This window comes from Elephas maximus, chromosome 22 (assembly GCF_024166365.1).
Source record: "Elephas maximus indicus isolate mEleMax1 chromosome 22, mEleMax1 primary haplotype, whole genome shotgun sequence".
NCBI classification, from domain to species: domain Eukaryota; kingdom Metazoa; phylum Chordata; class Mammalia; order Proboscidea; family Elephantidae; genus Elephas; species Elephas maximus.
Window position 1 is genome coordinate 10,136,864 of NC_064840.1, and position 71,494 is coordinate 10,208,357.

The following is a 71,494-nucleotide window of genomic DNA, read 5'->3' on the forward strand; positions in this document are numbered from 1 at the left end:
CCACAAAACTGAGCAATGCGTTTGTATTCTGACTGATGTTAAGATGTTACATGGGGGCCAAGATGCTGAATAGTCAGATGCTTCCTGTGGTCCCTCTTACAACAGAGACCCCCCAAAACAAGTGAATCAATTGTATCTGACAATCTAGGTGCCCTGAACATGAAAGACAAAGTTGGGGAACCAGACCTAGTGGCAGGGGGAGACAAAGACAGTGCAGAAGCAGCGAAAAAGTGCCAGACTTGACCTAGCTGGCACCCTGCAGGCTAGACCGCCTGATGCACGTGGGCTGAGCCAAGCAGTAGTGCTAGGGACCTGTTTTTACCACGTTGGGAGAAACTGAGTTGCAGAGAGTCTGCACAAGCCTCCAGAGCCAGGGGGAAGTGGCACTAGATCTGCGAAAGTTAAGTGCAAGCCTCTAACCTACCACGCAGGATCAAAATAACCCTTCCTCCCTGGGAAGTGCCTCTCACTTCCTCACTGGCTCCCTTCCTGCTCTGCTCTGGAGCCCATCAGGCAGAGTTCAGTGATTGCTGCACCCCCTGGGCCAGAAGTAGGACCCCTCCTGCTGAGCCAGTCTCCTGGCTTAGTGGAGGGAACAAATAAACAAACAAAAAAGAAAAACGCGAGCTCCTCTAAGCCGAGCCCTCGGGGCTAACAGCACTCAAGTGTAGTCTCGAGGCTTTAAAAAATCACCATGCCTCCTAAGCTGGGAGCTCAGGGCACGCACTGCCTCTTTACCAGGCACAGGCATAAGGGATCCACGGACTTCAACTGCCTTCCACCCCTGCCTTGACCTGCGCGGACCCATCGGGGGAATTCCGGCCAACATGGTGCTATAGACAGAAGCACTATGCCGTCCCCCCACAGTAAAGACCCGAAAAACTAAGTAAAACACAGACAAATGTCATTCCTGGAACGCGAAGCGCCAAATGAAGAGATAGAGAACTCAGCCAAGCACCGAATGGAATAAGAAACTGACAAAGGATGGAGAGCAAGGAGAGAGACATGCAGATGGCCCCATCAGCTATCCCACCATGGGTCCGCTATCTTGGACTCCTGACAGCAATCAGCAGACAGGCAACACGGGAAAGCAGCTTCGCGGGATTCCCGGTAGGAGACAGAGCACCCCGTAACCAGCGATACACCCTTTCCCACCCCCGTTCTCTTCCCGCTGCTCTACCTCCGAGTTTGCTGGCTGGCTGTGATGGCTTGGACCGGCTGGGAAGTGGAGCATCCATGCCGCTTAGATTCGCCCCACCCACATCAGAGATCAGCAGACAGGCGGTATGGGGAAGCAGCTTCACAAGTTCCCAGCAGGAGACAGAGCACCCGGTAACCGGTGTACACCTTCCTAGCCGCGCCCCCATCTTTCCCCTTCCCTTCAGCCTCCTCTGTTTCCCACCAGCCACAGTCTCTTGACTGGGGGGCAATTGCTTTGGCCTCAGGCTGCTTGGATTCACCGGCCCACACTGGCCGGGCCCCTGAGCTGGTGTTGCTTCTTTCCCTCTTTTGGTTTCTTCTGTGCCTCCTACCACCTCCCCCTCCTCTCTCTGGAACACCCGGCTCCGTGTACCATCTTTGCTTCTTCTTGAAAGGCCATGAAGCCATGCTCCACAGGGGAACCACTCCCCCAGCCTCCGACACCATGCTCGTGGGATCCCTGGGGCTTTTTTTTTTTCCTCCTTGTTTTGCTTTGTTCTGTTCTGTTTGTTTTCTTTTTCTTTTCACAGCTTGGGAGCCCCATCTAGCCGGGCTTCACTGCACAGCTTAGGAACCACTCCCCCAGTCTGTGCAGCTGCATAGGTGGGATCCCTGAGGACATTTCTTTTTTTCTTTTCTCTCTTTTGCCCTTTCTGTCTTCATTTCTCAGTTCTTGTCTCTACTGTTACCTGCTTTTCCTGTCTCCTGAATACTTGGTGCTGTGTGATATCTATACCCCCTATAGCCAGGCTATACTGTGCAGCCTGGGAGCCACTTTCCCAGTCTTAGCAGCCCCATAGGTGGGACTCTGGGACTCCTGGGGGCTTTTCTTTTCCAAATTTTTATCTAGTTATTTTTTTCTTTCTTTTTCCCTTTGCTTTTCTCCATTTGTCAGTTTCTCATCTCTTCACTCCAATGGCAAGCTCCCTTAGTGCTCTTTTTTCCTCGTTTGCTTCTTTGTTTTTGACTCCTGTTTTTCTCTCCTCTTTCTCATACCCTGACTAGCTCCACATATCACAACCTCCCCCCTCATTCCCGCCTTCCTGCACCATGCACTGAACATCACACCTCTGAGCAGCACAGGCACAGCCTACTAGGATCTGCCCAGCACTGATTCCTGGCCCGTCCTGTCAGCCCTAGTACAAGCCATAAACAACCCATCCTAGCCCCTCCCCTTCAGCTGGACCTGCCCTGCTGCATCATAGCTGAATTACTGGCCCTGCCCATTGGACAAGGAGGTGAAAAGTACTGTGACTATAGACGAGCAAACAACAAAGAACGCACAGCCTACCTGCTCAGACATAACGAAATAAAACAAAAAAGCAGGATGAAACAAACAAACCTACAATCAAGAAATGAAGAAAAAAACTACCGAAGACAGAAGACAATATCAAACATATAAAAAAAAACAGGACAGGATGGGTCCAGTAGGCGTCCAAAATAAAACACCAGACGACTTTTCAGTAGAAGAAAAGGCACTAGAACTACTGACAGGGAATTCAAGTCTCTAATATTCACAGCAATCCAAGAGTTGAAGCAAAAAGCAGACAAAAATGAGGGAAAAATAGACAAATTTTTGGAAAAGGTAGGCAAATTCATGGAAAATACAGATAAAAAAATGAAACAATTCAGGAAAGTAATACAGGAACAAAATGCCAAAATAAATTCACAACTAGAAACCATACAAAAACAATTAGAAATCCAAAAGATAAACAAGATTTCAGAAATGGACAGTGTCCTAGAAGGGCTGAGGAGCAGGTTTGAAATGATGGAAGACAAAATCAGCAAAATTGAAGACAAACACTTGGCTACAACTGTTTGAGGAAAAATCAGAAAAAAGAACAAAGAAAAATGAAGAGATCTGATAATTATGTGGGATAAATTCAAAAGAAAAATTTGTGAGTGGTTGGAGTTCCAGAACAGGGAGAGAAAACAGAAAACACAGAGAGGATCATTGAAGAACTGCTGGCAGGAAACTTCTCTAATATGATGAATGAATGATGAAAAGCTGACCATCCAAGAAGCTCAACAAACCCCATACAGGATAGACCCCAAAAGAAAAACACCAAGGCATATTATAATCACACTCGCTAAAACAAAAGACAAAGAAAAAATCCTGCAAGCAGCTCAAGAAAAACAAAAAGTCACATACAGAGGAGAAACAATAAAACTAAATTCTGATTATTCGGCAGAAACCATGTGGCAAGAAGGCAATGGGATGACATATGTAAAACCTTGAAAGAAAAAAATTGCTAACCAAGAACAACATATCCTGCAAAACTTTCGTTCAAATACAATGGTGAAATTAGGACATTTCCAGATAAACAGAAATTAACGGAATATGTAAAAACCAAACCAAACTTACAAGAATTATTGAAGGCAGTCCTTCAGCCTGACAACAAACAACATCTAACCACGGCCTGAATCTGGGATGCAAGACTGTACCAGCCAGATACCAACCTAGGAAATGAACTCTCAAGGACTATCCAGAAACCAATATAATTGCAATTAGGGAACCAGACAGGTTAATCTGTAAATGACAACAATGTCAGAACAATAAATGAAGGACTAAATGGTATAGAACTTTCTAATGGAGAGGAAGGCAAGGCAATACCAAGTAATAATAGGAAGACAAGGGTGAATGTCAAGGTAACCACAAAGAAAGTTAACAAACCTACTCATCAAAATAAAGAAAAAAACATAAAGCCTCAATAAAAACAAGATATACAAAAACAAAAGAAATGGAAAAGAAATCCACAAAAAGGAACCCAGTACAGGAGAGTAAGGGGAACGAAGAAAACGTTAGCACCACAAAAAAAAGCACTACAAAATGACAGCAGTAAACTCAACCATAAAGAAAACAATGGATCTGTGAAGCATGTCATAACATGGATGCATCTGGAGGACATTACGCTGAGTGAAATAAGTCAATCACAAAATAACAAATATTGCATGAGACCACTGCTGTAAAAGCTTGTGAAAAGGTTTACATACAAAAAGAAACAATATTTGATGGTTACAAGGGAGAGGAGGGGTAGGGATGGAAGAAAAAAAAAAAAAGAATGTCTTTGGAAGGAAAGGGAATGAAGCTAAGGGCCAATTTTATGTGTTTGCTTTTAATCCTTACGAAATTTCTTACATTGTTTTTTATTTGTATTTTATTACTGTCTTGGTAAAATATGAGAAATGTAATTGAAAAAAAGTAAGCCTTGTATAAAAGAAGGTAAAAAATCATTTAAAACTAAGTCAGTCAGAAATAATCTGTTAATATTCTGGAGTAAATCACGTTAGACTTCTCTGCAAACATACATATACACTTCTAAATTCTGTACATGTGGTTTTACATAAATTATAGCACGCCAAGTTGTCAAACATTTTACTCTCAACATGTCAGTCTTTTTTATCTCAATAAATCTAGATCTAGATCATCAAAAAAAAAAAAAAAGATATGGTCTATCTTGATATACAACCTGTGGGCACTTGAATGCGTATTCTGCTGATTTTGGGTGGAGCGTGGATTACAGCCTATTGACTCATGGTGTTATTAAAATCTTGTATATCCTTGCCGATCTTCTGCCAAGAAAGTTGTTCTCTCAAGTGTTACAGAGGGATGTTGAAGTATCCAACTATAACTGTGGACTTGTCAATTTCTCCTTTCAGTTCTCTCAGTTTCTGCTTCACATATTTTGCAGCTCTGTTTTGGTGCATACACATTTAAGACTGCTTTTATGTCTTCTTAGTGGATGATCCTTTTACCACTATGCAATGTCACTAGTAATTTTCTTTTCTCTGAAGTCTACATTATCTGATATTAATATAGCCACTCTTGCTTTCTTTGATTAACATTTTATGGTGTTATGGAGTAAACTGTGTCACCCAAAATATGTTTTGGAATCATAACTCCTATACCTGTGGCTGTAACCTTGTTTGGAAATAGTAGGGTGAGTTCTAAATCTAATCACTTCTGAGTTATAAAAAGAGCAGATTAGCCAGAGAGGTACACACACGTGGGGGAAGACAGATGTGAGGACTGTCTACAAACCAAGAAACCAAAGAACACCTGGTACTACCTATAAGGAAGGAATCTACATGGTCGAGAGCCTGATTTGGACTTTTAGCCTCAAGAACTGTGAGAAATTAAATTTCTGTTCCTTAAAGCCACCCATTTGTGGTATTTCTATTACAGCAGCACTAGTAAAACTAAGATGCATACTTTTTTTATCCTTTTACTTTGAACCTCCCTTTACTGTTATATCTGGAGTTGCTTGTAGATAGCATATAGTAGGGTGATTTTTTTAATCTATTCTGCCAATCTCTTAATTTTACATTTAATGCAATTATTGAGATGTTGGGCCTTAAGCATGCCATTTTATTTTTTTAGTTCCGTTTTCATTTCTGTTCTTTTTCCTACTTTCCTGTGGTTTACGTGAACATTTAAAAAAATTCTATCTGTAATGTTTTTTTCTGTATGTCTTTGTGCAGCTTTGTTAGTGGTTGCTTTATGTATTACAGTATGCATACAAAACCTACCACAATATACCAGTTCATCATTTTACTAGTTTGAGTGATGTATAGAAACCTGACCTCCCTTTATGTCCCTGTCTTAGTCATCCAGTGCTACTACAACAGAAATATCACAAACGGATGGCTTCAACAGAACTTTCTTCTCTCACAGTCTCTGAGGCTGGAAGTCCGAATTCAGGGTGCCAACTCCAGGGGAAGGCTTTCTTTCCCCGTCGGCTCTAGGGGGAAGGTCCTTGTCATCAATCTTCCCCAGTCGAGGAGTTTCTCAGTGCAGGGACTCCGGGTCCAAAGGATGCGTTATTCTCCTGGATCTTGTTTCTTTGTGGTATGAGGTCCCCATGTCTCTTTGCTGGCTTCTGTTTTATATCTCAAAAGAGACTGGCTTAAAACACAATCTAATCTTGTAGATTGAGTCTTTCCTCGTGAACATCACAGAGGTAGGATTTACAACCCATAGGAAAATCATACCAGATGCCAAAATGGTGGACAATCACATACTAGGAATCATGAACTAGCCAAGTTGTTACACATTTTTTGGGGGTGACACAATTCAGTCCATAACAGTCCCTTTCCACTCCTCCATTTATAATATAACTGTCTTATATTTCCTCTATATACATTGAAAAGCACATCAGACAGTGCTGTAATTTTTTGCTTAAGTCATCAAACATAATTTAGAACACTCAGGAAGAGAAACCTATTGCATTTATCCATATATTTGCATACCGTGTTTCGCTTTCCTGATATTCAATGTTCTTTCTTCTACTGTTTTCTTCCTGTTTAGAGAACTTCCTTTAGCCATTCTTTTAAGGTAAGGCTGCTGGCAATAAATTCTGTCAGTTTTTCTTCATCTGAGAATGTCTTGATTTCCCCTTAATTCTTAACAGATAATTTCGGTGGGAACAGGATCCTGGGTTGACGGTTCTTTCAGCATGTGGAAAATGCTAAGTCACTTCCTTTTGGCCTCTATAGTTTCTGATAAGAAATCCACTATCATTTCAATTTTTTCCCCTGTAAGTAAGGTGTCATTTTTCTCTGGCTGCTTTCAGGATTTTTTCCTTGTCTTTAGTTTTCAGAAGCTTCATTTTGTCTTGGCATGGATTTCTCTGGACTTATCCTGTTTGGACATGACTCAGCTTCTTGAATTTGCAGGTTTATGTCTCTTGCCGTATTTGGAAAGTTTTCAGCCATTATTTTAGTATTTTTTTAGCCCTGCTCTTGATCCTCTCCTTTCAGGACTCTGATGACATGAATTTAGGTATTTTGTTATAGTTTCACAGGTCACTGAGCCTCTGTTCATTGTTTTTTTTTTTTTCGGTCTGCTTTCCTTCTGCTGTCCAGATTGGGTAATTTCTATGTTTTATAATTAAGTTCACTGATTCTTTCCTCTGTCCTCACCATATGCTGTTGAATCCATTCATGGAGCTTTAAATTTTAGTTAGTGTGTGTATCAGTTCTAAAATTTCCATTTGGTTCTTCTTTATATCTTCTATTTCTCTGCTGAGGCTTTCTATTTTTTCAATTTGTTTCAAGTGTGTTCATAGTTGCTAATTGAGGCATTTTTCATCATGGCTGCTTTAAAATTTTTGTCATATAACTCTAATATCTCTCTCATCTCAGTGTTGGCATCTATTGTCTTTTTTTCATTTAGTTTAAGACCTTCCTGGTTCTTGGTATAACAAATGATTTTTTGATTGAAACCTGTATATTTTCATGCTGTGTTATGAGATCCTAAGTATTATTTAAACTTTACGTTTAGCTGGCTTTGTCTGGCACCACACAGGCAAAACAGGGCAAAGATGTTACCTTGTTCCTTTTGGAGGATGCAGGTAGAAGTCCAGGTTCTTCACTTGGCTTCCACTGACATGAGGTGAAAGGGGTGGCTGGAGTCTCAGGTCCCCATGTGGTCTCCACTGATACCATGGTGGGAATGGGCAATGGTGAAAATCCTAACTCTCCACTAGTTCTCCTCTGACACCATCCCCAATCACTGCCCTTGGTTAGACAATACAGGCTACTGCTCAGTGAGGGTGGAAGTCTACACTTTCCACTGACCATGTGGGGCAAGGGTGCTCATTGCCGGCTAGCAATGGTCAAAGTCCCAACTCTCTTCTTGGTCTTCTCTGATATCTTTTTGAGGGTGTTGGGGCACCTTGTTAACAGCCTCATGAGGATGGAGGTGTAGCCTTTACACTCAGCCTTTGCTGGTATAAATGGGGGGGGGGTGCATTTTTTTCCAGTGGTACCTCACTAGAGTGGTTATTGTCTCAAAAGTTTTCTGTCTTGCTAGGTTGAAAGCTACAGAGCAGGCTTTTGTTGGGGCTTTTCTTTCTGCACCCACTGGTATTTCCGGGTTGCCAGCTTCTTCAGCTCCAAGTCTGGGATGTATCAGACAAAAAGAAAACCAAGAGTACTCATCACCATGTTGTTCCTTCCATCCTGAGGTCTCTATCCAGACTGGCTTCTTTTCTCCACCTTTCAGAGTCTTATTGTATTACATGTAGCACCCAGAGTTGTCAGTTGTATTTAGAGGGAGGAATAGGGGGAAATGCTCCTTAGACGCGAAGATGGCAAGATTTGGTCTCATGTACTTTGGACATGTTATCAGGAGGGACCACTCCCTGAAGAAGGACATCACACTTCATAGAGGGTCAGCAAAAAAGAGGAAGACCCTCAGAGACATGGACTGAAACAGTGGCAGCAACAATGTGCTCAAACATAGCAATGATTGTGAGGATGGTGCTGGACCAGGATGTTTTGTTCTGTTGTACACAGGGTTGCTATGAGTGGGAACTGACTTGGTGGCACCTAACAACATCGTCATCGAGGCAGAAGTCCCCTAATATACTTTTAACATTTATTGTCCTTGGAAGAAAGGAGAAGCTCAGGCTTTTAAAAAAAAATAAAACCAAACTTTATTTTCCAGCCTATTTACTGTTATTGAAACCTAGTAGTTATGGCAAGTGAGATGACTAATTTCCTAGGTTGTACAAGAATGACAAATTTGGGAAGACTTCCCTGTGATGTAAAGTCTAAATATCTCAGTCTGGCATTTAAGGACCTTTATCATTCCAACCTTGTCTCCTATGCCTCCCTTTCTTACATCCTGCCGTCCTCCAAACTGAGTTGCTCTTTCTCTCTTCACTTCTTTCATTGATTTATTTCCTTCTGCTGAAACACGCTATCACTTCCATGGACCTTTGAATTCAAATCCTATCCATACAGCTAATGTCACTGCATTAGTTATCAATCGATGCATAACAGACTACTCCAAATTCTAGCATCTTAAAGTAACAAAATATCTGTTTCTGTGGGTCATAAATCTGGTATGGCTTATCTGGGTGTTACGGTTTCTAGCAAAGTTGTAATTAAGGTGTTGGCTATGGCTGCAGTCATCTCAAGGCTCCAGTGAAGGATGACTCACTTCCAAGGTCATTTATGTGGCTGTTGGCAGGCCTCAGTTCTTCACTGGCTGTTGACCAGAGACATTAGTTCTTTGACACATGGGCTGTTCTATAGGGCAGCTTACATGTCAGCTGGCTTTCCTCAGAGCAAGTACACAAGAGTAGGAAAAGGAGCTCAAGGCAGAAGCCAGTCTTTTTGTAACCTAATCTCAGAAATCTTAGTCCATCACTTTACTGTACTATATTCATTAGAAATGAGTCACTACATCCTTGTACACTCAAGGGTTGGGGAAATTACACAAGGGTATGAATAGCAGAAGGTGATAATCATTGGGGGCCATCTTAGAAGCTGCCTACAACACTGCCCTCCGGCACCCAAAGATTTATGTCCTTTCCCCATGCAAAATGTCCTCTCCCCCTTTGAAGCCTCCCCTTATATCATCAGCTCAAAGTCCAGAATCTCATGCTTTAGAAATCAAGTCCAGGTGTGGATTAGTTCTCTTCGACGCAGTTCCTTAAATACATCTTTTCAAGTACAGTTCTCTTAATTTGTAGAACTGTAAAAACAAAAGGACAAATTATTTGTTCCCCCCTTCCCCATAACATACAGTGATGGGACATGCACAGGGTAACGACTGTAGGCAGTCCCCTGGTTAAGAACGAGATCCACTCCTAAGTATGTCTTTAAGTCAGAACAAGTGCATACAGTTCTTACTGAGCTTTACTTTAGCGCAAGAGGGAAAGCGCTGGTGGTGATGTGGTTAAGAGCTACGCCTTCTAACAAAAGGTTGGTAGTTTGAATCCACCACGTGCTCCTTGGAAACCCTACGGGGCAGCTCTACTCTGTTCTACAGGGTCACTATGAGTCCAAATCGACTCAACAGCAGTGAGTTTGGTTAGTACAAGAAGAGGATCAAAGTCTTTGCAATGATTTAAAAGCTGCATGGGCAATAAGTGAAGGTGACTGTGATGAAGAATTTGTTGCAAGTAGGGGCTACTTCAGTCGTTTCAAAGTGATGGCAAATTTGCACAACATTAAAGGGCAAGTACGAGTTGTCCGTAAGTCCTAAGTCGGATGTTTCTAGGTAAAGGGAAAGCATGTAGGAACAAGAACAGCCAACAGGTTGAGCTGCTAGTCTCAGGGTTGCTTCAGGGCAAGCACCTTGACTCTTTTTTTTATCTCTGCATCTTTATTATGTAGCAATGCCTGGCACAGAGAACCATTTGATAAATCCTTAATGAATAATCAATGGATGAATCCAAGGTAGCTTCTATTTCTTAACTCTTATGAATAATGTTAATTCAGGTAATTTAGAAATTATCTTCCAAAGCTCATTTCTGGATCAACGTTCTTATCTGTATTAGGTAGGGTAAGAAGAGCTGCTAAAACAAAAAGACTCAAATATATGATAGTTCAACACAAGTTTATTTTTTTTCTCATATAACAGTCTTGGGTGGGTGTTTAGGTTGATGAAGCAGAGTTTTCCTCTACCCAGGAACCTTCCATGTTGAGGCCTTGTCTTCTCCAGAATCCTGTCGTCATCATGATTCAGACTGGCAGAACGAGAAAGTGCCTAGAGGAACACCTGCGGGAGTTTTTACAGGCCAGGCCTGAAAATTGTGCATTCTCTTCTGAGATGTGGCACATGGCCACATCTACTTCAAGGGAGGTGAGGGATATACTGTAGGTATATGGCCAAATTTTGGTGGATAACAATCTTTGCCGCAATATTCATCTATGATATTTTTGCAAACAATGCTCCCACATATATAACATGTACAGTGTTCCTAGGAAAATAGTACTCGAGGGGGTTGCACGGTTGGCAAAAAACATATAACGTGCATGTTATTTGCATAAAAATATGATACTTACTTGACTTACCCTCTGCTATTTCTCTCAGACACTTCAAATTACCTCAGATAGAAAAGAACTCTGGGTTCAACCCCACCCCACCCCCATCAAGTCTTTCATTCACTGAATGGCATCATCATCTATCCAGTTGCTTAAGCCAGAAACCTGGGCATTATCCCTGATTCCTTTCTTATCCTTGGCTTTGTCATCTAATCCTTCAGGAAGTTCTGTCAACCCAACCTCCAAAACAGCTAAAATCCATACACTCTCTCCACTTTCACTGCCACCTCCTTAGTTCAAGCACCGTAAGAATCTCTCATCTTGATTAGCTCTATACACTAATCTTTTAAAACATAATCCTATTCTTTAGTTTAAAACCCTCCAATGGCTTAGAACAAAACTCAAAGCTCTTACAGTGATGCCTAAGGAAATATGTGACGCACCGCCTTTCCACCCTACTGTTCTCTTTCACGCTCATTCTATTCCAGCTACACCGGCCTTCTGGTTTATTTCCACCTTAAGATTTTTGTACTTGCTATTCCATCTACCCAGATACATCTTCCTCAGAGTTTCAATAACTCATTCCTCTGGGGTCTCACCTTAAATGCTATCTCCTGAGAGATCTTTCCTATTCATCTAACGTGAAACGGTCTCGACATCCAATTATTTTCTTACCTTGGCATCCTCCTCATTTTCTTCTTAGCATCTATCACACACTTTGTGCTTTTCCCTGTTTACTGCCTGTTTCTGCTTCCTGAAAGTAAGATCCATGAGCAGGAAAGCTATCTTGTTCCTACCACTTCCCGAGTATCTAGGAGGCGTGACACGTAGTGGTGGTCCGTAAATAATTGAGTGAATGAACGAAGAACAACCAAAAGGTGATCTACCTAAAACTCCTCAAAGGTCCTTTATAAGTTGTTGGTGTTCTGTAGAGTTTAGTTTTGGAGCACAAGCCTGAGTTCCAATCCTGGGCTGACCGCGTTTCAGTTGTACGTAAGTGAGTTCAGCTCCCCGGGCCTCAGTTACCTCATCTGTAAACGGGGAACAAGAACAGTACCTACCTCACAGCGTCAAATGTCTACCTTGTAAAGACAAAAGGAGATAAGTGACAAAAAGAGCTTCACGCACCTTTAACGCTTCGTGAGTTGAACAACTGGGGCTATTATTATACATGATTCTATCTGCTTACCAGAGTCTTCTCGTCTCCCTCAGGGGACGACCTCCACTGTTCCTTTCCACAGCGCGTTGCTGGGGAAATAAATTTCCACTCCGTCGCCAGAGAACGCGAGACACGGACGCACGCGCAGCTCCGCGGATCCTGTGGCGCTGTCCAGCGGCCCCGCTCCGTCGGGCCCCGCCCCGGTACGTCATTAGCGCGACGCCCAAGCTGCGGAGGGCCCCGGGGCCTGTCCTGGGTGCGGCGCGCCGCGGGGAGACCCTGGCAGGCGCCTGCAAATCAGTTGCGTGGCCTGGGGGCGACTCGGAAACCCCAGCGGACGGCGGCGAGGGGCGGGTGGAGCCGTTGGGGCACCGAGCCCGGCGGCAGGAGGGGCGGCCCAGAGCTCAGGTGGGGCGCAACGCGGGCGGCCGGGCGGCCGGCGGGGCTGCCCGGCGCGGGTGTCCCGGCGATGTGTGGCGCTGAAGCGGCGGCGGGAGCAGCAGCGGCGGCGGCGGCGGGCTCGGCTTCGGCTTTGCGGCGGTGCCGGCGGCGGAGGCGGAGGCGCAGGCTCCTGAGGACCTGGCGAACCCGGGCCTAAGAGGCGGCCCCGCCAGGCCCCTGCACACCGCCCCGGGCCGGGGCCCTCCCCGCCTCGCCCTGCCCCGGGAGCCTGCCTCCCCCGCCGGGGATGAGGCCGAGAGGCGGCCGCGCGGGGCCCAGCACAAAGGCTTTTCCCCAGGGGCCGCCTCCTCCGCCACTGCTGCCGCCGCCAGCCTAGAGCCGCCCGCCGAGGCCGAGCCGGCGCCGGGGTCCTCGTCCCCGCCGGTCCCCGGGGGCGGCTACTGCCTGTCTCCCAGAAGCCCAGGGCCCCGAGCGCCAAGCCCATTGCTCCCTCGGCTGCGGTGGGAGCGGGGATCTGCGCAGCCTCCGCGGCTCCCGACTGTGGGGGGCCCGCGGAGTATGTCGGAGGAGAGCGAGATGGAGAAAGCCATCAAGGTAAGGGGGTAGTGCCCCCACCTCCCCGCTTTGTCCCTGTGGCATTCCAATCGCTTCAGCCTCAGAAAGCGGAGAGAACTTGGCGTGAGAGGTTCCAGCGACTTCCAGGTTTCGGCCTTCCCTGGATTACGTGAACCGCGTTTTACAGCCTAGGGGCCAAGGGCTTGAGTGTATGTGTGGGGGGGGGGCGGGGGCGGGGGGGTGGGATGTCCGATTCCTTCCAACCTGGTTAAAGTGGTGACGTGACTTGAGCTCAGGTAGAACATTGATATGGGTAGAACGCTGAGGACCCACTGAAGAGGCACTTTGCACGTTTTGGTCCCTAAACTCTCAATCCCTCCCAAAGTGCTACCAGCATTTGCTTGTGGATGGGTCTCTGCTGCGAAGCATTTAGAGAGTTTGACTTAACTCATTTCTCTAGATTTCTTTGAAACCAACCTCTTGGAAATGTGAAGTTTCAGAAGGAGGTGGTTCGCCTTCTCACAAAGCCTGTCGTGTGGCATGTTCTCACTCTGCCGTGTGTTCCCTCCCGCCTCTTTTCTTCTTCTCTCTATCAGTAGGGAGTATTGAGTTTTTTTTTTTTTTTTTACGAATACCTAAGTTTCCTGTGACTTTTTTTAAGTTTCCTGTGATTTACTATTCTGTTAATCAAAAGAAAAACAAATGTGTTGTTCTAAAATGTTCAAATAAAATGACAAGTTTTCTAAAACCTGTCTACTTTTTTTTTTGAACAAGCAAATTTTGTTCACTGAGTCAGTTATCGATTGTCTTGAGGGTTAACTAGCTGGGAAATGAGAGTCTTAGGTAAATTGAACACTGAAGCTTAAAGTTTGATATGAATTATTTGCTTATTTTACTTGAACCTGACAGTGTTAAGTCAACTCAGTGCATTTAAGAACTTAATTTTCCCTTCAGGGACAAACATGCGTTGGCAATGTGGAATTATTATTCTCCTGAAGACACGGTCACTATTACCAGTAACCATTTAAGAACTTAACAATTGTAACGATATTTTGGGGTGATAAGTTTATAGAGGAGTCCCAGGTGGTGTAGGTGGTAAATGTGCTCGGGTGCTAACCACAACATTGGCAGTTCAAGTCCCCCCAGAGTTGCCTTGGAAGAAAGGCCTGGTGATCTCTGGAAAATAAGCCATTAAAAACCCTATGGAGCACAGTTCTACATGGGGTCACCATGAGTCAGAGTCAACTCAGTGGTAATTGGTATAAAGTTTATAGCAGTCATCAGTTTCCTGTCACCTGTTTAAAGGAAGCATCAAACTATAACTTACACATTAAAGAAGATCAAATTTTGAATAATAGAAATAAAAGTTCAAAAAGAGTGCTTTGATGTATTCATTTTTTCTTTTAGATGGGATTTATTGATACAGGGTCTTGACTTGCTGCCTGAAGTTATATGAATTAAAGCATATGTGGCAAACTTTTAAATTGAACAAGTATTTACTGTCTGCTTTGTGCCAGGTGCTCTCTTAGGCACTAGTGGTACAACCAGACTCCAGATGTCCCTGCTGTCATGGAGCTTATATTCTAGATAGGGGAGTTAGGTAATAAACATATGTCAGGTGGTTATAATTAAGTATAAAAAGCTGGGGAGTGCTATTTTAGGTAGGGTAGTCCGGGAAGGCCTCTCTGAGTAGATGACATTTGTGTAGAGCTCTGAAAGAAAAGAGGCAGCAAGCCCCCAATATCTGGGGGAAGAATATTTCAGGCATGGAGAACTGCAAGTACAAAGTCCCTGAACGAAGTAGGATTAGGGTTTGTGTGTTACAGGAATAGTAAGGTAGCTGGAATGCAATGGGTCAGCAAAAAGGGATAGTAGGTGATGCTATAGAGTGGTAACAGGAAGCTAGGGCATGTAGGGCCTTGTAGGACATTGTAAGAACTTTTGGCTTTTACCCAGTGTAATAGGGGGACCATGGAAAGGTTTTGCACAAAAGAGGGACATATGCTGGTGAGCAAGTATACAAATGGGCAGACAATGTTACTTAGTGGTTACAAGGCTAGATTTCCCAGGTAGACATGGATAGAATATATCTGACACCCAGTACTTGCTAGGCTGTCCTCCTTTGGAAGCCACCCAAAAGCATAACCTCAAATAAGACTTTTGTTCTATGGCATCGTGCTTCATTGTTTTGCTTTATTGAGGCTATTCATCAAATGGGGAACATTGAGTCCTGTAGAGTTGAGCTGGAAAAACTGTTCTCCAGGACTCCAGCTACAGCACTTGAACAATTCAGCTACCTGACTACCCGAGGGAAACCCTGGTAGAGTAGTGGTTAAGTGCTGTGGCTGCTAACCAAAAGGTCAGCAATCCAGATCACCAGGCGCTCCTTGAAAACTCTATGGGGCAGTTCTACTCTGTCCCATAGGGTCTATAAGACTACCTGTAAGTGGACTGATTGGACTTTCAGATCTTGTCCTATTACTATTAAAAACAGAATGAAACCAAGAAGCACATGATCATCTCTGTGGATGCAGACAAAGCATTTGATAAAATCCAAAGCCCTTTCTTGATGAAAACCTGTAAGATTGGAAAAGACGGGAAATTACTCAATATGATTTAGAGCATATATGAAAAGTCAATATTATACTTAATGTAGAAAGACTGAGAGCTTTCCCCTTGAAATCAGGAACAAGACAATGGTGCCTGCTCTTACCACTTCTATTCAATATTATGTTAGAAGTTCTAGCCAGAGCAATAAGACAAGAAAAAGAAATAAAAGGTATCCAGATTGGAAAAGAAGAAGTAAAATTATTTACAGATGATATGATCCTATATATAGAAAATCTCAAAGAGTCCACAAGAAAAGTTTTAGAGCTAATACAGGAATTTGGCAAAATTGCAGGGTATAAGGTCAACAAACAAAAATCAGATGGGTTTCTATACACCAGCAATGAGAGATCTCAAAGGGAAATTAGGTAAACAATTCCATTTACTACAGCATCTAAGAGAACAAAATACCTAGAAATAAATCAAACCAGGGATGTGAATGGAAACTATAAAACACTGCTGAAAGAGATTAAATAAGCCTTAATTAAATGGAAAGGTGTTCCATGTTCATGGATTGGAAGGCAATATTGTTAAGATGTCAGTACTACCCAAAATGATATATAGATTCAATGCAATCCCTATGAAATCCCAATAGCCTTCTTTACAGAAATAGAACAAATTCTCAACTTTATATGGAATGGCTAAATAGCTAAAAAGTTGTGTGATATATTTACAACAATGACAGAAAAGAAAAAAAAAAAACCAGCTGCTGAAGCTTCTGATGTACAGCCAAACACCTGATAGGATTTGGTTCTTTGGAAGTTTAAGGTCATACTTTCTTGGGATATCCCAGTTAATTGGCCTAACAATGTGTTTAGAGCTTCTGTTCTGCCTCCTTTTTTGTTGCATAGTGTCTGGGGTCTTAAAAGCTTGGAAGTGGCCATCCAAGGCACAATAATTGGTATCTGTTTTTTTATTCACCTGGTGCAACAGAGGAAGGAGAGTTAGGAATAGGAGGAGGATATGGTATGTGGAGCTAATTGGCTCTACGAACAGCTGCCTCCTTTGTCATGAGACCAGAAGATTTGGATGGTGCCAGCTACCATTACTGAACATTTTGATCAAAGATTCCATAGCAGAATTCTGATCAAAACCGGGGGTGGGGGGGGGAATGGAAAACAGGATTTCAAATTCTCATGGACTCCAGACTTCCTGGAGCCATGAAGGTTGGATGAACCCCTGAAACTACTGCCCTGAGATGATCTTTAAATCTTAAACCAAAAATATCCCCTGATGTCTTCTTAAAACCAAACAATAGCTTAGCTTAACTAGTAAAAAATGTCTGCCTTGAGCATTATGCTCCTTTAAGAACTATATGGGATCTAATTGGTAACAGCAACTCAAAAGATTAGATAGGAACCTAAGGGGGGAGTGACTTTATGTTAATGGGGGACGAACAACTCAGAAAAGGAGGATGAGAATGGTTGCACAGCTTGAAGAGTGTAATCAGTGTCCCTCAATTGTATATGTAGAAACTGTTGAGTTGGCGTACGTTTTGCTGTGTATATTCTCAATGACAACGACAAAGTAAAGTTATTCTAAAAATTAAAAGTAAAAAAAGTCAAGTGGCTACATCTTAAGGCTCTGTTCCCATCTCAGCATCGACTTCCATGAGCTCCATGATTTTACTACCTCCCAAGCACCTAGCTAAAACTGGGGAATGAGCACCTTGGAATTAGTGACTGTTTTTGCTTATTTGTCTTCTGTTCTTAATATTTGATGAACTTAGTGAAAATTGATTTTCTAGCCATATTTTTTGAAAAAAAATTTTTTTGAACTAATTTTACTGATTTCTCTAGGGTTTATAATATGTATCTTTAACACAATCTGCTTTGGGTTAATACTAACTTAAGTAAAATAGCACCTTTGCTCCCGTATAACTTTATTTCCTTCTTCCTCCTTCCTCCTTCCTCCTCTGTTGGTCTCATTGTCATGTATATTACATCTGTGTATTCTATAAACCCAGCAGCACAGTGTTACAATTGTTGCTTTAAAACAATCTTATATAAATTAATGAAATTGAGAAGAACATTCTTTTATACATACCCACATATTCACGTATTCCGGTTCTCTTTATTCCTTCCCGTGGTTCTATCTGGTGACATTGCTTTTCTCCCTGAAGAACTTTCTTTTAGTATTTCTTATAGGACAGGTCTACTAGCAATATATTATTTTGGTGTTTGCTTATCTGATAATGCCTTTATTTCACTTTAATTTTTGAAAGATAGTTTTGTTGACAAAATTTTTGAGTTTTTTCTTTCTATACTTTCACTATGTCATTCAGCAGTCTTCTGGCCTCCATTGTTTCTGATGAGAAGTGAGTTATTTATTGTGTTGCTGTTCTCTGTAGGTAATGTCATTTTTTTCCCTTGCTTCTTATAAGATTTCCTCTTGATGTTTGTCATTCAGTATTTTGACTATGATATGCTTAGGGGTGTTCCCTTTGAGTCTATCCTATTTAGGGTTTCTTGATTTCCTTGGGTCTGTAGATTACTGTTTCATTAAGTTTAGGAAGTTTTTAGACATTTCTGCAAATATTTTTTAGCCCCCTCTCCCTTTCTCTTTTTTTTCTGAGTCTCCTACTAGACATGTTTTGGAATGCTTGACATTGTTCCACAGGTCTCACTTTTTCTTCATTCTTATTTTCTTTTTCTTGTTTTTGATTATTTCTGTTGATCTTCAAGTTCACTAATTCTTCTGTCTCTTGAAATCTGCTACTGAGCCCCTCTAGTGAATTTTTCATGTCGATCATTGTACTTTTCAAGTCTAGAACTTCCATGGGTTCCTTTTAATTGTTTCTGTTTCTCTATTTAAAGTCCCTATTTTTTGACTCAATGTCACAATAGTGTCCTTTATTTTTTGAACATATTTAAAATAGTTGCTTTTAAGTCTTTGCTAAATGTAGCATCTCAACCAAGTCATAATCAGTTGCTCTTGCTTTTTTCTTGAGGTTAAGTCACACTTTCATGTTTCTTTGCATGTCTAGTAATTTTTGGTTGAAAAGTGGACATTTCAAATAATACATTTTAGCAACTCTGATTCTGATTTATCCCCTCTGTTGGTTGTTATATTTAGTAAATTGCTTAGAGTTAAGCTGGTATCTGTTTTCCTGTGGTGTGCAGAGCTCAGTTCTAAAATTCATATTTTCATTTTTTCACCCTGGCTTCTGGTAGGTGGCCCCTATGTCTGCATAACTTAGTTGCCAGCCAGTGATTTGGGCAGAGCTTCTCAAATACTTAAAGCTCCTGAAGGTTTTACCTTCTGTTGATCAATTTCTGTGGGGTTTGGAGAAAGCCTTTTAAACTGTAGCCAGCTCTAAAGCCTCCTTTTGCATTCAATTTTCATTGCCTTTCTTAAGTCTCCCCATGTGTGTAGTTTCCCAGTCAGATAGGAATGTCTGGGAGCTTATCTCAGCCCTTCTTTGATTCTCAGTTCCAGGATTTTCATATTAAATTGTGGGGATTCTACATGCTTTAACAAGAAACTGCAGCCCTGGGGCTAGCAGAAGTATTTATTCCCACCTGTACTCTTCACTTTTCCTTGTCACAGCTGTGAGTTATCTTTCTCACCCCAAAGTGAGCACACCCCCAGGGCAGCAAAATTGCTGATTTTCATAGCCAGCCTGTGCTGGTAAAACTAGCGTTGTCACCAACAGGGTGAGCCTTGGGTAGCATTACAGATTGAATTATGTCCTCCAAAAATATGAATTGTAAATCCCGGCCTCTATGCTTGTGGATTATAATCCCATTTGGGAATGGGTTGTCTTCGTTAATGATCAGGATTAGTACAGGGTGTATCTGGAGTCAGTCTCTTTTGAGATATAAAATAGATTAAACAAGCGAGCAGAGACAGTGGAAAACATGTGCCAAGCCACTTGAAGATCACCCAGGAGCTCAAAGAGACAAGGATCTTCCTCCAGAGCTGACAGAAAGCTTTTCCATGGAGCCAGCACCCTGAATTCGGACTTCTATTCTTCTAAACTGTGAGAAAATAAATTTCTGTTTGTTAAAGCCACCCATTTGCAGTATATCTGATATAGCAGCACTAGATAACAAAGACAGGTAGTGAGAGTAATGGGGAAGCCATGGGATGAGTCCATGCCAGACCACCCACTTTTCTTACCTGAACCTCCAGCAGGTTCTCAAGAATATCCTCTTCTCTATTTGCTTGATTTATAGTGTCCTGAAATAGATGTTTTTGACAATTTTGTCCAATTTTAAGCTCGTTTTTTGTGGTGAGGAATTGCTTACCTCTTCACACTGTGATTACCAGAATTTCCCTTTTTCCTTAGCTTTTGAGCTTTAGAGAATGACTCAGGTCCACCTCAGATAGAGATGAGAGTAGAAATCAGATATCAATGTCCAGACTCCACCAAAAGTCAGTTGCTTTAGGATCTCTAGGCAGGGGCCTTGTCATTGGGTGGTTTTTAACAAAACTTTTCAGGTATCTGTCATGGGCAGTTAGAGTTGAGAAACAGTGGTCTAGAACAAGGATCAGAAAACTTTTCTGTAAAGGGCCAGACAGTAAATATTTTAGGCTTTGCGGTCCATTGTGGTCTCTGTTACAACTATTCAACTTTGCTGTTGTAGTATGAAACCAGCAAAGACAATACATAAGTGGCTGTGTTCCGAGCAGTGGGCCAGCTTTAATATATGTGTAGTAATTTGTTCACCCGTGGTCTCATAGGATTGTCAAGAAGTACTTCATTGCAAGTATCTACGTCCTTAATAGTTTAAGATAAAACAAACAAAAAACCAAACCTGTTGCCATTGAGTCGATTCCGACATATAGCGACCCTATAGGACAGAGCAGAACTGCCCCATAGGGTTTCCAAAGAGCAGCTGGTGGATTTGAACTACTGACCTTTTGGTTAGCAGCCAAGCTCTTAACGACTGTGCCAGCAGGGCTCCTAGTTGAGAATAGCGGGCCTACTTCTTTAGCAGAACCCAGCCAATGTGTTTGTCACTGATGCCTTTGAAGAAATAGTTCTTCATTTCCTTCAGTAAAGTGCTTTAATTGACTCATGCCTTCCTACCTTCTCCTGTCATTGAAATATGTGAGAAGATATCCCATATACACACAGTCTCGTCAAAAGGTATAGGAGTGATACTTCTTTTGCCCAGCTGGGCACTGTTTTGGCACCATTAGCAAAGGTGCAAGAATAAAATCTGGGAAAGGATGAGAGTTGTAAGAAAAATGGGGTTGAGGAATCAGGGCTCTAGAGGCCTGGTAGTGCCACTCTTTCCCTTTGGCAAAGTCAGGTGTCAGAACCACAGTCAGTGAGCCTCTCTACAAGTTGAACTTAGGGAAAGTATCTAATAAGCACTGATACAGTGAAGAATTTATTTTTACATCTCAGGAGCTGGGCATATAAACAGTCCTTTGATCTGATTATAATAGTTAAGTAGAACAAATCTCTGTTTTTCATAGTCTCCTATGAGTGTATGATTCCATTGGAGTTGAGGAGAAGTGGGGTTTGGCAACTGATTTGATTCTACCATGAAGCTTTGATTATGCTCCAACTGCTGTCTTCTTCTCAGTCTTCTCAAATCAAACAAGCCAGGCAGCAGGAACGTGAAAGAGCAGACAGGTTAAATGGGCAGGTTTGAGTTCTGCTGAGGAGGGGGTAAGTGAAGACATAGCCTGGGACTGCCCTGGTTGGGGAGAACTTGTCCCGAAGCTTTTTGCTGGGGCCTAGGTAATTACCCCAGGTCCCTGGGTGGTGTAAGTGGTTAAGCACTGAACTACTAGCAGAAAGGTTGGTGGTTCAACAAGAGGCAGTTGCCCTTGATAGTCAGAATGGTGCTGGGGAGAGGCCAGAGCGGTAACTACTAATCTTGATAGTGTCTGTAACTCACTGTGTGACCTTGACAAGGTCCTTAACCCTGGTGTATAGTTGTACACAAGGGAGTTTGTGTAGTGATGTGTCTTGCTGGTCCTCCCATCTCAACATCCCTTCATCACCTGGTTTTAGCTCCCCTTTCTAGTCATTCATTCCATAGTTACTGAACATTCGCTTATGCTGACAGTGTTTATCAAGAACTTGGCAGCAGAAAGGTATGGAGATGAGGCTATTCTAAGCTAGTTTTATACACTTGGATGTTCCCTTCGGCAGGAGCTCTGTTTTCATCTCAGAGCTTACCTTGGTGTCTGGCACACACTACCTGCTCAGTGTGTTGAATGAACTAATATCCTGTTCCCATGTACTAGCGATGAAGATTCTAGTGCTACACATGATCTATCAAATTTTCAGGGCAGCAAAACAATTTATAAGTCTCCCAAGTTTTGGTCTGCAGTTGGTTTCAAATTCTACCTGTGGAACCCTGTGGAAATGAATTTTAGACTGTCACAGCTAAAATAATATGACCTGTCTAATACCGTGTGGCAACAGAAGCTCAGCATGCAGTGACTAGGCAAGAATTCTATAAAAAAACTTTCATTATAGAGGCTTTATCTTGAACTATTGAAAGCTATTTAAAAAAAATAGTTACACAATGAGTGTGATAGAATATCTTGGTACTTAAAATGATGTTGGAAATTAGATAAATTTACTATGATTTTTACCATTACTTTGTTTGAACTTTCTTTTTCTTTTAAAAAGATTTTTTTAAAGGTCTTAAGGGAATGACATCCAGACTCCAAATCCAGCTGCCAAGGAGACCCTGCCAAGGGGACAGGGAGATGGTGTGCAGCTCTGGCTTCCAGCTCTTCTGTTCTGAGATGGGGGTAGTGGGTAGCATTCTATATTTGGGTTCCATGATTATCTGTACTTTTATGTTAAATTTATTCAGTTATTCCAACAATTTGATTACCTTGTTCAAGAATTCAGGCCTCTGTAGCATAGCAGCCTATATAGGACCAGTCTTTCCTGAATCTCAGAAAATACACTTAACGATCATCTCGAAGGAATACCTCTCCCCCTCAAAAAAAAAAAAAAAAAGAATTTCTTTTTGTCATGAAGTCTTTGCTTTCTCTTGTTGGAAAACAAAACCTAACCTAGTTATTTAGACTAAATGTTTCATAATAATGCCCTGCAGGAACACAAAACTCTGCTTATTAGATTCTCTCAGAAGATGAGAAGTTGAGTGGTAAGCTCTTCTATTGGCCCAACTCTGCTTAATTATTCAGCTTTTTAATTGGGACTCATTCTCTGCCCCCTCCCTTTATTTTAATAGGAAACCTCCATTTTAGAGGAATACAGTATCAATTGGACTCAGAAGCTGGGAGCTGGAATTAGTGGTCCAGTTAGGTAAGAGACTATGGCAAAATTGCACTGAGAAGGGACATTTGAATTGCGTCTTAAATTAGAAGTGTCAGGTGTGCCAGATTTGAGAACTAGTCTTATAAGTGGAAGTATTTATGTTAAACTTTTACTCAGACATTTAAAATATAATTAAATGACTTAAGTCACATGGTTTGTAATGTGGAAATCCTTTAAAATATTGAGACTGTGGAGCCTCTGTCAGAATCACCCTTGGCCAGCAGAGGCCATTCTTTAGTGGCCAGCTGAGAGTTAGTTTCACCTGGGAAAGACCCTGGCTCAAGAACTGAGGTCTGAGCATTGGTTCTGTGAAGGATGGGCCAGAAACTTCTCTGCCTCTCCCTCCAGCTGTTAACCCTGGAGAAGTTCCTGATGCACTTGGACAGACTCTTGATCAGAAAGTACAGTTCTTCAAGGACAAACTGTTACGTTCACTTTTCCTGTAACATTACATGGTCTCTCATTGATTTTTTTCTCCAAATATAGAGTCTGTGTGAAGAAATCTACCCAAGAACGGTTTGCACTGAAAATTCTTCTTGATCGTCCAAAAGCTAGAAATGAGGTATGGTCCTTTATTGCCTTGACTTGCCTAAAAATTTGAAGTGCCTAAGAATTGTTCTTTTTACATTAAGGCAACTTCCTGGAGAGAATAAAGAGATGTATAAAGAATTATATATGTCTGTCCTTACCCCTCCTCCCCTTCTCCTGATACCCTTAGAAGTTCTGGATCTGTCACACTGAAGGCTGTCACCTAATAGAGCCGCATTTCCTTCCAGCCACCTTTTGTTGTTTTAATTAATGTGATCCTTGGGGCCCAATGTATTCAGGTTTACTTCAGCTTCTGCTTATTAGAAACGGTGCTTGAAGGGTAGAGAGAAAATAGCACGAGGAGGGGTCAGGTGAATGGTGGTGTGAAAGTGATGCTGCGGGATGTCTTCGAGGATGCTTCTCGTGGTTTGAAATACGTGTTTGTTTTAAATTGGATGTGGTGATGACACATTAATAATGTGCATCAAAGGATTTATCCCTCTGCTTAGAGAGATGCAATTTTTAAAATGAGTTATTTGCCCAATTTTCCATTTGCTAATAGGACAGTAGAAAGTATGTACTGGTGAGGTTTTTTCATAGAAAAAGCATTCAGAGATAATCTTACCCCTTTGCACTAGCGTGGTTATATGGCAGTCAGTTTTCTGGGGAAAGTTGGATGAGACAATGTTGGTATCCCTGTGTACAGAAGCGTTCCCTCTGTTCTCTTTAAGGTACGCCTGCACATGATGTGTGCCACACACCCAAATATAGTTCAGATTATTGAAGTGTTTGCTAACAGTGTACAGTTTCCTTATGAGTCCAGCCCCAGGTAAGACCACACGGGATTGTCATCACATGCCTGCCTTTCTATATGTATGCTAAGGTGTAGTGGAGTCTTCCGCTCTTGTGTGTGCGCTTGCTTTCTCTCTTTCTTTATGTCGTACTTTTGAAAATTTCAAACGTATGTAAAAGCAGATAGAATTGTCTAATGAATCCCCAAGTACTCATCACCCAACTTCAAGAGTTAGTAATTTTGGCCAATCTTTCATCTATACTTCTATCCACTCTTGGGCTCCCCCGATTATTTTGATCACTTCTTTTTTTAAAAAAAAAAAAAATTTAATTTGAAATTTAAACTGATTATATTTCAAGTTAGCCAGAGAGGCCCAAATGTTATTCTAGGCAAAGTCTTAGAGGTTAATATGGCAAAAAAGCCCTTACTGCTTAGTCTGACTTCCTTTTAAAAGGAGAAATCTACGTTACTCTTTTAGTTGCCAAATGTTAGCCAAACCCAGTGAGTGGCATTCGAAGTCTCTTCCAGGGGATTCAAAATTGAATAAGGTATGGTTTCTGCTGGGGAGACAGAGATGTAAACACACCATTGGAGCAGCATGATAGGCACCAAGGAGAGGCATGCATAAAAGCTGCGGAGCTTACAGAGGAGGGGAGCTGTTAGGATAACTGGAGCAGAATGGTGATGTGGATGAGGGGTAGAACTTTAAGTGGGGAGGGCTAAGAGTTTTCAGAGTCGCAAAAGAAGGTGGATTTATAAACAGAAATGGGAAATCAACCGATTGTTTCTCACAACTGTGCTCTGTTGGTGAAAGCATTTGGATGGAAGCGGGAAGCATTTATTAAGGAATTATAACCACGATTCACAGATTTTTTTTTTTTTTTTTTTTTGAGAATCTTTGCTCTTATTTAGTAACCGTGTAACCCTGTCCAGCCATCGTGCTGGGCACACTGTGGGCCACATGGAAAACTAGCCCCGAGAGAGAATAGCCAGGAAAGCCCAAACACCAAACGAATGACTTAAAGTTCACGGGCTACATAAAGTGGTATTCTGTTTCCAATGTACTTTCAGTCTAGCTGCCCTAAAATACATTTACAAAATATGTCACTTAAAATATCCTTTCTTTAACATCTGGTAATAACAAGTTTAGTATCTTTGAAGGAGTCATTGTCTTCAAAACTAATTCTTTTACTTGCATTTTAGCTTCCTAGGAAATGGTGGAGGAAATGGTAGGTCGGGAATATTCCTTAAACACAGTGTCCAGTTGGTGGTTTCAGGAGTACAATCCATAGAGGCTTGGTAGGACTGGGCTTAGGCAGTACTTACACACTTTGTAGGTGAGCTGTCTTTAGGGTAGCTACTTAATGTTTCAGTTTTTTGTTTTTTTTTTTAACTTAACAAAATCAAATGCTTTCAAACAGGGCTCGACTCTTAATTGTAATGGAGATGATGGAAGGGGGAGAGCTATTTCACAGAATCAGCCAGCACCGGCACTTTACAGAGAAGCAAGCCAGCCAAGTAACAAAGCAGGCAAGTTAACCCCGGGTACCAATCAAACTGCCAACGATGTTGGTTAACAAGTGCAATTTCATTGGGGGGCAATAAAAGAAAGCTTACAGAAAAGCTCTATTTGATCTCTCATTGCCTGCTTTGTTATGTAATCAGAAAAGATGTCTTAACAGGAGAAACGTGACCCCGTTTATGCTTTGGGGGGGGGTTGTGTTTTTAACTGATTGTTGACCATTTCCTAAGGCCTACTGTCAGATTTAAATAAACTCTGGAAGGAAGGTAATCTTACTCCTTTGTAGACTGTAGATGTCTTTAGTTGAGACATGTAGCTTCTACGCACTATTATTGGACTTTGAGATAAAATGCTGCTGATGCCACCTGAGAGATTGTACAGTGTGAAAATACACTCTAAGATAGCTGTGTATAAGATACTTCCTTTGTATGAGCCATCTTCTCTCATCTCTTCACATTTTAATAATATTCTAAGATCTTTATAATTCTGGGCTTTTCTCAGTGCTATTGTCCCCATTTTGACATTTAGTTGCTATAGGAATGATTTATATCACAAATAATACCAGGATTCCAGCTGGAAATAACCTCTTTAGGAAATGAAAAGCTAAACCCTCAAAGCCTATCATCAGGCCAAGCAAGCAAGGCAAAGAAAGAAAACCAGGAAGCACAGCCCTATTGGTTCCTAACAGAAAGTTCTTCCAAATTTTTCCATGAGCCTCAAGCATTTTTTGATGCCTCCTTTCTGGTAGGGAGGAATTGATTATTTCTAGTGCTAAGAAAACTCCATACTGAGAGTTTAAGCACAGGTAGAATCTTTTATTTCCATTTGATTTTTTAAATTACATTTTGGATTTTTCAAGTATTAGGAGTAAAGGATGAACTCTGATAATCTTCTGTAAAACGAAACCCTTCATATCCACACAAACAAGGCAACAAGCAGGATGAGCAAACTGAAAGATCAGTTGGAAAAATCCAGTCACTGATTTCGGGTTTTCCTGAAGGTGGAGCTTGAAGTTGAGCTCCCTGGAGAGTGCCCTTCTCTTCTGAACCAGGTGACAGTGCCCGGTGCCCTGCTGCAGGAAGGCAGCGCCTGCTCGGGGAGTGGTCTAGCATAGTCTTTCCTCTGCAGTGCCAGTCAGACTTCAGATGAATAAAAATGGAAGCATCTCATTTTTTCCATTTCATACAGGATTTAACTATCAGCCTATTCTGACAAAGGATTCTGTTTTACTGTTGTATTTTTCTTTTTGTTTAACAAAATACAGGTTGCACTTAACTAGGCGTAATTCATGTCTTTGTTTTGGTACTCCAAGTCTTATTTCATTTCTGCTTTACAATTGAAAACCGACCACAGTTGTAATTGACTTTAAGAATTATCTGTTACCGTCCTGAGCTCTCTAAACCAGGGGGTGTTAAACATTTGTCTTTTTTAAGAAGTGGTTGCTCCTCTGTGTCCTTTTCCAGATAGCTCTGGCTCTGCAGCACTGTCACTTACTGAATATCGCACACAGAGATCTCAAGCCTGAAAATCTGCTCTTCAAGGATAACTCTTTGGTGAGAAGACTTGCTATTTGGCATTTTAGTGCTGCCTCTCTCAACACACTTCAGGAGTGGGTGTGCCTGTGTTTGGAGTGCTCTGAATCCGTGGTGAAGAGGCTTTTAGGCCAAAGTGCTTCAGACAGCTTGTTTCTCTTACAAGTTCTTATGTTAGGGGAATTCCCTTGCACAGAGAAACAGTATTATACCTCTGGCATTGATAATTTTGCATGGTACGGACCAGTATTTGTGGGACTTATGATTTTGGATATTGTTTGGAGGGGCTTTGGGAAGGGGCAGGAATATATGTGCTATTTTATATCACCTTGAAACTTAACAGTTGCATTTACTGTTACCCTGATAAGGTGTGTTTCCCTCCAGACCCACCTCCTGCCACATGTACCATGTCCCACCCAGTAAGTTGCTCTGGCTATCATGAAGCTTATTGCTAATGTTAGGAGCAGAATAACACCCTGGACTGATGAGGTGATGGGCCAATACAGTGAGGGGGCAGGAGGTGAAGACCCCAGGTTTAGTGCTGGCTTTACCAGTTAGAAAACAAGGCTAACTCAATGAGTCAGTAGAAGTTCCTTATTTCTGTATTACTAAGAACAATTCGTTAGTCTGAATCATTGTCTCCAGACCTGGGACATGTTATTCATAGTCTCACATCTCAGTCAGAGACTCATGAAAGCTCAGGGTAACATCTTGTACCCAGATTTTCCTTTAATGTTTGCCAAGAACTTCAGAGTAATGATTTCCATTTATTTTATTTCAGGATGCCCCAGTGAAGTTGTGTGACTTTGGATTTGCCAAAATTGACCAAGGTGACCTGATGACACCTCAGTTTACCCCGTATTATGTAGCTCCTCAGGTAAGCATGTGCTATTCCTGCCCTGGGATATATTACCAAGCTGCCTGTAGACTCATGTTCCTTCTATTCCACTGCACAAATAGTTGTGTTTTGCAAATGGGTGGAAGAACTCGGCTTCAGAAATCCAGATTGCTTCATTTGGTGTGGGCATTTAATTCTTTTAAAATCAGCTTTATTGTGGTATGATTTTAGAGTTATGGTTTACATATAATAAAACTCCTAAGTTAAGTGTGTAGTTTGCTGAGTTTTGACAAATGTATACACCTGTATAATCACCACAATCGAGAGAGAGAACGCTTCCATCACTTCAGTCAGTCCGCTCCCAACTTTACCCTGGCTCCAGGCAACTACCAGTCTGCTTTCTGTTATTATTGGTTAGTTTTGCCTGTTCTAGGATTTCATAAGAATGGAATCATGTACTTTTTATGTTTTAGTTCTTTTGTTCAGCATGTTTTTGATACTCATCCATGTTGCTGCAAGTATCAGTAGTTTTTCCCTTTTTATTGCTGTATAGTATTCCATCATGATGGCTATTCCATATTTGTTTATCTGTTTGCCAACTGGTAAACATTTTGGGTTTTCAGTTTGGGGCTTTTGTGAATAAAGCTGCTATGAACATTCATTTACAAGTTTTGGGGGACCTGTTTTTCCCCCTTTAGGTAAGTACCTTTCCCCAAAATAATTGTTCCCTTTTACATTCTCACCAGCAATATATGAGCTCCATTTGCTTCATGTTCTTACCAATATCTCATGTTTATCAGTATAATTTTAGTCACTCTAATTAGCAGTTTATTGATGGCTGCTGTTGTTGAGCATTTTTTCATGTGCTTATTGGTTTTGTATCTGTTCTCTATTGTGAGGTATGTATACAAATCTTTTGCCCTTTTCTGTTTTTGTTGTTGCTTTGTCTTATAATTGAGGTGTAAGAATTAATATATTCTGTGTACAAATTCTTTGTTGTATATATATATATATATATGCTATATTAATTTCTTATGCTGCTGTAATAAATTGCCCAAACTTAGTGGCTTAAAACAACACATAGTATTTTCTAGTGCTGGAGGTAGCAAATCTGAAATGATGCTCACTGGGCTAAAATCAAGGATATTGGCAGGGCTGGTTCCTTCTGGAGGTACTAGGGGAGAATCCGTTCCCTTGCCTTTTCCAGCTTCTACGGGTTGCCCACATTCTTTGGTTTGTGGCCCCTTCCTACATCTTCAAAGCTAGCAGCACAGATCTTCCAGTCTCTCTCTCTTGACTCCTGACCCTTCTGCCTTTTTCTTATAAGGACCCTTTGATTACATTGGGCCCACCTGTGTAATCCAGGCTACTCTCCCCACCGCCCCCCCCATCAAGGTACTTAATTTATAGAAAACAAAGACATAAAATCAGTGAGACCAAAACTTAGTTCTTTGGAAAAATCGACAAAATTGACAAAACTTTTGCTGGAATGAATTAATATTGGAAAGTTGGCAATACTTCCTAAACTGGTCTACAGATTCAACGCAATCCCTATGAAAATCCCAGCTGCCTTTTTTTGTAGAAATTGACAAACCGATCCTAAAATTCATATGAACATGTAAGGGACTCAAAATAACCAAAACGATTTTGAAAAATAGAGTTAAATTTGGAAGAATTACACTTCCAGATTTCAAAACTTACTACAAAGCTACAATATCAAGAAGGTCCGGTAATGGAATAAAAGTAGACATAAAAATCAATGGAATAAAACTGGGAATCAAAAAAAAAGATCCTTAATCACATCTGCAAATCCCTTCTGAGAAGCGAGGAAACACATTAACAGGTTCCAGGGACTAGTATATGGGCATCTTTAGGGGGCCATGGTTCTGCCTATCACATATGGATTAGAAATATTTCTGCTAGTCTGTCGCTTGCCTTTTAGTTTTTTAATGGTATTTTTAGTATCAAGTTTTTAATTTTAAAGAGGTCCAATTCCCCAATTTCTTATTATTTTTAATGGTTAATGCTCTTTGTTCGTATCTAAGATATATTTGCCTACCCATGGACATGAAGATTTTCTCTTAGGGTTTCTCATAAAAGGTTTGTAGTTTCAGCTTTTACATTTCAGTCTGTGATCCATTTGGGTTTTGTGTGTGTGTGTGTGTGTGTGTGTGTGTGTGTTTGTACATGTGTATCTATATAAGAAATAAGGGTCAATGTTCTTTTTTTCCTGTTAGGGATATCAGATTGTTTCAGCATCATTTGTTGTAAAAACTATCCTGTCATTGAATTACCTTGCACTTTTGTTGAGAATCAGTTGACCATGTATGTTTGGCTCTGTTCTGGGCTCTGTATTCTGTTTATATGAAAATATATATGTCTATCTTCATAGCAATATCATCTAGATTACTATAGCTTTATATTGTCTTGACCTCAGGTAATGTAAGTCCTTCAAATTTGTTTTTCAAAATTGTTTTGACTTTCTAGACTTTGCATTTCTCTGTAAATTTTAGAATTCACTTCTCTATAAATTTTAGAATTCACTTCTCTATAACAGAAAAGCCTCCTGGAATTTTAATTGGTATTGCATTTAATCTACAGATTAATCTTTAGGGAGTTGACATCTTAACAATATAGAATCTTCCAGTCAATGCACATGGTATATCTGTTTAGCTCTATAATTTATCTCTGCAATGTTTATTGTTCTAATATATAGGTCTTGCACATATTTTCTTAAATTTATCCTTATAGTTTATGTTTTTGGATGTTATCATAAGTAATATTTTTTAAAATTTCATTTTCCAGTCATTTATTGCTAGTTTATAGAACTACAAGTGACTTTGGTATTTTGACCTTGTATTCTGCAATCTTGCTAAATTCACTTATTAATTCTAGTAACTTTTTTAAAAAATTGTGCTTTAGGTGAAAGTTCACAGCTCAAGTTAGTTTCCCGGACAAAAACTTATACACGCATTGTTATGTGACCGTAGTTGCTATCCCTATAATGTGACAGGATACTCCTCCTTTCCACCCTGGATTTCCCGTGTCCATTCAACCAGCTTCTGTCCGTTTCTGCCTTCTCGTCTCACCCCCGGACAGGAGCTGCCTATTGAGTCTCATGTATCTACTTGAACTAAGAAGCATACTCTTCCAGAGTATCATTTTATGTTTTATAGTCCAGTCTAATCTTTGTCTGAAGAGTTGGCTTCAGGAATGGCTTTAGTTCTGGGTTAACGCAGAGTCCAGGGGCCATGTCTTCTCAGATTCCTCTAGTCTCAGTCAGACCATTAAGTCTGGTCTTTTTTCTAGTAACTCTTTTGTAGATTTGTTAGAATTTCCACATACAAGGCCATGTCATCTGTGAATAACAACAACTTTACTTTGTTCTTTGCGGTATATTTGCCTTTTCTTTCTTTTTTTTTTTTTTTTTTTACCTTATTGCACTGGCTAGGACTACCAGTTGAATATAAGTGATGAGAGCAGGCATTCTGGCCCTGTTCCTGATCTTACAAAAAAAGTGGTCATTCATTCACCATTAATTATTGTATTGTTATTTTTTTGTAGCTGCCCTTTATGGTCTTAAGGAAGTTTCATTCTTTTCTTAGTTTACTGAAAATTAGTATGTGTTGAATTCTGTCAGATGCTTTTTCTGCAACTATTCAACTCATAAATTTTTTTCTCCTTTATTTTGATAATAGGATAAATTGTAATGATTTTGAACATTATACCAATCTTGCATTCTTGGGATAAACCCCGCTTGTCATGATGTATTTATCTTCTTGTTTGATTTGATTTGCTAATATTTTGTTAAGAATTTGAACAGGTGGAATATTGGTCCATACTGTTCTGTTCTTGTAATGTCTTTGCTTGGTTTCAGAATACCAGGGTAATTAATGTTGGCTTCATAAAATTAGTTTCTGAAAGTCTGTGTAAGGTTGGTATTTTTTCTTTTTTAAATGCTTGATAGAAAACAAGTGAAGACATCTGGGTCTGGAGTTTTTGTTGTGAAAAGGTTTTTAATTTATTTTAATAAACACATACAGATATATTCAGCTTTCGTATTTCTTCTTCAGCCAGTTGTAGTAATTTGTGTCTTTCAAAAAATTTGACTATTTCATCTAAATTGCTGAGTTTACTAACAAAGTTATTTTTAATAGTCTTGCATATATCTTTAGGATCTGTAGAGAGTGAGGTAAAGAGTATGCTTTGCTCAGAAGTTGAGCCGGGCTTAAGTTTGTCGTTGCTATGGTTATCTTCAGTGCACCACTGACTTCAAATTCCTCTCCTGTTACCTTGTGTTTGGGTGGAGGCTGGGGTGACATGGGGTTTTTTTGTTCGTTTGAATGTTCTTTCTGTACCCTCTGCTGTGTGACTGTGCCTTAGCGGGGATAGCATTTCACAATCTTGCCCCTCCTTTAGCAGTAGGCCACTGTTGCTTGTTACTTGGCGCTTACTAGCCTGGTGGGGATGTGGGGTTCCTGGGTGGTGCAGACAGTTCATCTGCTCAGCTGCTATCTGAAAGCTTGATGGTTTGAGTCCGCCTAGAGGTTCAAATCCACCCTAATTAACTTTCTGAAAATATGGGATGCAGTTTTAATGTCCTTTTCTATTAATTCTAACATCTGCTTGCTTATTGAATTGAATGATTATTCTCCTCATTATTGGTTGTTTTTTCCTGCCTGGTAATCTTTGATTTGAGTGCCAGATATTGTGAATGCTAACCTTCTTGGGTGCTGGATATTTTGGCATATTCTTGGGAACTGTTCTCAGATGCAGTTAAGTTACTGGAAAGCAGTTTGAATCCTTTGGGACTTGATCTTATGATTTGAGGCAAGTCCAGACAGAGCACTGGTTGTTTAACCACCATCATGATCAAGATAAATCGTATTTTTACACAGATAATGCATGTCTTCTACATTTGTTTGCCAACCATTCCCTCCCCCACAAGGTATTTTCATAAGCACTGCTATGCTAATTTTTTACGTTACTGTAAAAAAAAATTAGCGTGGGCACTTATGAAACTACCTGGGGGGCGGGGGAGAGGAAAGATTGGCAAACAAACGTAGAAGGCATGCGTTAAAAAAATGCGTTATCTGTGTAAAAATACAGTAGCCCAGTTCCATCACCTCAAAAACTTCCCTCATGCTACCCCTTTTAGTCAGTCCTTCTCCCATCCCTCAAAAAACATTGCCATCAAACAGATTCTGACTTGTGGCGACCCTATGTGTGTCAGAGTAGAACTGTGCTCCATAGGGTTTCTGGTGGCTGATTTTTTGGAAGCAAATCAGGCCTTTCTTCAGAGGTATCTGTGGATGGTACCTTTTGGTTGGCAGCCAAATGCTTAACCGTTTGCACCACCCAGAGACTCCTCTTCCCACTTCCAGCCCCTGGCAGTCACAGGTCTCTTTTCTGTTCTTCTGTCAGCCTTTTCCAGAATGCTGTATAAATGGAATCATAAATATTGGAAGTCTTTCTTCCTGCACATAATATAATGCATTTAAAATTCATCCATGTTGTGTTGTGTCATTAATTTTTTTATTGCTGTGTAGTAGTCCATTGTATGGATATACTAGTTTATCCATTCTGTTGATTGCCTATTCTGTTTTGGGGCTGTTAAGAATAACACTTATATGAACATTGTGTATGAGTTTTTGTGTGGACATATATTTTCATTTCTTTGGGTACACACCTAGGAGTGAGATTGGTGGATCACATGGTCAGTGTAAGTTAACTTTCTAAGAAGCTGCTAGACTTTTTTACAGGCACTGTACCATTTTGTTCTCCCACCACAGAGTTCAAACTGCTCCACACCCTCAGTCACACCTGTCAGTTGTTTTGATTTTAGCCATTCAAGCAAATGGGTAGTTCTGTCGTGTTTTTAATTGCTATTTCCCTGATGACTAGTGACGATGGGCATCTTTTCATGTGTTAATGTGTTTTTAAGAGGCATTACATTTTTTACAAACAAATCCTGTCCTGCGCAATGATTGATAAATTGCTGTTTGTAACAAGGAAGAAAGTTTTTGAAATGTTTAGGTGGAGTTTTTCTTTCTGTTGTTAATTGCTAGTTGTCTAACCCCTTCTGCTTTTCCCAGCAGTCTGTCTCAAGTTGCAGGTCGGTTGTGCGATTTCTCAGTAAAGCCTCCTTTTTGGCCCACTCTGACAGGTACTAGAGGCACAGAGAAGGCATCAGAAGGAGAAGTCTGGCATCATACCTACCTCGCCAACACCCTACACTTATAACAAGGTAGGGGAAGAGATAATTGCCTGCACCCCTTGGGTATAGCCCCTTTCCTGCTATGAGATGTTTGTGGCCATCTGAGAATGTGGTCAATTCTGTTCTTAGCCTTTACAGTCCTGTCTAAAAGGCTGGAAGCAGCCACACCCACACCCACACACAGAAGAGTGTTTGGAATTCCAGTTTTTGTCTCGTAAAATATGAAATAAGGTTCTTACCAGTTTAGCTTTTGCAGCAAGAATGGAGGGCCATGGTCACTCATAGAGTTATTCAGTCCAGGGTGTGGACATGTTACCAGAAGGGACCGAGCAGTCCCTGGAGAAGCACAGCATACTCGGTAGAGGGCCAGTGACAGAGGAAGACCCTCAGTGAGATGGACTGACACAGTGGCTGCAACAATGGACTCAAGCATAACAAGGATTGTGAGGATGGTGCAGGACTGGGCAGTATTTTGTTCTGTTGTACATGGGGTCGCTATGAGTCGGAACTGACTCGACAGCACCTAACAACAGCAACAATACAATCTAGGGACCGCATTTAAATGACGTGATTGTCTTGCTTTGCTGAGGTAGAGGCCATTTCTGGGATACAAAAGCTAGAGCACACCCCATTGCAATTTATGGTAACATTCTCTCCTAACTCATAAACTCCTTTACAGTGTCCTGGATACACAGTAAGAGCTCAGAAATGCTACCTAGTTCTGTGTCCTTAGTCTGTAGCCTATATACCAAATGTCACTGTTTTAAAGCACAAGAGGCAGGGCTGTTGAAACAGGTCCTGGAGTTGCTGAGTAAATCAGAAAAATGACAGTGCTTAGAGACTTCGAGCCTAGATATAACTGATAGAGGGTTTGGGTGATCAAAAGGCAGTAGACCAGGAGAGCCATTGTGGCTCCACCACTATTCAGTGGGTGTGACCTTGGTTAAGTCATTTAGTTTAATTCTCAATAGATGACCTTGGAGATGAAACAACCTCTGCAATTACCAATTCCCTCATCTATAACATGCGGGATTTGAACTAGGTAGTTTTAAGATCCCTTTTCACCTCTATAAATTCATAATTATGTTCGGTAGCATGGATCATGTGATCCACAAATGTCCATTTTATGACACCAGAACGTTGGAGAGAGTATCTGAAGCCTCCGGTTTCCCAGGCTTCTCTTGAGCAGCACTTTGATGCTGGCGTGATGGGGAGTGTGGTGTGGCTACAGTGCAGGTTCAATGGCCTGCTCTTCTCAGGCACGTGCTCCTTTAGTCCTACATTTCAAGAGAGGCTTGAATTGAAGCCTTTGAGAACCCAGTGTCTGAGGCAGGTGGAGCTTCATTTAACTAAAATAGGAGTCCTTTCTTTACCAGTAATCGTTCAGTGACCACGGACCATGCAGTCATTTCATCCTTACAGACATGTTAGTAGGGTGGCAGTCTTCATTCTTTCACAGTATCTTCCCCCAGAATGGTATAAGGCCTTAAACATGGACACAGTGAGTTACCTTCATGGCCAAAGGAATGTTTTTATACTTTCTTAATCCTCTCTTCAGTGCCTCTCACTGATCTGTGTCAAACTTCCTTGGGTTTTCGGCAGAAGTGGCCTTTAGGAAATGGCTCGTGCTATATTATGGGGTCAGCATATCTGTCTTGGCCGCTTTGTTCCTACACCCTCAGTGCTGCCCAGGTTGACAGAGTGCATGCTTCACACAACCAGCTGACTTCTGTCTGTGCCCTCTCTGATGGGGGCAAAGTTTCTCACATCTGTACTCAAGGATCAGATCGGAGCTCAGGCTTAAGCAGGGAGAATACAAGTGACTGTTTTACCCAGTACTGCTCTTGTATACTGGTGTGTGTATATGTAGTTTTGGTAGCTGGTCAGGGTTCTCTAGAGAAAAAGAACCAGTAAAAGAGGGTGTGTGTGTGTAGACAGAGAGATTTATCTTCCAGGAATTGACTCATCTGTTTGTGAGAGGCTGGCAAGTCCAAAATCTGTAAGTCTGGTTCTGGTGAAAGGCTAGAAATTCTGTCAGTCTTGTGTCCCATAATCAGTAGCTCAGGTGGTAGGAGAGTGAGAGGAACTCTTGCAAGGTGTCTGTAGTCTAGCGGCAGACTACTCCCTCAGGAAACCTCCCTTATTAGTCAAGGCCTTTAACCGATTGGATGAGGCCCACCCACATTATGGAAGGTAATCTGCTTTACTTAAGGCCAACTGATTTAATCACGTGTAGCTACTTCGTAACAGCATCTAGACTAGTGTTTGACCAAACAACTGGGCACCCTAGCCTAGCCAAGTTGACATATAAAATTAACTGTCACAGTGGCATATAGAAAATCTGGAGAGAAAAGTTAGTTCTCTTAAGAGTTCCTAAATCTTTTCCAGTCTCTGTGAAGTGATTCTTGGAGATACTACCCTGTGTGTCTCAGGGACTGTTTTTGGGCCTGTCATGGAGGGTTATTTTGGGGCTCTCCTTCTGCTCTGAGTGACCATTTCCTTTTTGCTTTCAGAGCTGTGACTTGTGGTCCCTAGGGGTGATTATATATGTGATGCTGTGCGGATACCCTCCTTTTTACTCCAAACACCACAGCCGGACGATCCCAAAGGATATGCGGAGAAAGATCATGACAGGCAGTTTCGAGTTCCCAGAGGAGGAGTGGAGCCAGATCTCAGAGATGGCCAAAGATGTTGTAAGAAAGTGAGTCCACAGGCTGCTGGGTGGGGAGGGCGATGAGGCCTCAAAGTGGTGGAGCACATGGTAGAGAACGGTCACTTGTTTCCCACGTAGGCTCCTTCCCATTTTAGCACCACAGTGATCTTACCCCTAGAACCTGAGATGAGAGTTGTCAGTAGGTGGATCTCAATGAAAATGGAGCTTTGCTGCCTCCTTTTGCATCTCTGGAATCTGTGCCCAGGGTTGTAAGCCCAGATCCCTCCTTAGCCAGTGTCTCAGTGTGCAGTAACCCAGGTTCCTAAATGGTAAACCTGTGCGTGCTCCTGTTTCTTACATGTAAGGTAGTCATTTGGGACTGATGTCATGCCTGGAACTGAACTGGTGTGCTGAGATGACGATAACCCTTTGACTTTTAATTCCTTGGCTGCTGTGAGTGTGTGGTTCTATGGGACCTAGGACCCATCCTCCAACTTTCCCAGTGCCTGTTGGCTGCTCTGACAGATACTTAGATGGGAAGAGTTAGGAAGGATTAAGGCCAGTAAGGGGATGAGAGTGGAGTTGACATTCAAAGTCCTTTGGTACGGGGAGGACTAGGTAAAAAGTCAGACCTAAATTTGAGGAACATTTGTTTTTTCACCCAACTGTGTGGGTGGTTGGGCTACCTATGGATTTGGGGGCTGTTCTGGTATTCCCCTTGCCCTTGGTCTTGACTGAGCTGGTACTTGTTTGTTGGTCTCAAATTCTTCATCAGTAATATGATGAAAATAAGCATTAGGGGCAGAAATTGAACTTGTCTCCTGACGGTACAGTCACTTTTCTATAGAGATTCCACCTGTTCAAAAGTGAGCCTGTCCTGTCAGTTAGGAGTTAGTATGTAAAGAAGGACTATTTTCTAAAATATACGAGTAAATATTTTTAGGAGGGTGGGAGCCATGTTTAAATCACCTTCCCAAGGACCATAGTCTTGGGGGGAATCTATATCACTTGGCCCAACATAGTTCATAAAGACAAAGTTCTGCATCCTACTTTGGTAAGTAGCGTCTGGGGTCTTAAAAGCTTGCAAGTGGCCATCTAAAATACAACTATTGGTCTCTTGCCATCCGGAGCAAAGGAGAGTGAAGAAAACCAAAGACTCGAAGGAGCAATTAGACCAAAGAACTAACGGACCACAGCAGGAACCACAGTCTAACATGACTTCAAGACCGGAAGAACCAGATGGTGCTTGGCTACCACTATCGACCACTCTGACTGGGATCACAACAGAGGATCCTGGAGAGAGGAGGAGAAAAATCGTAGAACAAAAAATCAAATTCACAAAAAGACCAGACTTACTGGTCTGACAGAGACTGGAGGAACCCCTGAGACTGTGGCACTAAGACACCATTCTGAATTGAAACTGAAGCCATTCCCAGAGACTACCTTTTGACCAAACTGTAGACAGGTCCATAAAATAAACAATAACACCCAAGAGGATCGTGCTCCTTAGAACAATCAATTATATAAGATCAAAAAGGGAAACATTTGCCCAAAAGCAAAAATAAGAAGGCAAGAAGGGGTAGAAAACCAGAACAAAAGGAATTAGGGAACCTAGGGTGGAAATGGGAAGAATCTGACACATTGTGGGGCATGAAACCAGTGTCATGGAGCATTTTATGTACAGACTGTTGAATGGGAAATTAGTTTGCTCTGTAAACCTTCATCCAATGCACAATCAAAAATTTAAAAATAAGGTAAATCACTTTCCCATGCTGTTTTCATGCTGTATTACCAGCTGCTTAGCCAAAACATATCTAAGTGGTTCTTTGCCAGTTTTCTCTAGAATATATTATTCCCTGTACTTAGATCAACATTCATTGTCTTTCTGCTTAGGAATTCTTTTCTAAATAATACTTTCTTTAGAATCTGGAGCTGTTTGGCCAGAATGATCCAGAAGAAGGTTGCAGAGAACGTGAAAGAGCAGTTGGGCTTGTTGTCCTGACTCTGTTTGGGATGGGAGGGTAGGTAGTTTGAAGGAGGTGCCATAGAAAGCCCAGGGAACGTGCTGCAGTGAGCAAGGAGTCATGTCACCATGAGTGGACCAGATGGGAAGTACGACTGAAAACCAGATGATGCATAGCAGTGCAGCAGGCTTAGAAGGAAACATTGTCCCCTTCTCAGAGACTAGATTTTTTATTTTTTGTGTGCTTTAAGTGAAAGTTTACAAATCAAGTCGGACTCTCATATAAAAATTTATAAACACCTTGATATATACTCCTAATTGCTCCCCCCCTAATGAGACAGCACACTCCTTCCCTCCAACTCTCTCTTTTTGTGTCCATTCGGCCAGCTTCTGACCCCCTCTACCCTTTCATCTCCCCGTCAGACAGGAGCTGCCCACATAGTCTCATGTGTCTACTTGATCCAAGAAGCTCATTCTTCACCAGTATCATTTTCTATCCCATAGTTGAGTCCAATTCCTGTCTGAGGAGCTGGCTTTGGGAATGGTTCCTGTCTTGGCTAACACAAGGTCTGGGGCCCATGACCTCAGGGGTCCTTCTAGTCTCAGTCAGACCATTAAGTCTGGTCTTTTCACGAGAATTTGGGGTCTGCGTCCCACTGCTCTCCTGCTCCCTCAGGGGTTCTCTGTTGTGTTCCCTGTCAGGGCAGTCATCGGTTGTAGCTGGGCACCATCTAGTTCTTTTGGTCTCAGGCTGATGTAGTCTCTGGTTTATGTGGTCCTTTCTGTCTCTTGGGCTCATAATTACCTTGTATCTTTGGTGTTCTTCATTCTCCTTTGCATCAGGTGGGTTGAGACCCATTGATGCATCTTAGATGGCTGCTTGCTAGCATTTAAGACCCCAGACGCCTCTCTCTAAAGTGGGATGCAGAATGTTTTCTTAATAGATTTCATTATGCCAATTGACTTAGTTGTCCCCTGAAACCATGGTCCCCAAACCCCCACTGCTGCTACGCTGGCCTTCGAAGTGTTCAGTTTATTCAGGAAACTTCTTTGCTTTTGGCTTAGTCCAGTTGTGCTGACCTCTCCTGTATTGTGTGTTGTCTTTCCCTTCACCTAAAATAGTTCTTATCTACTGTCTAATTAGTGAAAACCCTTCTCCTTCCCTCCCTCCCACTCCCCATCAAAGAATATTCTCTTCTGTGTTTAAAGTATGTCTTGAATTCTTATAATAGCAGTCTTATACAATATTTGTCCTTTTGCAATTGACTCATTTCACTCAGCATAATGCCTTCCAGATTCCTCCATGTTATGAAATGTTTCACTCAGAGACTAGATTTTTAGCTTCTGAATGTCTCTGGAATAAAGGGTACATGTCTTACTGTATGGTGACACTTAAGAGGCTTATTGTGGGCAATAACCTAGTTTTTCAGAACTGCATGATCCCTCAACTACTTTTGCAGCCACTGTGAGCTGAAAGAGCACTTTGAGGATGTCAGCGCCCAGTGTCCTTCAAACATGAGTATGGAGAGTCAAGGTCTCAGGAAGCTATAAATCATATGTCTAAGCCTTACTGAACCCCAGAAGTCAGTCTAAAGTACCACTAGATGAAGCCTTTTCCTACTCTTTTATCTCACTTTGTCTGGAGGCCCCCTGTTTGCCTGAGGTCGCAGTCCCTCCGTGCCTAGTGTTTGGGAGCTGACAGTCCACCCCTGCCCTCTTGGTCGAAGGTCTCGTGTTTGCAAGAGTTGGTGGAAATTCGGGAGAAGCTGTAGATGGAGAGCCAGACCCAGGCGCATCGACTGCCTGTGGAAGCAAGCGTGCACGTCAGCCCTGTTGGCTTTTTCTCCACAGGCTTCTGAAGGTCAAACCAGAAGAGAGACTCACCATTGAGGGAGTGCTGGACCACCCCTGGCTCAACTCGACTGAGGCCCTGGATAACGTGCTGCCCTCTGCTCAGCTGATGATGGATAAGGTTTTAAATGATGTTTATTTTGCTGACTGAAAAAGGCCATGTTGAGGAGGAATGCTGGGGTTAGCCTTGGTGAGGGGTTAAAGACAGAGCAGGGCAGAGCACACAGTCTTTCCCAGAGAAACCTCTAGTTTTCCTGAAAAGCAGGATCAGAAATAAAGAGCTTCTTTTCATAAAAGACCAGGTAAGATCCAGCCCTGGTAAATACACACAAAGGGAACTCTCAAAGGCGTATCCTTCATGTTTGTGCTACAGGGTTAGGGGCACAGAGCAGTATAAGACACTGTCCCTTCCCTCAAGGGGCATAAACAAGACTGATTGGGGCTGCAAGACCCATAAACATGAAGCAAAGAGGGAACAATTCAGACATCCAATTTTGGGGTACTAAATTGTCTATAAATACTACAGGAATTCAGAGAAAGAAAACACAGAAGGGGCATAATCAAGGAAGGTTTTCTGAAGAAAAGGCAAAAAGGCCTCACATTTATTATCTATCTACTGTGGCAGCTTCTGATGGAGCCCTGGTGGTGCAGCAGTTAAGAGCTTGGCGGTTAACCAAAAAAGGTTGGCAGTTCTAATCCACCAGCTGCTCCTTGGAAACCCTATGGGGCAGTTCTACTCTGTTGTACAGGGATGCTATGAGTTGAAATTAACTCGACGACAATGAGTTTTTTGAGTTTTTGGTGGCAACTTCTGAGCTCTCAATGTTCAGTCATGAGCTGGCCTTGCAGAATTTGAGTAGACAGCATAAGTGCCCAGTGTGACAAGTAACGAGAAAAAAACTATAGACCAAAGTAGTTCAGTGGGAAAAACAATCTGGCTTCACCAATGGGAGGTCGGTGAGATAGTGTGGCAGCACTAGGATTAGTCTGCCCGTGAGGTGTGGCCATGATCACCGTGTGAAGTAGTCAGGGCTGAGGTGACTCTGTCTACACTATAGTGAAAATTCACTGGGGCAGTGAATAAATGCCAGTCGATGGGGGTTCTCAGGCAGCTGCCTGCCAGCCTTTCCCATGACATACATATGGGCATCTCCTTACATTTGTCCTTGCAAGTGGCTGTGAGCATAAACCTTGTTAGTATTTCTTACTCGAATTTCTATCCCAAGGGAGGCTAGCTATTGTGTGGTGCTTGCTTGGCCTGGGCCCTACTGATTCATGGGGAAGAGCCCTCTCCCTTATCAAAACTTGTAAACCATCAGCATAAGAATGAAATTGCCTTCTTAGTTCTTTGAGCCTCTCCTTCCCGTTTTCTTAGATTGGCTTTTCAGGTGCCCCAAAATGAATGTGAAAAACTGACGACAGTGTTTGCATTCAGGCGGTGGTTGCAGGAATCCAGCAGGCTCATGCAGAGCAGTTGGCCAACATGAGAATCCAGGATCTGAAAGTCAGCCTCAAACCTTTGCATTCTGTGAACAACCCCATTCTGAGAAAAAGGAAGTTACTCGGGTAACTGAGCATATATCTCTGTTCTCTTCTTCATTGCTACTATGGCTGAGTGGTGGGTTCTGAAAGCCCAGCCAGGGGTCGTTGCCCTTTCTGCCTCTTAAGAGAGTGGAGAGACTAAGCTCTTTAAATGGCCTCAGAAGTTGACAACTGCCTGCCTGTAGTTAATTGTTTATCTGAAAGAATCTGTTGCCTTATGCTTAGAGTAAACATCAGGCCAGAGTTGGGTTTTGGGGTCTCACCTTGTTATTACCTTTTCCCCAAACTTTTAAAGCACCAAGCCAAAGGACGTTGTTTATATCCATGACCGTGAGAATGGAGCCGAGGATTCAAATGTTGCCTTGGAAAAGCTCCGAGATGTGATTGCTCAGTGTATTCTCCCCCAGGCTGGTAAAGGTCACGCCATTTATGAATGTTCTGTGTGTGTGTGTGTGTGTGTGTGCACGTGCGTATGCATCTGACAAAATGAGTGGTTTAATTTGGGTTTGTCTGTTTCATCTTTGTGTTATAAGAAAATGAACACATGATGTAAATTAGTATGTGCCCACTAAAAAGAGTAGACAGTGGGAACTGAGAGAAATGTGGTATGCTCTGCCTCTCTTGGTTTTCTATGAAATTTCTAGTTTAGGTTTAATTGCCAGTGTCTAGCACACCACGTAATTGTTTTCTTGGTTTGGCAAAAAGGGGACAGGATAGAGGATGGAGAATGGAAAAATGTGCCCTGGGTCAGGATTAGGTTGCAGCCTGTGAAAACACCATTTCCAGGCTGCCATTAACTTGTGATTATAAAAAGAATGCCTCTCTAGTTAAAAAGTGGCCCCTGCTGCTACTTGTATGATGGGCACCTTTGGGGTGAGAGCTTTCTTTGAGTATTTTCTTTTTCCACTCAACTGGGTGGTAATGGGCTTTGCTCATCAGACTGAGGGAATGAAGGAGATGGATTTAAGTACCAGGCCAGAAAACTGTTGATTTGGCCTGTTTTCCTAGACTCCTTGGGTTTGAGAGAACCCACAGGATATGCCTCAGATAGCCTTCTGCACTATGTATATGTGTTTGTCTTTGATAAACCAACTGATTTTAAGGTAAGAAATGAGCTGAAAAGAAAGAATGTAGCCCACTCAGCCTTGTCCTCTTCTCTCTTGGTCTTAGGTTAACCAGGTGTTTTTACTCATTGATAGGGTCAGATACTGCCTGGTTCCCATCCCACATGCCAAGACTCTGGAGCCATCAGAGGGTTTGTGTGAGGCTGTCAAAGTAGGAGAGTTCTAAAGACAAGAAGTGATGACATGTAATATAGGGACAAGTAGTAAAGCCAGTGTCTGGTGAAGGTTTACACATTTAATCGCTTCTCAACCAGTTGGACATCGTGTCCTTCCATTTCTGACACTAAAACTCCATGATGCTGTAGGAAAAATGCAACTTCTTTTTTCTTTTTATCAATAGGAGAAAATGAAGATGAGAAGCTAAATGAAGTAATGCAGGAGGCTTGGAAGTATAACCGGGAATGCAAACTCCTAAGAGAAACTCTGCAAAGCTTCAGCTGGAATGGTAGGAACCTTAATACCTCCTTTACCCAGGAATGCAGAGAAGTGATTATTTTTAGAACATGTAGGCTCTCTTTGGGGGCGGAGGAGGAGTTCTCTCCAGACGAAGGAATGGGGGTTAGTTCCAGCCTATTCTAACTGCCCAGGTACATTGCCATGTGGTCTTTCAGTTGTTTTCCAGAGTTCAAGTGAATTGTGTGATACAGATTTAACACTGGAGAGCCCCTGTCATGTACCACTTTGGCAAAAAAGAAAACAAAAAGAGATCTCAGAACTCCTCCCATATCCCATGGCTGTTGACCAGTGTACTCTGAAGGGGAGAAAGAGGACAAAGTACCAAGGGACTCCACCCTGCTGATCTGCTTAACTTAGAGAAGATCTGCTTTACTTAAGGGGTAGAGGGTTTGCCGTATCTGCTGCTGGCTGAGTTTTTTCCCCCAGGGTCAGGAAAACAAGGCAGAGATGTATTTCTTGAATTGCTTTTTGTATCATCTTTCCAGTTGAGCAGACTAAACTGGACTTGAGTTCCAGGATGCTCAGGGAGGTAGCAAACTCTTTGAGTTCACTGGCTGGCTGGGCTCTCAGACATCCCATGAGAAATCTAAAGTGCTAGCCTGGCTATTCCCATACTTGGTAGAGATTAGCTTCCCTGGGATTTTGTTTGTTTTTTAAAATATAACATCAATACAGAAAAGTGATGACATACAACGTTTCTTTTTTAAAGAAATTTCACACAGTGAATGCATCTGTGTAATCAGTAGTAGAACATGTACCCTCTTCCATTCACTACCTCCCTCCTCCGAAGGGCAAATCACTGCTCTGATTTCTGGCACTATAGATGCATTTTGCCTGTTTTCGTATTTTATGTAAAAGCAATCGAACAGTCTGTGTTCTGTTGTGTCTGGTTTTTTTTAGTCAACATCACGTTTGAGAGATTCGTCCATGTTGTTGCTTACAGCGGCGGATCACTCTCAGTCCTGTATACCCAAAAACCAACCCAACCCAGTGCCGTCGAGTCAGTTCCCACTCATAGTGGCCCTAGAGGACAGAGCAGAACTGGCCCAGAGAGTTTCCAAGGAGTGCTTGGTGGATTCGAACTACCGACCCTTTGGTTAGCAGCCGTAGCTCTTAACCGCTACGCCACCGGGGTTTCCCAATCCTGTATAGGAGTTCATTATATGAATATACTATAATATAGTTATCCATTCTAATGTTGATTGGATATTTGGATTGTTTCCAGGTTTTGACAGTTAAGAAAAGGGCTGCTGTGAGCACTCTTATATATATTTTTTGATGAACATATTTACTTATTTATGTATCTAGGATTGGAATTTCTGGGTCATGGTGGTATATATACATCAGTTTGGCATTAGTAGGTATGCCGTTTTCCAAAGTGGTTGTACCGAAATGTATAATTCCACTAGCAATGTATGAAAGTTCCAGTTAACTCCACATCCACACAAACACTTGGCGGTTGTCTTTTTTAGTCATTGAGGTTGGTATGTAATGGTACTGTAGTACCATTTTAATTTGTATTTCCCTACTGACTGATGAGATTGAGCATTTTTCTTGTTTATTGGCCATTTAGTTTTACTCTTTCATGAATTGTGTTTGTGTCTTTTGTCCATTTTTCTATGGCATTGTCTTTCTTATAGATGTGTAGGAGTTCTTTATAATCTGGGTACAAATTCTTCATCAGATACACAAATTATAAAGACCTTCTCCCTCTTTATGGTTGGTGTTGTTGTAATGAATTTGGGGTTTTTACTGCCAGATTAATGGAACTGCCCAATTGCTACCTGAAATATGGGGGAATCTAGATTCAGTGCTTTTGTCAGTATTGGGGATGGTTCCTACGTTAGTAAGGATAATTTGATACTGTTAAGGTATATCTTATTGGGTCCCTGTCAAGAGTCTGTCATCTCCATACAGAGAGTTTGGCGACTGACCTTGCTGCTTTCTTGGGTTTCAGGTCGCGGATTCACAGATAAAGTGGATCGACTAAAACTGGCAGAAATTGTGAAGCAAGTGATTGAAGAGCAAACCATGTCCCATGAATCCCAATAACAACAGCTTCAAACCTTTTTTTTTACAATTTGAAATTGTATTCTTTAATGTATAAAGTAATTTTTATGTAAATTAATAAATCATAGTTTCCTTTCCACACCGCTCAAAGATGCTGTGTAGGTTTAGATACAGGGTTCACTAGTGGTATAGTTTTATTTTTAAGAAAAGCTCAGTTCCTAGAGATATCCTGTTACTTCAGGACTATTTAGTCTTATGTTTGTAAGATGACAGATGGTATTGTCAAGGAAGATTGTTTGCTTTGTAATAAAGTATACAAAAACCACCTGCCAGCGGTAGCCAGAGGACCAACTATAGGGACCGTTCTTTTCAGTAAACACTTGAATCAGGTACTGCCTACTCTGTCTCAATTGCCCTGTGTGTTTTACCTTCTGCACCTTCGGGAGGTTAACCCTAGTGCCGAGAAACTGTTGTGGGTGAAACACTGCAGGCTGCCTGCTGGAACTCACAGGATGCAACTTGGGCCTGAAGACCTAGCGTCCACAGTGGAAGAGGCAGGAAGCTAAGCCCTCATTTTTTTGTCCCTAATTCCTTGAAGTGGTAATGTTTCCTTTTTGTCACATTGGTTAAAGGGGTATTGGTTTGCTTCTTCAACCCAGTGGAATTTTCTCTTACGTTTATTCTTTTCATGATTACCAGAGCTTTGATTTCTTTTCCCCTCTTGGCCCACTTTGTCCTCTCTTCTGTCCCCCACAGCACCCACCAGCCCCACCACTTATTTCCTTGTTCCTCTGGCCCCCTTTTTTGGGATGATTTTTCTGAGAAAATTACATATCATAGAAACTGGTGCCTATTGGATTAATATCTAAGATGATCCAGTGCTTTTTTTTACCTTGTAAAAGTTGCCCTTTTTCTCTGTAATGTTTCTGCCCGAGTTTCATGCTGGCATCCCCTAAGCTGTTTTTATCTTTTATCTTGTCCACTACTCTTAATCTTCAAGTAGTGTGCTTCTGGCCCAAGGAGCAGCTGGGTGCTTTTCTAGTTTTCTGTTGTGCATGTGGGCTTCCATAACAATTGTGTGTGTGTGTGCGCGCGCGCGCACGTGTGCTTTAGGTGAAGGTTTACAGAGCAAATCAGTTTCCCATTCAATAGTTTATACACACGTTGCTCCAGGACATAGGTTGCATTCCCTGCAATATGTCAGTACTCTCCCCATTACCACCCTGAGTTTCCATTTCCATTCGTTGGTTTTCCTAACCCCTTACTGCCTTCTCATATTTGCTTTTGGGCATATGTTGTCCTTTTGGTCTCATGGAGGTGACTGTTCAAAAGGAGCACTTTTCTTCATGTGTGTTATTGTTTATTTATAGGTTTGTCTATTATTTGGCCTGGTGGTACAGTGGTTAAATGCTGTGGCTGCTAACCAAAAGGTCAGCAGTTCGAATTCACCAGCTGCTCCTTGGATACCCTATGGGGCATTTCTACTTTGTCCTATAGGGTCGCTATGAGTCAGAATTGACTCGACAACAATGGGTTTGGTTTTTTGGTTTATTTTATTTCGCTGAAAGGTGATCTCCAGGAATGGCTTCAGTTCTAAGTTAGAAGGGTGTCTAAGGGCTGTAGTCTTGGGGGTTACTTCAGTCTCTCTCAGACCAGTAAATCTGGTCTTTTTTATGAATTTGTATTTTGTTCTACATTTTTCCCCCACTCTAACTGGGACCTTCTATTGTGATCCTGGCCACCGCGGTCGGTAGTGGTAGCCAGGCACCATCTAGGTTTTCTGGTTTCAGGCTGGTGGGGGCTGTGGTTCATGTGGTTCGTTAGTCCTTTGGACTAATTGTTTCCTTGAGTCTTTGGTCTTCTTCACTCTCTTTTGCTCCGGACATATCTTAGATGGCTACTTGTAAGCTTTTAAGACCCCCAGATGCTACTCACCAAAGTAGGATATAGGCTTTCTTTATCAATTACATTATGCCAATTGAGCTAGATGTCCCTTGAGACTATGGTCCTTAGCCTTCAAGCACAGTAACTTAGTCCTGTGAGGTATTTGGTTATGTCTAGGTTGTTTCCATGACTGCCCCGTGTGCTCTACTATATGTATGAATATACATGGAGCGCATACAGATACATATGTAGAAATATCCACAGCCAAATCTACATATGCACATGGCTATGCTCCCGTATGCCCTCCCACACCTGTTCGGCGTACTTACCTACATAGATAGGTAAGTTATTGTTATTCCTGTTGTTGCAGGGTTGTATATGTTATAATATTTACCTTCCTTGCCTTTTATTCTTGTGTACCTCCCAGTGTCTTCCCTTGCCTTGTTTATGTTTTGCTGACTTCCCCCACATTGTGTACTGCCTTTTCCTTCACCAAAGTTAACACGTCTACTCTTTATTGATTTTCCCTTCTTCCCCCTTCCATTCCTGGTAACCAAAAAATGTTTCTTTTTGTGTGTAAACCTTTTCTTGCCTATTTATAATAGCGATGTCATACAATATTTGTCTTTTTGTAAGTGACTTATTTCACTCAGCATAATGTCCTCCAAATTCATTCATTTTGTGAGATGTCTCATGAATTCACCATTATTCTTTATTGTTGTGTAGTATTCCATTGTGTATTTTAAAAAAACCAAACCCATTGCCACCGAGTCAGTTCCAACTCATAGTGACCCTATAGGACAGAACAGAAATTGCCCCATAGGGTCTGCAGTTTGAATCCACCAGGCGCTCCTTGGAAACTCTATGGAGCAGTTCTACTCTGCCTTATAGGGTTGCTATGAGTCGGAATCGAATCGATGGCACTGGGTTGTGGGGTTTTTAATGGCTAATGATGGAAGCATCTCTTCAGGTGTTTGTTAGCTGCCTGAATGTCTTCTTTGGTGAATTGTCTGTTCATGTCCTTTGACCATTTTTTACTTGAGTTGTCTTTTTGTTATTGAGGTGTTTTAAGTTTTCTATAAATTTTAGAGATTAGACCCTTGTCGGCTATGTCATAGCTAAGGTTTTTTCTGAGTCTATAGGTTCTCTTTTTACTTTCTTGGTGAAATCTTTTGGTGAGTATAAGTGTTTAATTTTTAGGACATCCCAGTTACCAAGTGTATTTTCTGCTGCTTATACATTTTTCGTTGTATTTGGTATTCTATTTATGCCATATATTAGGGCCCCTAGCATTGACCCTATTTTTTCTTCCATGATCTTTATGGTTTTAGGTTTTACATTTAGGTCTTTGATCTATTGAGTTAGTTTTTGTGTATGGTTTCAGGTATGGATCTTGTTTCATTTTTCTGCAAATGGATATCCAGTTTTGCCAGCATCATTTGTTAAAGAGTCTATATCTTCCCCATTTAATGAACTTTGACCTTTTGTCAAAGATCAGCTGTCCAGAGTTGGATGGATTTACTTTGGGGTTCTTGATTCTGTTCCATTGGTCTATGTGTCTGTCGTTATACCAGTACCAGGCTGCTACCTACTACCATGGTACGTACTACCATGGCTGTATAGTAGGTTCTGAGATTGAGAAATGTGAGGCCCCCTATTTTGTTCTTCTTCCTCAGTAATGCTTTGCTTATCCGGGATTGCTTTCTTTTCCATATCAAGTTGGTGATCAGTTTTTCCTGTTAAAGAATGCCGTTAGAATTTCGATTTCACTGTACCTGTAGATTGCTTTGGGTAGTACTGACATTTTCACAATGTTAAGTTTTCCTATCCTTGTGCATGGTATGTTTTCCATTTATGTAGGTCCCTTAGTTTCTTGCAGTAGTGTTGTATAGTTTTCTTTGTATAAGTCTTCTATGTCTCTAGATTTATTCCTAAGTATTTATGTTTTTGAGGGCTATTGTAAACGGTATTTTTTGCCTGATTTCCTTTTCAGAGTTCTCTTTGTTGATGTATAGGAATTCAACTGAGTTTTGTGTGTTGATATTGCCTGCTGCCAATTTGCTGAATTATTCTGTTTTTTCCAGTAGCTTTCTTGTGGAGTCGCTGGGATTTTCTATGTATATGATCACATTATCTGTGATTAGGGATAGTTTTACCTCTTCCTTACCAATTTGTGTTGTTGTTAGGTGCTGTCAAGTTGGTTCCAACTCATACGGACCCTATGCACAACAGAAGGAAACACTGCCCGGTCCTGTGCCATCCTCAAAATCATTGTTATGCTTGAGCTCATTGTTGCAGCCACTGTGTCAATCTACCTTATTGAGGGTTTCCTCTTTTCTGCTGACCCTGTACTCTGCCCAGCATGATGTCCTTCTCCAGGGACTGATCCCTCCTGACAACATGCCCAAAGTATGTAAGACGCAGTCTCGCCATCCTTGCTTCTAAGGAGCATTCTGGCCGTACTTCTTCCAAGACAGACCTGTTCGTTCTTTTGGCAGTCCATGGTATATTCAATATTCTTTGCCAACACCAAAATTCAAAGGCTTCAATTCTTCTTCAGTCTTCCTTATTCATTGTCCAGCTTTCACATGCCTGTGATGCGACTGAACATACCACGGCTTGGGTCAGGCGCACCTTAGTCTTCAGGGTGATATCTTTGTTCTTCAACACTTTGAAGAGGTCCTTTGCAGCAGATTTGCCCAATGCTATGCGTCTTTTGATTTCTTGACTGCTGCTTCCATGGCTGTTGATTGTGGATCCAAGTAAAATGAAATCCTTGACAACTTCAATCTGTTCTCCGTTTATCATAATGTTGCTCATTGGTCCAGTTGTGAGGATTTTTGTCTTCTTTATGTTGAGGTACAATCCATACTGAAGGCTGAGGTCTCTGATCTTCATTAGTAAGTGCTTCAAGTACTCTTCACTTTCAGCAAGCAAGGTTGTGTCATCTGCATAACACAGGTTGTTAATGAGTCTTCCTCCAATCCTGATGCCCCGTTCTTCTTCATAAAGGCCAGCTTCTCGTGTTATTTGTTCAGCATACAGATTAAATAGGTTTGGTGAAAGAATACAACCCTGACGCACACCTTTCCTGACTTCAAACCAATCAATATCCCCTTGTTCTGTCTGAACAACTGCCTCTTAGTCTATGTAAAGGTTCCTCATCAGCACAATGAAGTGTTCTGGAATTCCCATTCTTTGCAGTGTTACCCATGGTTTGTTATGATCCACACAGTCAAATGCCTTTGCATAGTCAATAAAACACAAATAAACATCCTTCTGGTATTCTCTGCTTTCAGCCAGGATCCATCTGACATCAGCAATGGTATCCCTGGTTCCACGTCCTATTCTGAACTGGCCTGAATTTCTGGCAGTTCCCTGTTGATATACTGCTGCAGCTGTACTTGAATGATCTTCAGCAAAATTTTGCTTGCGTGTGATATTAATGATATTGTTCTATAATTTCCACGTTTGGTTGGATCACCTTTCTTGGGAATAGGCATAAATATGGATCTCTTCCAGTCAGTTGGCCAGGAAGCTGCCTTCCGTATTTCTTGGCATAGACGAGTGAGCACCTGCAGCACTGCTTCTGTTTGTTGAAACATCTCAATTGATATTCCATCAATTCCTGGAGCCTTGTTTTTTGCCAATGCCTTCAGAGCAGCTTGGCCTTCTTCCTTCAGTACCATTGGTTCCTGATCATATGCCACCTCTTGAAATGGTTGAATATCGACTAATTTTTTTTTTGGTGTAATGACTCTGTGTATTCCTTCCATCTTCTTTTGATGCTTCCTGCATCATTTAATATTTTCCCCATGGAATCCTTCACTATTGCAACTCGAGGCTTGAATTTTTTCATCAGTTCTTTTGGCTTGAGAGACACGGAGCATGTTCATCCCTTTTGGTTTTCCAACTCCAGCTCTTTGCACATGTCATTATGATACTTTACTTTGTCTTCTTGAGAGGCCCTTTGAAATCTTCTGTTCAGTTCTTTTACTTCATGAATTCTTCCTTTTGCTTTAGCTGCTCAACGCTCAAGAGCAAGTTTCAGAGTCTCCTCTGACATCAATCTTGGGTCTTCTCTTTCTTTCCTGTCTTTCAGTGACCTCTTGCTTTCTTCATGGATGATGTCCTTGATGTCATTCCACAGCTCGTCTGGTCTTCGATCACTGGTGTTCAATGCATCAAATCTATTACGATGGTCTCCAGATTCATGTGGGATAGACTCAAGGTCATATTTTGGCTCTCGTGGATATGCTCTGATCTTCTTCAGTTTCAGCTTCAACTCGCATATGAGCAATTGATGATCTGTTCCACAGTTGGCCCCTGGCCTTGTTCTGACTGATGATATTGAGCTTTTCCATCGTCTCTTTCCACAGATGTAGTCAGTTTGATATCTGTGTGTTCCATCTGGCGAGGTCCATGTGTATAGTCACCGTTTATGTTGGTGAAAGAAGGTATTTGCAATGAAGAAGTCGTTGGTCTTGCAAAATTCTATCATTTGATCTCCAGCATTGTTTCTATCACCAAGGCCACACTTTCCAACTACTGATCTTCTTGTTTCCAACTTTCAGATTCCAATCACCAGTAATTATCAATGCATCTTGATTGCATGTTCAATTAATTTCAGACTGCAGCAGCTGATAAAAATCTTCTATTTCTTTATCTTTGGCCCTAGTGGTTGGTACCTATATTTGAATAATAGTTGTATTAACTGGTCTTCCTTGAAGCCGTATGAATATTATCGTATCACTTACAGCATTGTACTTCAGGATACATCTTGAAACATTGTTTTTGACGATGAATGGAACACCATTCCTCTTTGAGTTGTCATTCCCAGCATAGTAGACTATATGATTGTCCAATTCAGAATGGCCAATACCAGTCTATTTCAGCTCACTAATGCCTAGGATATTGATGTTTATGCGTTCCATTTCATTTTTGACGATTTCTAATTTTCCATGATTCATACTTTGTACATTCCAGGTTCTGATTATTAATGGATGTTTGCAGCTGTTTCTTCTCATTTTGAGTCATGCCACATCAGCAAATGAAGGTCCCAAAAGCTTTACTCCATCCACATCATTAAGGTCCACTCTACTTTGAGGAGGCAGCTCTTCCCCAGTCATGTTTTGAGTGCCTTCCAACCGGGGGGGCTCATCTTCCAGCACTATATCAGACATTGTTCTGCTGCTATTTATAAGGTTTTCAATGGCTAATGCTTTGGTTTAATGCTTTTCAGAAGTAGACTGCCGGGTCCTTCTTCCTAGTCTGTCTCAGTCTGGAAGGTCAGCTGAAACCTGTCCTCCACGGGTGACCCTGCTGGTATCTGAATACCAGTTGCATAGCTTCCAGCATCACAGCAACACCCAAGCCCCCACAGTATGAAAACCTGAGAGACACGTGGGGGTTACCAATTTATATGCCCTTTATTTCCTTTTCTTGCCTTACTGTCACGCTAGGACTTCTAATACAATATTGAATAAGAGTTGGGATAAAGGGCTTCCTTGTCTGAGTCCCGTTCTCAAGGGCAATGCTTTCAGTTTCTCTCTGTTGAGAATAATGTTAGCTGTTGCTTTTGTATATATGCCCTTAATTATGTTGAGGAATTTCTCTCTTCTCCTATTTTGCTGAGAGGTTTTATCAAGAATGGGTGTTAGAGTTTATCAGATGCCTTTTCTCCATCAATTGAGATGATTATGTGATTCTTGTTTTTTATGTGCTGGATTACGTTCACTGACTTTCTAACGTCGAACCATCCTTGCATACCTGGTATGAATCCCACTTGGTAATGATGCTTTATTTTTCTAACATGCTGTTGTATTCTATTGACTAGAATTTTGTTGAGAATTTTTACATCTGTATTCTTGACGGATATTGGTTTATAATTTTCTTTTTTACCAGTGTCTTTCAGGGTTATGCTGGCTTCATAGAATCAATTTGGGAGTATTCCTTCCTTTCCTATGTTCTGAAATAGTTTAAGCAGTGTTGGTGTCTACTTTTCTCTGAATGTTTGGTAGAATTCTCCAGTGAAGCTGTCTGGGCCAGGGCTTTTTTTTCTGTTGTTGTTGAGAGTTTTTTAATGACCTCTTCAATTTCTTCTTTGTTATGGATCTGTTCAGGTTTTCTTTTTTTTTAATTTGTTTTTAAATTGTACTTTAGATGGTTTACAGAGCAAACAAGCTTCTCATTAAACATTAATACACATATTATTTTGTGACATTGGTTGCCAACCCCATGACATGTCAACACTCTGCTCTTCTCGACCTTGGGTTTCCCATTACCAGCTTTCCTGTCCCCTGCTGCTTTCTTATCCTTATCCCTGGGCTGCTGTGCCCATTTAGTCTCATTTTGTTTTATGGGCCTGTCTCATCTTTGGCTGAAGGGTGAACCTCAGGAATGACTTCCTTACTGAGTAAAAGGGTGTTTGGGGGCCATACTCTTAGAGTTTCTCTAGTCTCTGTCAGACCAGTAAGTCTGGTCTTTTTTTTTTTGTTAGAATTTTGTTCTACATTTTTCTCCAGCCTTGTCTGGGACCCTCTACTGTGATCCCTGTCAGAACAGCTGGTGGTGGTAGCCAGGCACCACCTAGTTATGCTGACTCAGTCTGGTGGAAGCTGTGGTACTTGTGGTCCTTTAGTTCTTTGGACTAATCCTTCTCTTTTGTCTTTGGTTTTCTTCATTCTTCCTTGCTCCAGATGGGGTGAGACCAGTGGATTATGTTAGATGGCTACTCAAGCTTTTAAGACCCCAGACGCTACTCACCGAAGTAGAAGATAGAACATTTTCTTTGTAAACTATGTTATGCCATTTGAGCTAGATGTTCCCAGAGACCATGGTCCCCACAGCCCTCACCCCAGTAATTTGGTCCCTCAGGGAGTTCGGATATGTCTGTGGAGCTTTCATAACCTTGCCGTGGACAAGTTGTGCTGGCTTCCCCAGTATTGTATACTATCTTACCCTTCACCAAAGTTACCACTTACCTATTGTCTAGTTAGCGTTTTTCCCTCCCCATCCCACTCTACCCTCGTAACCGTCAAAGATGGTGTGTAAACCAGTCTCATACAATATTTGTCCTTTTGTGACTGACTTATTTCACTCAGCATAATACCTTCCAGATTCATTCATGTTGTGAGATGCTTCACACATTCACCATTGTTCTTTATTGTTGGGTAGTATTCCATTATGTGTCTGTACCATAGTTTGTTTATCCATCATCTGTTGATGGGCACCTAGGTTGTTTGCATCTTTTTGTTACTGTGAACAATGCTACAGTGAACATGGGTGTGCATATGTCTATTCGTGTGATAGCTCTTAGTTCTCTAGGATATATTCCTAGGAGTAGGATTGCTGGATTATATGGCATTTCTATTTCTAGCTTTTTAAGGAAGTGCCATATCGTTTTCCAAAATGGTTGTACCATTTTGGATTCCCATCAGCAGTACATAAGAATTCCAGTCTCCCCTCAGCCTATCCAACATTTGTTATTTTCTCTGTGTGTGTGTTTTTTTTTTTATTTGTGACAGTAATGTTGGGGTGAGATGGTATCTCATTGTGGTTTTGATTTGGATTTCTCTAATGGCTAGTAATCACAAGCATTTCCTTATGTGTCTGTTAGCCACTTGAATGTCTTCTTTGGTGAAGTGTCTGTTCATATCCTTTGCCCATTTTTTAATTGGATTGTCTTTTTGTTGTAGAGGTGTTGGAGTTTCCTATAGATTTTAGAGATTAGGCCTTTGTCGAATTTGTCACGGCCAAAAATTTTTCCCCAGTCCATAGGTTCTCTTTTTACTCTTTTGGTGAAGTCTTTTGATGAGCATAAGTGTTTAATTTTTAGAAGATGCCAGTTAATCTAGCTTATCTTCTGGCATTTGGCTATTTAGTTATAGTTTGTATCCTGTTAATGCTGTGTATTAGGGTCTCTGGTGCTGACCCTACTTTTTCTTCTATGAACTTATAGTTTTTGGTTTTATATTTAGGTCTTTGATCCATTTTGAATTAGTTTTTGTGTATGGTGTGAGGTATGAGCCCTGTTTCATTTTTTTTTTTTTCAGATGGACATCCAGTTTTGCCAGTACTATTTGTTAAAAAGACTGTCTTTTCCCCACTGGTGGACTCTGGGTCTTTATCAAAGATCAGGTGACCACAGGTGGCTGCATTACATCTGGTTCTCAGTTCTGTTCCTTTGGTCAATGTATCTGTCATACCAGTACCAGGCTGTTTTGACTACCATAGCTGTGTACAGTAGGTTTTGTGGTCAGGTAGTGCGAGCCCTCCTACTTTATTATTCCTCTTCAGTAGTGCTTTACTTATCCGGGGCCTCTTCCCTTTCCATATAAAGTTAATGATTAGTTTTTCCATTGCTTTAAAGAATGCTTTGGTATTTGGATCAGGATTGCATTGAATTTTTAGATTACTTTGGGTAGAATTGACGTTTTCACAATGTTAAATCTACCTATCCATGAGCATGGTATAGCTTTTCCATTTATGTAGGTTCTGTTCAGATTTTCTACCTCAGTTTGTGTTAGTTTGGGTAGGTAGTGTATTTCTAGAAAGTTTTCCATTTCTTTTAGGTTTTCTAATTTGTTGGAGTATAATTTGTTGTAATATTCTGTTATGATCCTTTTTATTTCACTTGGTTCTGTTGTAATGTCACCAATTTGATTTCTTATTTAGGTTACTTGTATCTTTCTGAATTTGGTCTGTTCATCGATTTTATTAATCTTTTCAAAGAACCAGCTTCTAGTCTTGATTCTTTTGATTGTTTTTCTGTTTTCTGATTCATTTATTTCTGCTCTAATCTTTTTTCTTCTAGTGGCTGGCAGCTTCCTTTGCTGTCTTTTTTTTTTTTTTTTCCTATTTGTTCAAATTGTAGGGTTAAGGTATTGATTTTGGCCCTGTCTTCTTTTTTTATGTGTGTGTTTATTGCTATAAATTGATCTCTGAACATTGCTTTTGTCCCAGAGGTTTTGGTATGTTGTGTTTTCATTCTCATTTCATTCTAAGAATTTTTTTTTTTTTTTTTACTGTGCTTTAAGTGAAAGTTTACAGCTCTAGTTTCTCATACAAAAACTTATACACATTGTTATGTGACCATAGTTGCTCTCCCTATAATGTGACAGCACACTCCTCCCTTCCACCCCAGATTTCCCGTGTCTGTTCAACCAGCTCCTGTCCTCTTCTGCCTGTTCACCTCACCTCTGGACAGAAGCTACCCATTTAGTCTCATGTTATCTACTTTTACTAAGAAGCATGCTCTTCACAAGGATCATTTTATATCTTATAGTCCAGTCTAATCTTTGAGGAGTTGGCTTTGGAATGGTATTAGTTCTGGGTTAACAGAGAGTCTGAGGGCCATGTCTTCTGGGGTTCCTATAGTCTCAGTCAGACCAGTAAATATACATTTTTGGCTAGAATTTGAGTCCTGCACTCCACTTTTCTTCTGCTCCATCAGGGACGCTCTGTTCCCTGTCAGGGCGGTCATTGGTGGTAGCCAGGCACTGTCTAGTTCTTCTGGTCTCAGGTTGATGGAGTCTCTGGTTTATGTGGCCCTTTCTGTCTCTGGGCTAATAATTTCCTTGTGTTTTTGGTATTCTTCATTCTTCTTTGCTCCAGGTGGGTTGGGACCAATTGATGCATCTTGGGTGGCTGCTCACTAGCTTTTAAGACCTTAGATGCCACTCACCAAAGTGGGATGCAGAACACTTTCTTAATAAACTTGGCTATGCCAGTTGACCGAGATGTCCCCTGAAGCCATGGTCCCCAGACTCCCGCCCCTGCTCTGTCCCTGAAGTGTTTGGTTGTATTCAGGAAACTTCTTAGTTTTTGGTTTAGTCCAGTTATGCTGACTTCCCCTGTATTGTATATTGCCCTTCCCTTCACCTAAGATAATTTAATTCCAAGAGTTTATTTCATTTTTAATTTCTTATATTACTCAGTGCTTTTTAAGCAAGGTGTTACTCAGCTTCCATGTATTTGGATTTTTTTCCTTGTTCTTCCTGTTATTGATTTCTGGTTTTTATTGCATTGTGATCTGAGAAGATGCTTTGCATTATTTGGATTTTTTAAAAATGTATTGAGGCTTGTTTTGTGGCCTACAGTATGGTGTATTCTGGAGAATGATCCATGTGTGCTGGAGAAGAACGTGTACAGTGTTGCTGTTGGGTGGAACATTTTGTGTGTGTGAGGTCCAGTTGCTTGATTGTGATGTTTAGATCTTCTGTATGATTGCTGAGTTTCTCACTGGTTGTTCTGTCCTTCCTCGAAAGTGGCATGTTAAAGTCTCATACTATTATTGTGGAACTATTTCTCATTTCAATTTTTTTAGAGTTTATGTCTTTGGGAGCTCTGTTTTCAGGTGTGTAAATATTTATTATGGTTATGTCTTCTTGGTGGATTGACCTTTAATCATTATATAGTGCCCTTCCTTGTCTCTTATGTTGGATTTTGCTTTAAAGTCTATTTTATCAGAAATTAATATTGCCACTCTTGCTCTTTTTTCATTACTGCTAGCTTGATAATACTTTTTTCCATCATTTGATTTTTAGCTTATTTTTACCTTTGTGTCTAAGATCTGTCTCATATAGGCAATGTATTGATGGGTCATTTTTTAAATACATTTCGTTACTCTCAGTCTCTTGACTGGTTCGTTTAACCTATTTACATTCAGTATGATTACTGATAGGTAGGAATTTACCACTCTCATTTTGTGTGCTTTTTTTCGTGGTGTTGACGGTTTCTTTGTTCTGCTTACTTTTCCATACTGAGTTCTTCTTGTTTATGGATTTCATTTCCTTCGTTGTTGATTCGGTGTAGTCTACTGAGTCTTTCTGGTTTTCTTCTTTTTTATTTTGATGAGTAGGTTTATTAATTTTCTTTGTCATTACCCTGAAATTTTCCTTTGTCTTCCTAAGTTTAGAACAGTCTGTTATATCTTGATATCACTTTGAATTCCTCTCCATATACAAGTTTGTAGCTGCACCATTTATTCTTCCTTTTTACTTTGAAGTTATCACTTACAGATTGACTTCTCTGGTTTCCCTGTTTTCAGTCTTGTAGCTTTATTTTTGAGAATTCTTTGTCTTGGTTGGTGTCTGGGTGATGCTGTCATGTGCCTTAAACTCAGACTGTTGTCTGATGTCGTTTCTCTGTCTGAAGACTCCTCTTTAATATTTCTTCTAAGGTTGATTTGGTTTTTTACAAATTCCCTTACTTTCTGTTTACCTGGAAATGTTTTAAAGTTTCGCCATTGTAGTTGAGAGACAGTTTTTCTGGATATATAATTCTTGGTTGGCAATTTTTTTCTTTCTGTGTTTTATATGTCATCCTACTGCCTTCTTACCAACATAGTTTCTGCCGAGAAAAGAAAGCTTGCTCTTATTGGTTCCCCTTTGCAGGTGACAATTTATGTTTCCTGAGCTGCTCTCAGGATTCTTTGGTTTTAGAAAATTTGATTGTGCTATGTCTTGGTGACTTTCTTTTGGGGTCTATCCTGTATGAGGTTTACTGAGCTTCTTGGGTGGGCTCTTCTTTCATGATAATATTAGTGAAGTTTTCTGCCAGCAAATCTTCAAAATTTTTCTTTTTGTCTTCTCCTGGAGTTCCTATCACACAAAAATTATTCTTCCTGACAGGATTTCTTTTTCTTTTTTCTTAATGTTCCTCAAACAAATTAGTATCAAAGGATTTGTCCTCTATTTTGCTGATTCTGTCTTCCATTGATTCAGTTCTACTCGTATGTCCTTCCATTGAGTCATCTGAGATTTTATTGTTGATCTTCTGGATTGCTGTTTTTGTATGGTTTCTAATTGTCTATTTTGCCATTTTGTTCTTGTATTGTTTTCCTGAATTTTTAGAATTTTGCCTGTGTTTTCCTTGATCTCTTTCTTGATCTATTGGAGGATCCTATATATAAGTCTTTTGAATTCCTTATCTGGTAATTCCATTACCATTTCTTCCTAGGAAGATTTTCTGGCCCTTTATTTTGGTCACTTGGTTGAGCCATCTTTTCCTGCTTTTTTATGTGATTTGATGTTGTCCGTTGTCTCCAAGGCATTAAGGTGTTATATTTATTGTATGTTTGTTTGCTTAGCCCTGGTTTCTTGTTTTTATGTTTCCAGGCAGACGGGGCAGACATGCTAATTTGGTCGGCACTGGGGTGCTCATCACCTGTTTATGGGTGAGTGGGGCAGCGGCTGAGAGTACGAGTGCAAGTCTCTACTCGCCGGTCATGTGGGGCAGCTTAGGGCAGGCTGTGTGGGCAGTGGCTGTCGTTTTATCATTGATCCAATGGCAGAAGTGGGTGGTGGTACTCACCAAGTGGATGGTGGGGTAGGTGTGGCAGGCGAGTGGGGAGTGCAGTTGTCACTGCTTTCCGGGTGAGGAAGAAGTGCATGGCAGACAAGTGTGCATGCATTTACGTGGTTGCCGCTGCTCACATGGTCTGAGGGGTGGGTGGCATGTGGGTACAGTCATTTGGTCGCCACTGTTCTCCAGTTTGGGGGTGGAGGGTAGGGGAGTGGGTGGTGGGCAGGCGCGTGCTTGGCTGCTGTCACTCGCCCGTTGGGTGGGGTGGGGTGGGGTGGGGTGCGGTGGGGTGGGTGGGTGCAGTTGCACAGTCACCACCACGTGCTGACTCGGGAGGAGTGGGTGGAAGATGTACACAGTGGCACAGTTGTTGCCACTCGCTGACTCGTGGGGAAAGAGTGGGTGGCAGGCAGGTGAATACGTGGGAGTGCACTTACTATTGCCCGTGTGTGCTGCCCCTTCAGCTAGCACACATGGGTGCCTGGGCACTTCTTGTCTGCTGCAGCCAGCATTTGGGACCTGCCTCCAACCAACTGCAAAGAGAAGTGGGGCACCTGGGGTCCAGCCGAGTGGGAGACCTCCTGCTGATACTCCACTGTTCCACTGCCTCATGCATGTCACCCACCCTGGAGGTCAGAGACTGCCACTTGTGGGTATACCTGACTCTGGATCCTGGCTCCCTCTCTGCTCTGTGGACAGCAGGATCCCTGGAATTCTCACCCTCCTGTGTTTTCCTTCCTTGGATTTGAATCATGATCTGCTCAGCTTGTTTCTCTCCAGGTGTGTTTATATAGTCTCTGTCTCTTATGAGCATGCTGTGAAGTTGCCTTCCTATATTCCTCACCTGAGGTTGCTGCAGGCTTTGTCTCAAGATGGCCATGTTGAGCCGGGATGGCTGGCAGCACTGCTCTGCTCCATTCCAGTCCTCTTTTGCAGCTGCATTCAGTTTTTTCTTCCAGTCACTGTTGCATTTTTTACCCTTCCTTTTTAATGTTCAGGGTTCCAAGATTATTACCTGGGTCTGTTTCACTTGGCTTCTCGGGTCATTGCTGTAGAGGGACAGAATGGTGCGTCTGACTAATCTGCCATCTTGGCTCTTCCCCTCCATAGGAATTTTTTTTTAAGTGATTTTTGGTGGGTTATCTGTGTTGGTAAAGAGAAGAGTTAACAGGCAGATTCCAGTTCACAGAGAAGGATCACAGGTTCAGCTCTTCAATTTCATCAGATCACAATATCTTCAATCCAAATTTTTTAACTCTTCCACTTTGCTAAGTATGTCTTCAGGGTGACATTTGGTTAGTATGTTTATATCTTGTGGCTGACTACAGGAATTTATGATAAAAACATAAATTCTCTTTTAAGAATTACCTTACTATGTTGGTTCCCTTTTATCTTGGAGAATTTATAATACAAGGTATTTTTTGAGGTAAAGCTCACTGATTAATGTCCTTTCCAGCATTTCCTCAATGATGGGAAGAATCTTAGGTGACTGATAACTGTTACAAATGGATACCCTCTAAGGAGAATTTAATGCTTTTCAACACGGCAAAATAGAAGAGTTAGGTAGCAGAGAAAAAATGTTTCCTTTTATCTACTGACCAGAAAACTGAGCTGAGCATTGAACTAAGCTTGTGCTGTTTTTCAGTGAAATGTACTCCTAGAAATCATGACTTGCAGTCATGAAAAGCTCTAATTTTTCCCAGAAAAACTGAACACCTGTAGTTTCTATCTTAGGGAAATGGCTCAGTATTCCATAGGGAGAGGAGGGCAATAATTTGTTACTCTTTTTCTTCAGAGGAACTTTCTAGCACATCTGGTTCACCACTGACTTCTCAAATATGTTGTCTGGGTGTCTTCTAAAGGCTCAGGATGAATTTTTTGCTTCTCTGTGGCGAATTCTAGGCATGATATGAAAGGGTGTCCAAAGTGATGCTTCCTTTTACTCTGAGCAGTAGTTGCCCATATTTTAGTCACTTCAGGCTGAATTCATCTGGCCCCCAACTGAGTGCTATATCCAGATGTGTCCAGATGAGCACCATGCTGGAAGTTTCTACATATCCTGGAGGCCACCCCAACTGTTACAACTCAAAAGTCACTCCTATCCTGGACAGACCTCCTTGGGAAAAAAAAAAAAAAAACATTGACTCCCAAAGGACTCAACACTATTTGGTCTTCAAAGTGAAGTTTTGTATATTCCTAGGCTGGTAGTAAATTTTGCCATAATATTCTAGTCAGGCTTGCTAATAAAGCAAAAGTGGAATATGACTGGAAATGAAACAAAATCTTCCTGTGTATTATTACTTGTGTCCTAAAACCTTTATACCTGGGGAAACTTAACATTGTAAAAACTGTTCTTGTAATGCAGCAACTTATTGTTTCCAGTTTTCCTACACGATTTGCTAACCCTCTGTTTATTAAAGCCATTATCACTCAAATCCCTATAGACTTTACTATAGTTTTAAGTCTTTTTGTAGAACAATTATATCTCTTTCTGGCTAATATACATAAGAGGGTAGCTGTCAGAAATCTATTGTTGGAAACATGGATAGGAAGAATTGATTTTGAAAGAGAGTTTGTGTTATTTGTATTCATCTGAGAAGGAACAAATTGAAGGACTAGTAGGTAACTGTTGGTTTTTAAAAAAAACCCAGCCGCTGTCCAGCTGACTCCAACTCATGGGAACCCCACGCATGTGACAGTAGAACTCTTCGTAGGGTTTTCAATGGCTGATTTTTTCAGAAGTAGATCACCAGGCCTTTCTTCTGAGGTGCCTGTGGGTGAGCTTGAACCTCTAGTCTTCCGGCTCGCCGCCAGGCGAGTTAACCGTTTGTACCACTCAGGGACTCCTTTGTTAGTCAAAGTAGTAGTCAAATGATTTAAATGTAAGCATGTGTGCCTGTGTATATGCACGTGTGTTTACTGGAGAAAATGTGTTTCAATTTGAGAACTGGAAAATTGGATGTTTAATTTTAATTATATTTTTATTTCAAAAATAGAACAGTTATTTCATTCTTGTTTCTTTTATCCCACAAAATCACTTAACCTAATTTGCCATGCCTCTTTTTGTTAAGGCACAGGGAAACACTCTAAAATCTAGTGAAAATTTCCAAATTATGTCATTTTAAGAGGTTTTGCTTTTTACAAAAAATACAAGTAGGAATCATTTGACCTTTACTATATAAAAAAAACAAAACCCACCGCTGCCCAGTTAATTCTGACTACAGTGACCCTATGGAACAGAGTAGAACTGCCCCATAGGGTTTCCAAGGCTGTAAATCTTTACAGAAGCAGGCTGCCACATCTTTCTCCTGTGGAGCAGCTGGTGGGTTCCAATTGCTGACCTTTCAGTTAGTAACCGAGTGTTTAACCACTATGCCACCAGGTCTCCTACTTTATTGCTACAGATTTTTTTAAAGTGTTTGTGATGTGACAGTGGGCATTTGTAACTAGATACTAATGATTAATTTCATCACCTGTATTAGGAATTAAATATGGAGAATAGTTCATGATTTGATCTCCTCTAATACTGTTATCTGAGATCTTGTACTTTACCATTTCTGAATTACATAGCATGTCTCCGTTTTTTTGAGTTTTACCTGTAGTCATAACTCTTTAAAGGTTTTATATTGTAAATATTTGACTTTACTAAATATAAAATTATTTTTGTGTAAGATAAAAGATATAGAATCCTATTTTCTTCCATTTTAGAATGCACAGGAGAATAATTAGGCAAGGAATGGGTAAATAGGGCTTCTTTTTCCTTTTTTCCATTTTATTTTGTTACTGTTAAATACTCCAAGGAAATTGACATCAAAACCTAATCCAAGGTCTGCCATCTGCTACAGACGTATCAGTTTATTTTAGTTACTGTTAAGAAATCTTTAAAAGTTATAGTCAGAACCCATTTTGCTTCTCTTGCTGAAATAGTTACTCGATACCTAGGTAATCAGAGTTTGTTTTTACTCCCAGAACTTGATTTTATGTTGGGAGAGTTGGGAGGAACTGAAATTTTGATCCTAGTCCCCTGTTTTCTTCTATGGTGAAATAGAGCTTATTTAACACCTAATAAGCATAGGAAAAGTATAAGAAGTTAGGAAAACTTCTTGTCAGAGAAGAATTATGTGTAAATGTAGATACAAAATGTCAAAATTCTTCCATTATGAACAAAGGCTAATGAGGGAGATTGTGTATCCAACCGGAATTAAAAACATTCAGACACTGACAAGGAGGGTTGGACTCATGAACAGTTCCCTGAATACTGCATAAGTGAGGAAAAGAGGTAGTGGGCAAAAGAGAACTCTGTCCTGCACAGAGATCCCCAAAGAATCCTTGTCCCCTCCCCCCAGCTCCCTACAGAATGTATGATTAACGGATATCAGGAGCAGGGGTTTGGTACTGAGCATAAAGGGTAATTGATTAGAGTTACACCACTGACTGAACCACTACAGGCCGTCTACTTGGTATATCCCTCTGTGAGGTAAAAGCAACTTAGCTAAGGAGCAGTGAAGCAGGTGATTTAGAAGGAAGTCACATACCAGGGAAACTACCAGAAGTCTGGAAGAGAGAGGAAGACGAGTAGAAAGAGACACAGCCCTACAATTCACAGTTGGACAGCAGCTACCCGTAAAGCTGCCAGCATATATCTGGGGCTACCACCTGAGTCTCCAAGGGTTGGCGTGCCAGGGAGAGCTGCTGATGGACACAGGCCCTGCATCACCAACTGATTCATTTGGACCATGTCAGTGGCAGCCTCAGTGAGAGACTCTGCCTCCATCCTGCCTTCTCTACAGAAAAACAGAGTGGTCTTGGAAGAGGGTAAGATAAAGTTTCAGATTTGGGCTCCTCATAAGGGGGACTTGAGACTGGGGCTAGTACCAGGATCTTCATGTGTCAGGCTGGGCATCGTGTTGCTGTTGGTGATTTTTCTGCCCACCATGTACTGTAACCAGGGGTCAGTATATTACTCTTTCTATGAAATAATTATGCCCAAGAAGCTGACATTCCTGGGAAGGGAAGACTCCATGGAAAGGGCATCCTACATGCTGTATATCCAGGGCCAGAAACAGGTGATTCACTTGAAGGTGAAGAAAGACTATTTTGTAAGCAACTTTCCGGTCTTCAGCTACCACAATGGGATCCTGGAGCAAGATATGCCTTTCATCTCACAGGACTGCCACTATGAAGGCTACATAGAAGGAGTCCCAGGCTCTCTTGTTTCTGTCAACACATGTTCAGGCCTCAAGGGCATCCTGATTAAGGAGGAACAATCCTATGGCATTGAGCCCATGGAGTCTTCTAAACGGTTTGAACATGTGCTGTACACCTTGGCACACCAAGCTCCAGTCTCCTGTAGTGTCACCTCCAATAAGAATCAACAAGGGGTGTCCATCAGCCGGCAACAAGGGAGCAGGAAGCTTCATAATCTAGGGGTGCCTTCCTACTTGTGGTCACACACCAAGTACGTGGAAATGTTTGTCGTGGTGAACCACCAGCGGTTCCAAATGTGGGGCAGTAACGTTAATAAGACAATCCAGGGAGTGATGGACATCATTGCTCTGGCCAACAGCTTCACTAGGGGAATAAACACAGAGGTAGTGCTGGCCGGAATGGAGATCTGGACCGAGGGGGACCTAACAGAGGTCCCCGTGGACTTGAGAGTTACACTCAGGAATTTCAACAGCTGGAGGCAACAGAAGCTCTTCAGTCGTGCGAAGCATGATGTTGCTCACATGATTGTTGGGCATCATCCCGGACAGACCATGGGACAGGCATTTCTCAGTGGTGCCTGTTCAAGGGGTTTTGCAGCAGCTGTTGAATCCTTCCCTCATGAAGATGTCCTCCTGTTTGCCGCGCTCATGGTCCATGAGCTGGGGCACAACTTGGGTATTGAGCACGACCATTCGGCCTGCATTTGTAAAGATAAGTACTTTTGCCTCATGCATGAAAACATCACCAAAGTAAGTGGCTTCAGCAACTGTAGCTCTGACTCCTTCTACCAGTTTCTCCATGAACACAAAGGGGCGTGTCTGTTTAACAAGCCAGGGCACAAAGGTCGTACACGTAGGGATGCCTCCTGTGGAAATGGTGTGGTGGAGGACACGGAGGAGTGTGACTGTGGTCCTAACTGTGCCACTCACCCATGCTGTGACCCAACATGTAGACTGAAGAAATATGCACAGTGCAGTAAAGGACTCTGCTGCTTTGAGTGCCAACTGAGACGGAAAGGATACATGTGCCGTCCTGCTGGGGATGAGTGTGACCTCCCAGAGTATTGTGAGGGTAGCTCTGAAAAATGCCCTGTAGACACCTATAAGCAAGATGGCACACCTTGTGAGAGAATTAACTACTGCTACAGGGGCCAGTGTAGGAACCCTGATAAGCAGTGCACAAGAATTTACGGGGCCCAAGCAAGGTCTGCCTCAGAAGACTGTTACCGATCAATGAACAACAAAGGAGACCGGTTTGGAAACTGTGGCCGTCCCTCTGAGGACGACCCAGTTTATATTAGGTGTATAGATGATGATATATTCTGTGGGAAACTTGTATGCACAGGTGTTGCATACTTACCAACAATCAAAGCCAAACATACACACATCCAGGTCCCTCACGAAGATGACTGGTGCTGGAGCATGGACGCCTATAATGATACTGATATCCCTGATGACGGAGATGTGCAGACTGGTACTTACTGTGCCCCAGACAAAGTCTGTATGAATTACTCCTGTGTTGATCACACCGTGTTCGAGTATGACTGCAAACCAGCTGAGATGTGTAATGGGAAGGGAGTGTGCAACAATTTTAGGCACTGCCATTGTGAGCCTGGCTTTGCCCCTCCTGATTGCAAAGCACCAGGAGATGGAGGTAGTGTGGACAGCGGTCCCGTTTTCATTCCCTATGAAGCATATCCAAGTGAAGGTGGCATGCGTCTTAAAAGCAATGAGGACAATGTTGGCAAAGTAGTGTTCATACTCCCTGTATTTCTCATAGGATTGTTGTTTGGACTAATTATTTTCACAAGCTTCAGTGCTAGAAAGAAACCACCAGCGGCTCCACCAGAGGTACCCTCAGAGGAATCACTGGAGGAACCACCAGAGGCCCCACTGGAGGAACCACCAGAGGCCCCACTGGAGGAACCACCAGAGCCTCCACCGGAAGAACCACCAGAGGAGCCACTGGAGGAACCACCAGAGATGCCGGAAGAACCTGCGCCTGAAGATGAAGCAGGTGAACAGCTGGAAGAACCAGAAACAGAATACCAGTAATGAGAGGAAGAAGCCCATATATCAAACACCTGATGCAGTGAATGGAATTGAGGGGCCCGGTAAAGCAAAGATTAAGTAGTAGTTGATGGCTCCACTGGCTCTGATGGGGACTATATAAAAAAAAAATTAAAAAATATAGTCTGTACTATATACTAATACGTGAGGAGGGATTCTCCCCACTTTACATATTCATTTTAGTAATTTGGTTTTACATTCATATGTAAAATCATATATAAAAGGATACTCTATTTTTTTTCCTTTTTCCCATTTCATAAAACAATTTTATTTATGCTCTATCAATGTCTCATTTCAGTAGGGCCAATTTTTGAGTCACCTGTTTTTCAAAAAATGCCATCTCCAATGTACGTTGTTTCCCTTACAGTACTATCTGCGACTGCACTTATTCCTACAACAGGATTATTCATCCCAGTCACAACTACGCATTATGTTAGGAACATTTATAATGTGATTGATTATTTTAATTTGCCCTGTCAATTTGTATTCATGAAATAGAGGTGTTTCTCAATAAATTAAAGTCCATTTTCATATGAAGTCTCCTTTATTTTGGGGATCTGGAAGAGGTTAGATCTGATCACTCCTGGGTTGGGAGCATGAGATGTGGAGACAACCTAGACATTCTCAAAAGGCCCCTTCCACAGTGCTGAGTTGATGTTTCAAGTATTCGTTTTTTTTCTTTCTCTTTTTTAGATTGGTTCTTAATTTCTCTGTTGAAGGTGATATTTTCTCTACTGACAATGGAAAGAAACATCTCAAAATATAGATAACAGCTTGGAGGTGTCAGTTATTTCTCTGAAGAGGGTAAGGAGGAAGTATAATATTAACATCACTCATTCTGTGGCAGGCACCGTGCTAAACTCTTTACACTCATTGTCTTTATTCCTCCAAACCACCCTCTCAGGCCTCCATCTAGTACATAAGGAAACAGAAGCCAACGAGATGATAAAAGTAGTCTAGTGCTAATAAAGGTGGAGCCTGGGTGCCCCCCTGGTATGACTGCATCTACATTCCCCGCTGCCTCCATGAGCCTTTCACCTGAGTAAAAGAAATGAAGGGGAAGACACTCAATATGTCTGCAGTTGCCCACAACTGGGCTTTTCCTCAGTGACTAAGGAAGGAAAGCTTTACAAATGGTGCTGATCTCTATCGTGAACCTATCACATTGTCAATGTCCATTCAAGTGTCTTTTCTGCTCTTAGATCCTGACATCATGGAGAGGCAGGTTTGCATTTTATTAAGCTCTTGTGGGCCCAGCACATTGTAGGTGCTTAATAAATGTTTACCAAGTGAATGATTTAACCACCAAAAAAATGAAACCCTCTGACATCACATCAACTCTGACACATGGCAACCCCGTGTTACAGAGTAGAACTGAGTGCCACAGGGTTTCTTGGCCGCAATCTTTACAGAAGAAGTAGATCACTAGGTGTTTCTTCTGTGGCACTGCTGGGTGGGTTCTAACTGCCAACCATTTGATTAGTAGCCAATCACAAACTATTTGCACCACCAAGGGACTTTAACCACAGCCAGCCTTAAAACATGGGACCAGATTTCTCCCCTGGGCAGGCTGCCACTTGTCAGTCCCTAGCCATGCAACAATCAAACTCTTGCTCATGCATAGTATTGCTACAGGTTGAGTGAACGTTCTGAGTGATTGTTCCTGAGCATCCATCTCTGAAGATACATTTGCTGAGCACCTCTTCTATTGCCCACCCTATGCCAGCAGAAAAGTACAAACGCAAAAGGATAAGACCTGGTTTCTGCTTTCATGAAGTTTATATTAATTACTTCTGATGGAACAAAACTAAAACCTCAGAACAAAATCCAAAATCAAGTGTTCCGTTCCCAAGGCATGATTCTAAGTATAAGTAGGAAAACCAGGTCACAAGGTTTGCTAGTCCTTTTCTAGTAATCAAATTCCAGAATGTTTTATGTCAAAAGATCAAAATTTATAGTGAGAAATGATGCTACCAGTTGGGAGCCACCTGAGAGTTTTGAGAACAAAGGTGAAACTAGGGAACTGAAGGCCTACAAATGTGAACTTGTCATTAGAGACTTTTGATAAAGAAGTGGAGGATTTCTGCTGAAAAGGACCCCGGGGAAGAACTGGAATTTAAAGAAATGTTCACCTTCCTTACTGGGCATGCTGATGGCGACTATAATAAATGCTAGTGGGCATCACATATTTAAATAACTTATCAAAGATAAAGCAATCATGATTTATGTACAAGGTAATTATGTTATGAGTCGGAATCGACGGCAGCGGGTTTGGTTTTTGGTTTTAATTTGATGGAGGAGTCCTAAAACTTAGCCTGCTCAGCTGCTAATCAATAGGTTGGAAGTTTGAGACTACCCAGAGGCACCTTGGGAGAAAGGACTGGTGATATACTTGAGAAAACTCAGTCACTGAGAATCTATGGACCACAGTTCTACTCTGACACAAATGGGAGGGTCAGCTTGACAGTAACCGATTAACTGTTCATTTAGGAGAAATCTTTAAAGACAAAAAGGCAGGTAGATGATTGGAAATCAGTCAGTAGAATCTCGTTGTTAGTTCCATCTGAGTCGATGACGACTCTTGGTGACCCCATGTGTGCAGAGTAGAACTGCTCCACAGGGTCTTCAAGGCTGTGACCTTTCAAAAGGTCACCAAGCCTGTCTTCCGAGGTACCTTTCTGGGTGTGTTTGAACTGCCAACGTTTTGGCTAGTAGTTGAGCACTTAACTGTCTGCACCACGAGGGATCCTGGGACCTACTAGGATTTCATAATATTTAATAACAGAAATTACAAAAATAAGGAAGTTGTTGAGACTTTTCTTTTTCCTATCCTTAAAACTGACTTGATTCTTAGGGTTAGACAACTAGGTTTAGACCAGAAACAAAGACTAGAACGGCTATTTGAATGGACTTCTGCAAAACTGGTGATAGAAAACTGTACCTATTCAAAAATTGTCAATTGAATTTTAAAATGTGTAGAAACCAGGAGTGAAGGGTTAAGTTAAGCCCATTAGGACAGACTATGGCAGGGGAATGACCAGTTTTGTTGTGGGCAGGAGTGAGCAGTAGATGTAACTGGGTCTGAAATCTCCAGGGTTCAAGGGTCAGCATTCCTTGTAAAAGCACAGGTTGTCAATAATCTGTTCTGCATTATGTGTGACTGCCTCTAGGAAGACTACCCTTTTGCCTGGTTCCTCTCCCCCAGTATATTCGGGGGATTCTGAGCATGCTTACAAGACCCACTAGTCTGTGTTGGCAGCCACTCGTGACCCAGTCAGCTACCACCCCAGGAGATTCTGACCATGACTTCATGCCATCCTTTACATGCCTTCTCTGGGTTGCTCTGTTCTTTCTGGGCTGTGTGAAGCCAATAGACAATATAACCCTTCCCTTAGTTCCGCAAATCACAGCCAAGTTCAGCCTCTAGAGTCTTTATCCAGACTTGGGAGAAACAAAGGGAAATTACAATGGGGAGAAGAAAAAACATTTGGATATTGCAGTATTAATGTTTCTGGAGTTCATGGGTCTTGCCCCTCCACTGGGGAACTGGAAGGGCCATCTCTCTCCTTGGCCCCAACCTGACATCCTTTCTTGTCCCCATAGGAGTCTCTTTTGAAATGTTCTTTTAACCTGGAGTTAGGCTCCTCTCACTTCTCTGAGGCCCAGTGGAAGGAAGAGGAAAAAAAAATTTACTGAAAAGTCACATTCTGCCAACAACGAAGACAAAGGGATACACTAGAGTTAAAAAAAAAAAAGAAAATTAGTTTCTTTTATCTCCAAACTTCTTTCCTAAAGAGAATGTTGGCTTGTTTTTGAGGCCAAAAGTCCTACTAAAACCATTTCAAAAGGGAGGGGGGAGGGCAGTTTTTCTCCACCATTGAATTTGCAAAATGCTGAACAACTGTGAAAGAAAGTTTCCACCCTGCTTCTAGACATTAACCTTTCAGAAGTTTTGAGGTCCTTCTTCAGACTCTGTCATAGATATATATCATGGCTCCTGATGGTTACTCTCCAGTGAGGAGACGAATCTTCCG

The 71,494-nt window shown here is 41.6% G+C and overlaps 2 protein-coding genes across 4 annotated transcripts; both read left to right on the top strand.

Moving 5' to 3' along the window:
• The first annotated feature begins 13,051 nt into the window (after window positions 1–13,051).
• MAPKAPK5 (MAPK activated protein kinase 5) lies at window positions 13,052–46,130 on the top strand. Of its 3 annotated transcripts, none has more exons than XM_049867077.1 (14): window positions 13,052–13,135; window positions 22,879–22,952; window positions 23,451–23,526; window positions 24,224–24,321; window positions 25,707–25,815; window positions 27,271–27,360; window positions 28,121–28,216; window positions 34,344–34,424; window positions 36,908–37,095; window positions 40,862–40,982; window positions 42,297–42,427; window positions 42,699–42,820; window positions 43,868–43,972; window positions 45,941–46,130. In XM_049867077.1, exons 1-14 carry the CDS (start codon window positions 13,100–13,102, stop codon window positions 46,033–46,035), a joined length of 1,422 nt encoding a protein of 473 aa, XP_049723034.1. In that variant the 5' UTR covers window positions 13,052–13,099; the 3' UTR covers window positions 46,036–46,130. The 3 variants fall into 3 exon arrangements, with proteins under 3 accessions (XP_049723034.1, XP_049723035.1, XP_049723036.1); XM_049867078.1 differs by having other exon boundaries at window positions 42,699–42,814; XM_049867079.1 differs by lacking the exon at window positions 24,224–24,321 and having other exon boundaries at window positions 27,275–27,360.
• Window positions 46,131–56,784: 10,654 nt separating this feature from the next.
• LOC126066153 (disintegrin and metalloproteinase domain-containing protein 1a-like) lies at window positions 56,785–67,610 on the top strand. The gene is made up of 2 exons (XM_049867071.1): window positions 56,785–60,055; window positions 60,648–67,610. The coding sequence occupies exon 2, from the start codon at window positions 64,920–64,922 to the stop codon at window positions 67,443–67,445; it is 2,526 nt and encodes an 841-aa protein (XP_049723028.1). The 5' UTR covers window positions 56,785–60,055; window positions 60,648–64,919; the 3' UTR covers window positions 67,446–67,610.
• The last annotated feature ends 3,884 nt before the right edge of the window (window positions 67,611–71,494 follow it).

Coding starts and splice junctions, on each gene's coding strand:
- MAPKAPK5 (XM_049867077.1), top strand. CDS start 13,100: ATGTCGGAGGAGAGCGAGATGGAGAAAGCCATCAAG. Junction 24,322..25,706: donor CCTTATGAGTCCAGCCCCAG/GTAAGACCACAC, acceptor GCTTTCAAACAG/GGCTCGACTCTTAATTGTAA. Junction 40,983..42,296: donor CTCAGCTGATGATGGATAAG/GTTTTAAATGAT, acceptor GTTTGCATTCAG/GCGGTGGTTGCAGGAATCCA.
- LOC126066153 (XM_049867071.1), top strand. CDS start 64,920: ATGTCAGTGGCAGCCTCAGTGAGAGACTCTGCCTCCATCCTGCCTTCT.